This window comes from Zea mays, chromosome 7, assembly GCF_902167145.1.
Source record: "Zea mays cultivar B73 chromosome 7, Zm-B73-REFERENCE-NAM-5.0, whole genome shotgun sequence".
NCBI classification, from domain to species: domain Eukaryota; kingdom Viridiplantae; phylum Streptophyta; class Magnoliopsida; order Poales; family Poaceae; genus Zea; species Zea mays.
This window is the reverse complement of record NC_050102.1, coordinates 153,134,538-153,206,626: the sequence shown is the minus strand read 5'-3', so window position 1 is coordinate 153,206,626 and position 72,089 is coordinate 153,134,538. Positions and strand designations below refer to the sequence as shown.

The 72,089-nt window shown below is 45.4% G+C and overlaps 1 protein-coding gene across 1 annotated transcript; it reads right to left on the bottom strand.

The window, feature by feature from the left end:
• Nucleotides 1-26,273: 26,273 nt before the first annotated feature.
• LOC103633141 (Fanconi anemia group J protein homolog) lies at nucleotides 26,274-49,580 on the bottom strand. The gene is made up of 28 exons (XM_008654817.3): nucleotides 49,124-49,580; nucleotides 48,946-49,000; nucleotides 48,789-48,864; nucleotides 48,582-48,646; nucleotides 48,454-48,498; nucleotides 48,256-48,356; nucleotides 47,992-48,133; nucleotides 47,741-47,802; nucleotides 47,574-47,653; nucleotides 47,392-47,462; nucleotides 36,319-36,406; nucleotides 36,151-36,223; nucleotides 35,989-36,081; nucleotides 35,514-35,622; nucleotides 33,823-33,916; nucleotides 32,786-32,869; nucleotides 30,644-30,800; nucleotides 29,604-29,791; nucleotides 29,423-29,467; nucleotides 29,235-29,263; nucleotides 29,017-29,138; nucleotides 28,885-28,932; nucleotides 28,608-28,732; nucleotides 28,114-28,535; nucleotides 27,136-28,027; nucleotides 26,991-27,044; nucleotides 26,780-26,899; nucleotides 26,274-26,605 (listed from the first exon to the last, which is right to left on the bottom strand). Exons 1-28 carry the CDS (start codon nucleotides 49,494-49,496, stop codon nucleotides 26,564-26,566), a joined length of 3,855 nt encoding a protein of 1,284 aa, XP_008653039.1. The 5' UTR covers nucleotides 49,497-49,580; the 3' UTR covers nucleotides 26,274-26,563.
• Nucleotides 49,581-72,089: the final 22,509 nt, after the last annotated feature.

Sequence of the window (72,089 nt, the reverse complement as noted above, 5' to 3'; positions counted from 1 at the left end):
ATGCCTAAGAGATTTTCTTATCGCTAATGGCTTCAAAGTCGGAAAAGCCGATCCTACTCTATTCACTAAAACTATTGCAAATGATTTGTTTGTATGCCAAATTTATGTTGATGATATCATATTTGGGTCTACTAACAAATCCACTTGTGAAGAATTTAGTAGGATCATGATTCAAAAATTCGAGATGTCTATGATGGGGGAGTTGAAGTATTTCTTAGGATTTCAAGTCAAGCAACTCCAAGAGGGCACCTTCATCAGCCAAACGAAGTACATTCAAGACATACTCACCAAGTTTGGGATGAAGGATGCCAAGCCCATCAAGACACCCATGGGAACCAATGGGCATCTCGACCTCGACACGGGAGGTAAATCTGTAGATCAAAAGGTATATCGCTCGATGATAAGATCTTTACTCTATTTATGTGCATCTCGACCGGATATTATGCTTTCCGTATGCATGTGTGCAAGATTCCAAGCCGATCCTAAGGAAGTTCACCATAGGGTCGTGAAACGAATCTTGAGATATTTAGTTTATACTCCTAAGTTTGGCCTTTGGTATCCCAGGGGATCCTCTTTTGATTTAATTGGTTATTCCGATACTGATTGGGCAGGGTGTAAGATTGATAGAAAGAGCACATTAGGGACTTGCCAGTTCTTGGGAAGATCTCTGGTGTCTTGGGCTTCAAAGAAACAAAATTCCGTAGCTCTTTCTACCGCCGAAGCCGAGTACATTACTGCAGGCCATTGTTGCGCGCAATTGCTTTGGATGAGGCAAACCCTTAGGGATTATGGTTACAAATTAACCAAAGTTCCTCTCCTATGTGATAATGAGAGTGCAATCTGCATGGCGGATAATCCCGTTGAGCACAGCCACACTAAGCACATAGACATTCAGTATCACTTTTTGAGAGATCACCAACAACGGGGGATATCGAGATTGCTTATATTAACACCAAAGAACAATTAGCCGATATCTTTACCAAGCCACTAGATGAGAAATCATTTACCAAACTTAGGCATTAGCTAAATATTCTTGATTCTAGAAATTTTGATTGATATTTTGCACACATAGCTCATTTATATACCTTTGATCACATCTCTTTCATGTGCTATGACTAATGTGTTTTCAAGTGAATATTATGCTAAGTCATAGATTGAAAGGGAAATGGAGTCCTCGGCGAAGACAAAAGGCTTCCACTCCACTCCATCGAATTATTCATCCTTCGTCGTCGCTCCACAACGCTCTCCAATGTGGTATAATCTTCACTCCTATATTATTTACCAAAGGGGGAGAAAGTTTGAAAAAGGGCTTATATTTCACTCACAAGTGTCTGTTTTTGGCGATTCATGCCGAAGGGGGAGAAATTATTAGCCCAAAGTAAAAGGACCGCACCACCACCAATTTCACATATTTGTAGTCTTTCAATTTGTATTAAAGAAGTTTTTTTAGATTTTCAAATTGGTATCTTATTTTTTATATAATTTCAAATTGGTATACCCTCTTCAAAATTAATATCTAAAACCCTCTTGAACACTAAACGGAGGATTTCATTAAGGGGAGTTTTGTTTAGTCAAAGGAAAAGCATTTGAAACAGGGAGAGAAAATTTCAAATCTTGAAAATGCTTCACAAAATCTTATTCATATACCTTTGACTATTTGCAAAAGATTTTGAAAAAGAATTTCCAAAACATTGCAAAACAAAACAAGTGGTGCAAGCGTGGTCCAAAATTTTAAATAAGAAGAAAGCCATCCATATCTAGTAGAAATAATTATTGGTTTCATTTCAAGCAACCTTTGCACTTACCTTATGCAAACTAGTTCAATTCTGCACTTTTATATTTGCTTTGGTTTATGTTGGCATCAATCACCAAAAGGGGGAGATTAAAAGGGAAATAGGCTTACACCTTTTCCTATATGAATTTTGGTGGTTGAATTGCCCAACACAAATTAATTGGACTAACTAGTTTGCTCTAGATTATGAGTTCTACAGGTGCCAAAGGTTCAACATAAACCAATAAAAGTCCAAGAAAGGGTTCAAATAAAAAGAGAAAAAGACAACCCAAAGGCAGCCCTGGTCTGGTGCACCGGACTATCCGGTGCACCAGGGACTTCCACTCTGAACTTGCCACTTTCGAGAATTCAGGAGGTTGCTCCGCTATAATTCACTGGACTGTCCGGTGCACCAAGCGGAGCAACGGCTCCAAGAACCAACGGTCGTCTGCAACGGCTACAGTGAACAGGAACAGTGCCGACTGCGCGCGCAGAGTCAGAGCAGGCGTCAGATGGCGCACCGGACAGTGAACATGACCTGTCCGGTGCACCACTGGACTATCCGGTGGCCCAGTTGTCAGAAGCTCCAACGATCAGAACCTAACGACCTAGTGACGTGGCTGGCACACCGGAAAGTGTCCGGTGGCGCACCGGATTGTCCGGTGGGCCATACGACAGAAGCCCTCACCAACTGTTCTTTTGGTGGTTGGGGCTATAAATACCCCCCAACCACCACACTTCAAGGCATCCAAGTTTTCAGCCATCAAACCTCATACAAGAGCTCTAGACTTCATTCCAAGACACAAACAAAGAGATCAAATCCTCTCCCAAGTCCAAAGATCATTCCAATCAAATAGTGACTAGTGAGAGAGACAATTGTGTTCATTTGAGCTCTTGCGCTTGGATTGCTTTTCTTCTTCCTTCTTTCTTGTTTCTAACTCAATTGTAATCAAGGCAAGAGACACCAATTATGTGGTGGTCCTTGTGGGGACTTGGTGTCCCGTTTGATTGAGAAGAGAAGCTCACTCGGTCTAGGTGACCGTTTGAGAGAGGGAAAGGGTTAAAAAAAGACCCGGTCTTTGTGACCACCTCAACGGGGAGTAGGTTTGCAAGAATCGAACCTCGGTAAAACAAATCACCGTGTTCATTCGCTTTATTTCTTTGTTGATTTGTTTTCACCCTCTCTTTCGGACTCGTTTATATTTCTAACGCTAACCTTGGCTTGTAGTTGTGCTTAAACTTTATAAATTTCAGATTTGCCTATTCACCCCCCCTCTAGGCGACTTTCAATAGGGCCATTGAGGACGGCACTCTTCACGTCCATTTGATACAACTTAAAGCCATGGTAAGTAGCATAGGCAAGTAATATACGAATTGACTCAAGTCTAGCTACGGGTGCATAGGTTTCATCGAAAACCAAACCTTCGACTTGTGAATATCCTTTGGCAACGAGTCGGGCTTTGTTCCTAGTCACCACACCATGATCATCGTGTTTATTGCAGAATACCCACAAGGTACCTACAACACTTTGGTTAGGACGCGGAACTAAATGCCATACCTCATTCCTTGTGAAATTATTGAGCTCCTCTTGCATTGCCACCACCCAATTTGGATCTCTCAGTGCATCTTCTATCCTGTATGGCCCAATAGAAGACATAAAAGAGTAATGTTCATAAAAATGGGCAACTCGATATCTAGTGGTTACCCCCTTGTGAATGTCACCAAGAATGGAGTTGACAGGGTGATCTCTTTAAATTGCTTGGTGGACTCTTGGGTGCGGTGGTCTTTGATCCCGAATTTCTTGATCATCTTCCTTGTCTTGATCATCTTCATCTCCCCCTTGATCAATGTCCTCCTCTTGAGGTGGCTCATCGTCTTGATCTTATTCTTCTTCCTCTTGAGCCATTTCCTCATCTTGAGTTGGTGGAGATGCTTGTATGGAAGATGATGGTTGATTTTGTGCTTGTGGAGGCTCTTCGGATTCTTTTGAACACTCATCTCCAATGGACATGTTCCTTAGTGTGACGCACGGAGCCTCTTCATCATCTAGTTCATCAAGATCAACTTGCTCCACTTGGGAGCCATTAGAATCATCAAACATAATGTCACAAGAAACTTCAACTAATTCAGTGGACTTGTTGATGACTCTATATGCCCTTGTGTTTGAGTCATAACCTAGTAAAAGGTCTTCTACTGCTTTAGGAGCAAATTTAGAATTTCTACCTCTTTTAATAAGAATAAAGCATTTGCTCCCAAAAACTCTAAATTAAGAAACATTGAGCTTTTTACCGGTGAGGAGTTCATATGATGTTTTCTTGAGGATTTGGTGAAGGAAGAGTCAGTTGATGGAGTAGCAAGCAGCGTTAATCGCTTCCACCCAAAACATGATCTGGTGTCTTGTACTCATCAAGCATGGTCCTTGCCATGTCCAAAAGAGTTCTATTCTTCCTCTCTAGTACACCATTTTGTTGAGGTGTGTAGGGAGAAGAGAACTCATACTTGATGTCCTCCTCAAGAAATACTTCAATTTGTTAGTTCTTGAACTATGTTCCATTGTCGCTTCTAATATTCTCAATCTGAACTCATTTTGAGCCCGTCTTAAGAATCTCTTCAAGGTATCTTGGGTTTGAGATTTTTCCTGCAAAAAGAATACCCAAGTGAAGCAAGAATAATCATCCACAATAACAAGACAATACTTACTACCGCCGATGCTTATGTAAGCGACCGGGCCAAATAGATCCATGTGGAGTAGCTCAAGCGGCATGTCGGTCGTCATGATGTTCTTGTGTGTATGATGAGCTCCAACTTGCTTCCCTGCTTGACATGCGCGACAAATCCTGTCTTTTTCAAAATGAACATTTGTTAGTCCTAAAATGTGCTCTCCCTTTAGAAGCTTGTGAAGATTCTTCATTCCAACATGAGCAAGTCGGCGATGCCAGAGCCACCCCATATTAGTCTTAGCAATTAAGCAAGTGTCTAGTTCAGCATTGTTATCATTAAAATCAACCAAATATAGCTGACCATCTGACACTTCCTTAAAAGCTATTGAATCATCACTTCTTCTAAAGACAGTAACACTAACATCAGTAAAAAGACAGTTGTAGCCCATTTTACATAATTGAGAAACTGAAAGCAAGTTGTAATCTAAGGAGTCTACAAGAAAAACATTGGGAATGGAATAGTCAGGAGATATAACAATTTTACCCAATCCTTTGACCAAACCTTGATTTCCATCCCCAAATGTGATTGCTCTTTGGGGATCATCATTTTTCTCATATGAGGAGAACATTCTTTTCTCCCCTGTCATGTGGTTTGTACACCCGCTATCGATTATCCAACTTGACCCACTGGATGCATAAACCTACAAAACAATTTTAGGCCTTGTTCTTAGGTACTCAAATGGTCTTGGGTCCTTTCACATTAGAAACAAGCACCTTGGATACCCAAACACAAGTCTTGGGAATTTTGTGTTTGCCCCCAACATATTTGGCAACTACCTTGCCTCATTTGTTAGTTAGCACAAAAGATGCATCAAAAGTTTTGAATGAAATGCTACGTTCATTCGATGCATCAACAATTTTCTTTTTAGGCATTTTGATATGAGTTGAATGCCTAGGGCTAGAAGCCTCATTACTATACATATAAGCATGATGAGAAATAATATGAGATTTTCTATCATGAATTTTTCGAATCTTATGCTCGGGATAGTTCTCAGGGTATAAAATGTAACCCTCTCTATCCTTAACCATGTGAGCCTTACCCTTAACAAAATTATATAGTCTGTTCTTGGGGGCATTAAGTTTGATGTTGCTTTGGCTCCCTTGTTGGAAGCCAATGTCATCCTTAATGCAGGGCGTCTCCCATTATAAAGCATACTACGAGCAAATTTAAATTTCTCATTTTCTAACTCATGCTCGGCAATTTTAGCATTTAATTTAGCAATGTGATCATTTTGTTCTCTAATCATGGCAAGTGATCATTCATAGCAACAATATTAACATATCTACATCTAGTGCAAATGATGACATGCTCAAAAGTAGATGTAGAAATATTACTAGCATTCAATTCTTCTATCTTAGCAATTAAATTATCATTCTCAGTTCTAAGACAAGAAATTGAATCATTGCAAATGTTAAGCTCTTTAGAGAAATTCTCATATTTTTCTACTTCAAGAGCATAAGCATTTTTCAACTTGACAATTTTTTTATTTTCCTTAATGAGCAAGTCCTCTTGGCTTTCCAAGGTATCATCCTTCTCGTCAATGATTTCTATCAATTCATTTATCTTTTTCTTTTGGTCCTTGGTAAGGTTGGAAAAAAGAGAAGTTAAATCATCATTATCATCACTAGAGCTACCCTCATCAACAGATATAGTATATTTGGGGGTATCTCTAGAATGTCCCTTCTTCTTTTTGTTGTCCTTAGCCATGAGGCATCTGTCGCCGACGTTGGGGAATAGAAGGCCCTTGTTGACGGTGATGTTGGCGGCGTCCTCGTCGGAGGAATCGGTGGAGCTCTCGTCCGAGTCCCATTCTCGCCCCATGTGTGCCTCGTCGTCCTTCTTCTTGTAGTATATTTCCTTCTCCATCTTCTTCTTCCCTTTCTTGCCGCCGTCCCTGTCACTGTCACTTATATATGGACATTTTGCAATAAAGTGACCGAACTTACCACACCTTTAGCACACCCTTTTGGAACGGGGTTTGCTGTCCATCCCCTTCCTTTGTTTGAGGATATATCGAAAGCTCTTGATGATAAAAGCCATCTCCTCGTTGTTGAGCTTGGAGGCGTCGATTGGGAGTCTACTTGGTGTAGACTCTTTCTTCTTTTCTTCCGTTGCTTTGAATGCAACGGGTTGCACCTCGGGTGTAGAGGTGGCACCTTACTCTAAGTTGACAATGTGTTTGGAGTCTCTGATCACTAGTTCAAAGCTCACAAACTTGCCAATTACTTCCTCGGGAGACATCTGTTTATATCAAGGATCTCCACTGATTAGTTGAACTTTAGTGGGATTACGAAAAACAAAAGAACTAAGAATAACCTTGACCATTTCATGGTCATCCCACTTCGTGCTCTCGAAATTGCGTATTTGGTTGACCATTGTTTTGAGCCAGTTATACATTGCTTGTGGCTCCTCTCCTTTGTTGAGGACGAATCGACTGAGTTCTCCCTCGATCGTTTCGCGCTTGGTGATTTTGGTCACCTCGTCCCCTTCATGTGATGTCTTGAGAACATCTCAAATTTCTTTGGCATTTTTTAATCCTTGCACCTTATTATACTCCTCTGGACACGAAGAGACGAGGAATATAGATGTTGCTTGGGAATTAAAATTCTTTGGGCGGCCTCATCACAGTCGTAGTCCTCGTCGCCCACCTGTGCTGCCTACGCTCCAAACTCAACAATATCCCATATGTTTTCGTGGAGTGAGGTTAGATGATGCCTCATTTTATCACTCCACATACAATAATCCTCACCATCAAAATATGGTGGTTTGCCTAGGGGTACGTAAAGTAGAGGATAGCGAAGAGGCATCTTACTATACTCGTTACGCTCATGGCGTTTTGAAGTGGTAGACTCGGCGCTGGATGCGGAAGGTGATGAAGAGTCAGTCTCGTAGTAGACCACCTTCTTCATCTTCTTTTTCTTCTTGTCACCCTTCCTATGTGACTTGATGGAGCTGGTAGATTCTTCTCTGTGTTTGTCGTCGGCCTCCTTTGATGGAGTCTGTTCCTCGCTCTTTCTTCTCGAGGCTTCGAGCTTATCGCCGGTGACCATGTCCCTCTTGGCGTGTTCTCCCGATATCACTTCGAGTTGTTAGACTCTAATGAAGCATCGGCCTTTGATACCAATTGAAAGTTGCCTAGAGGAGGGGTGAATAGGAGAAACCTGAAATTTACAAACGTTGAACACACACTTCACCTGGGGTTAGGGTTAGAAATAAATTGGAGTGAGGAAGATAATTCTCCTTGCTATGAGTTTCTCAATCAATGTGGATAACTTTGGGAGCCAACTCAAAACAATATGAGCAAGGGAACTTTAAATAGAGGAAAGGGGAGAAACAAATCAAGTGAAGATCAACACAAATGAACACGGTGATTTGTTTCCTAAGGTTTTGTTCTAAAGAACCTAGTCCCCGTTGAGGAGGCCACAAAGGCCGGGTCTATTCCAACCCTTCCCCTCTCTATTTCGGTCACTAAGACCGGTTGAGTGCTTCTTCTTAATCACTTGGATCACTAAGACCCCGCAAGGATCACCACACATACCTAGTGCTACAATTGGTATTTACTTTTGATTAAAAATGCATGCATACTAGGTCAATCATATGGTACGATTGCTCACTTTCAATTCATATTATTGAGCAAACCTACATGGTTTAAAATGTTTAGCTAAGCACGACACATAGCTTATTCAACATTCCTAAGAAAATGATACATCAATTGGTATTTTCACATGACATACATTGGTATACTACAAGTGGTATAATACTTCAATTGGTATCATTTAACTTATATGTGCCAAAACTCGGATATAGATAATTTTCCCTTCTTGATATCAAATCAAAGTGCATGTCTCCTACATGTATTCAAAACTTATATGCACACTTTCAGGGGGAGGTTACTCTATAATCTAAGTCTTTGAGACTAATACCTGTTTTCAAGTTTATTTCATGTAGTAGTCTCATTGAAGGAAAGAGTCTCTAGAGAAAGACAATAAGCTTCCACTGCAAATCTGCAAGTATTCTTATGTCTCACAAGTCTACCATTGGTCTACAATTGGTATCATTTACATGTCTTCTCCAATATTTTATTAAACTATATTTCACATCCTACTTCACATGTTGCTATAAATGCATATGATGTTAAATCATATATGTTACCTATGCATAAGGGAAGTTAGTCTATTCAAATCCTGTCTTGTTCCTCTATTTCTCACATGCTTTTTCCCAAGTAGAAGGTATCTATCAACGGGGGTATTTCTTCGTCTCTAAACGGGAGAAAATTCTTCCAAAAGGAGAACACTTGTTTAGGAGGAGTAATTTTTTAGTGCTTAAATATATAAATCTTTTAAGAGGGCAAGTTTTATTTGCTTCCTACATGCTTTTAATGTCTTCCTTTTCGGTGGTTGATGCCAAATGGGGAGAAGTTTTAGGGACCAAAGCAACGAACATGTTATCAAACATCAAACACCACCAAATTAAAATTTTAATCTTGCAAGTGGTTTTGATCTTTTGGTCAAAAATAGGAAGTAAGTGAATTATGGAGTTAGGGGGAGGCTTAAGTCCATAATCTCACATTGAGGGGACATTTATGCATCCTAGCAAGTAGATTGCATATTTTCATTCAAATGTTTGTTATATTTGCTTGCTTTGGTTGTGTTATCATCAATCACCAAAAAAGGGGAGATTGTAAGAAAAATGGACCCCGGGCCATTTGGCTCAAAAGGTTTTGGTGTTTGATGATCAACATAACTTGTGAACTAATGTGTTAGCTAATGTTTATGTTTATAGTTCACAGGATGCTAAAGTGACTTGGACTAAGGCATTGAGGAAAGCAACACCTCAAAAGAAGACATTATGAAGATCACAGGTGAAGATCAACAAGTATCAAGCAAAGTCCAAGAAACGAAGAAAAGTGTTGCCACTGGCAAACTGTCCGGTGCACCACGGAACTGTAGCCCAACAGCTAGTTCCTAGTGGCACTGGTGGAGAGAAGCCATCGGACTGTCCGGTGTGACACTCGTATTGTCCGGTGTGAAAGCCTACAGCGCCAACGGTCACTAGTGGTGTCAGATCCAATGGCTAGACGCACTGGACAGGGGCACCGGACTGTCCGGTGTGACGCAGAGAGCAGTAGCTTTTCTACAACGGCTAGAATTGAGTTGGAGCCTATAAATACATCACCCAACCGGCCATTTGAAGGTGTGGGAGCCCAAGCAACATATCAAGGCATAGTATAGACATTTCCAAGTGCTCATACACTCAAGTGCTTAATAGAATCACTCGGTGATTAGCGTAGGTGCTTTGTGAAGTGCTTAGGTTAGTTAGACCGCTTATGCGCTTGCTCTAGGTGAATCCTAGTTAGTTGAGTGAGTTTAGAAAAACCACACAACCCCTCGGCTCTTGCGTGAGCCGTTGTAATTGTACCGAGTGGGACGAGAGTCTTGCGAGACCGTGACAACCATGTTTGTGTCACAGCCGCCATCGTGTACCGGAGGGAACGAGGCTCAAGGCGTTTCGGTCGGAAGCTCGATAGTGGAGATGGCGGGGAGCGTCCGAGAGGAGCTTGAAGCGGAGCACCACTTACGCATGGAGAAGGCATGTGACTCTCTATGGAGTTACTCCATCGTGGTGCTTGGCCCTCGCGTGGGCTTCTCTTTGCGTAGGGGCACCAACGAGTATTAGTCGGAACCTTTCGTGGTTTCGGATACCACGGTAAAAATATCGGCGTCATCCACGAGAGTTTACATCTCTACCTTGCTCTTTAGCTTCCGCATTTATATTAAGCATTTAAGTTTCAATCTTGTCTCTCTAATTATATTATTTAGGATTGAAACTTAGACATTGCGGTAGAGATAGCAACACTTAGACAAAACCTAGTTTGCACATTCTAGATTGTTTATTTGCATAGGTTTTGCTCTATGGATTTATTTGTGGCCTAGTTTATAGAAAGTTTTAGAAGTCCTAATTCACCCCCCCTCTTAGGCATCACTGTTTCCTTCACCCTTGCTTTCAGGTTGAGAAAGTGTATTTTAGGCACAATATGAAGAATAGACGAAATTGAAAGGGAAATGTGCCCTTGGGCCATTTCTAAGTATTTTGGTGATTAAGTGTCCAACACAAATGGTTATGTGTTAAACTATGCCAAATGGTGGACAAAGTGCAAATCAATACAAAGGTATGATTCTAGACTTAGTACATTGGTTTTTGTGTACTAACATATTTGTCTAAGTGCTAGAATCAGAGAAAAGACAAATGGAAAAGACTTGGCTCGAGCAGCCAAGACTCTGCTCAATCTGGGTGCACCGGACAGTGTCTGGTGCGCCAGGCTGGCGCTGGTCAACTGGCCGCTCTCGAGAACTCGACGGTGGCGTACGGCTATAATTCACCGGACTGTCTGGTGGTGCACCGGACTGTCCGGTGAGCCAACGGTCGGCCGCGCAATCCGCTCGTGACGCGTGGCCAGGCCAACGGTCTGATGGGGGCACCGGACTGTTCGGTGTGCACCGGACAGTGTCTGGTGCGCCAACAGCTCCAAATCGTCAACGGTCGGCTGCGCCAGAACAGGAAAGAAATCTGCACCGGACAGTGTCCGGTGCACCAGTCGACAGAAGGCAAGAATTGCCTTCCTGGATTGCTCTCAACGGCTCCTAGCTGCCTTGGGGCTATAAAAGGGACCCCTAGGCGCATGAAGGAGTACACCAAGCATTCTTTGATCATCTCTTAGCACCAAGACATCTCTCTAGCGCATTTGATTCGTTGTGATAACAATTTGAGCTCCTCTTGAGTTGAGAACTCCATGTGTGATCTTAGAGCTCAAGTTGTGACTTGTGTGCGTGTTTGTGCTCGTGCTGTGAGGCTTGTGTGTGTTGCTCTTCCCACTCTTACATATGTGCTTCTTTGTGATCATCTCATTGTAAGGGCGAGAGGCTCCAAGTTGTGGAGATTCCTCGCAAACGGGAAAGAGTAAAGGAAAAAGAACACCGTGGTATTCAAGTTGATCATTGGATCACTTGAAAGGAGTTGAGTGCAACTCTCGTCCATTGGGACGCCACAACGTGGACTAGGCAAGTGTTGTACTTGGCCGAACCACGAGATAAATCTCTGTGTCTCTTGTGCTTGTTCTCACTGTGTCAATTGTGGTTCACAAGAGCTCTCCTTAGCCACTTGATTTCATTGTGCTAACACTTAATCAAGTTTGTGGCTTTAAGTTTCAAGTTTTTACAGGATCACCTATTCACCCCCCTCTAGGTGCTCTCAATTGGTATCGGAGTCGTTCTCTTCACGAAAGGGACTAATCTCCCGAAGAGATGGATCCTAAGGGAAAGGGGATGGTGATCGACGACAAGGAGAAGGAATCCTTCATCAATGAGCCAAAAGACGACAAGCCCACTGACTCGGGCTCAAGTCAAAAGAAGAAGGATGGAAAGAAGAAGAGGCGCATCAAGAAGATTGTCTACTACGACAGCGACGAATCTTCCTCTTCTCAAAAGGTCGACGAATACGAGGAGAAAAAGAAAACGGTTAACTCAAACTTTTCTTTCGATTATTCTCATATTCCGCATAATTCCAATGCTCATTTGCTCTCCATTCCACTTGGTAAACCTCCACACTTTGATGGAGAGGACTACGGATTTTGGAGTCACAAAATGCGTAGCCACTTGTTTTCTATTCATCCAAGTATATGGGAGACAGTAGAAAATGGGATGCGATTTGATAGTTCGGATAACTCCATGTTTATCAATGAACAAATCCATAAAAATGCACAAGCTACTACTGTTCTTTTAGCATCCTTGTGCAGGGAAGAGTACAATAAGGTGAGCGGCTTGGACAACGCCAAGCAGATTTGGGACACCCTCAAGATCTCGCATGAGGGGAACGACGTCACCATGCTCACCAAGATGGAGTTGGTGGAAGGCGAACTAGGAAGGTTCGCAATGATCAGGGGAGAGGAGCCAACTCAAACGTACAATAGGCTCAAGACCCTGGTCAACAAGATAAGAAGCTATGGAAGCACGAGATGGACGGACCACGACGTCGTCCGACTTATGCTAAGGTCCTTCACTGTCCTTGATCCTCATCTTGTAAACTCTATTCGTGAGAATCCTAGGTACATCAAGATGACGCCTGAGAAAATACTCAGAAAGTTTGTAAGCGGGCGGATGATGATCAAGGAGGCGAGATACGTTGATGAGGCATTGAATGGCCCAATCTACGAGCCTCAAACCGTTGCTCTCAAAGCAACAAGTAGCAGGGAGGCGCTACCTAGCAAGGTGGCGCAAGTTGAGGCGGCCGGGCTAAATAAAGATGAAATGGCCCTCATCATCAAGCGCTTCAAGACGGTGCTCAAAGGTCGCAAGGAGCACCCCAACAAGAGCAAGACGAAGGGGAAGCGCTCCTGCTTCAAGTGTGGTAAGGTTGGTCACTTTATTGCTAATTGTCCTGATAATGATAGTGACCAGGATCAAGAAAAGAAGAGGGAAAAGAAGAAGACTTACAAGAAAGCGAAGGGCGAGGCACACCTTGGCAAAGAGTGGGACTCGGATTGCTCTTCATCCGACAACAAAGGACTTGTCGCCTCGGCCTTCAACAAATCATCCCTCTTCCCCAACGAGCATCACACATGCCTCATGGCAAAGGAGAAGAAGGTAAATACTAGAAGTACTATTACATATGCTTGTTCAAGTGATGATGAGTCTAGTGATGATGAAGTAGACTATGCTAGTTTATTCAAAGGTTTAGATAGAACTAAAATTGATAAGATCAATGAATTAATTGATGCCTTGAATGAGAAAAATAGATTGTTAGAAAAGCAAGAGGATCTTTTGTATGAAGAGCATGATAAATTTATAGATGTCCAAAAATCTCTTGCTTTAGAAGTTAAAAGGAATGAAATGCTTTTTTGTGAAATATCTACTTGCCATGAGACTATTTCTAGTTTAAAAAGTGTTAATGATGATTTAAATGCTAAGCTAGAAGTAGCAAATAGATCTAATTCTTGTGTAGAACATGTAGTGATTTGCAATAGGTGTAAGGACTTTAATGTTGATGCATGTGTTGAGCACCTTACTTCTATTGCAAAACTAAATGGTGAAGTGGCTAGTCTTAATGCCCAACTTAAGACTAGCAAAAATGAATTTGATAAACTAAAATTTGCAAGGGATGCCTACACTGTTGGTAGACACCCCTCAATTAAGGATGGGCTTGGCTTTAAGAGAGAAGCCAAGAACTTAACAAGTCATAAGGCTCCCATCTCCGCCAAGGAGAAAGGGAAGGCCTCTATGGCTAATAGTGTTCAAAAGAATCATGCTTTCATTTATAGTGATAGAAATTTCTCTAGAAATGCTTATAGGAATTATTCTTATGATTCATATGTTATGACTGCTTCTAGTTCTTCTATTGTGCATGATATGCCTAAAAAATGTTATTGATCATATGCCTAGGAGAAATGTTGTTCATGTACCTAGGAAAGCAAGTAATGAACCTTCTACAATTTATCATGCTTGCAATGCTTCCTTTGCAATTTGTAGAAAGGATAAGAAAGTAATTGCTAGGAAATTAGGGGCAAAATGCAAGGGAGATAAAACTTGCATTTGGGTCCCTAAGGATATTGTCACTAACCTTGTAGGACCCAACAAGAGTTGGGTACCTAAGACCCAAGCCTAAATTTGCCTTGCAGGTTTATGCATCCGGGGGCTCAAGCTGGATTATCGACAGCGGATTCACAAACCACATGACAGGGGAGAAGAAGATGTTCACCTCCTACATCAAGAACAAGGACTCCCAAGATTCAATCATATTCGGTGATGGGAACCAAGGCAAGGTTAAAGGACTAGGAAAAATAGCAATTTCATCCGAGCATTCCATTTCTAATGTGTTTTTAGTACAATCGCTCGGATATAACTTGTTGTCCGTTAGTCAATTGTGTAATATGGGGTATAATTGCTTATTTACAAATGTAGATGTGTCTGTCTTTAGAAGGAGTGGTGGTTCATTAGCTTTTAAGGGTGTACTAGACGATAAACTCTATTTAGTTGATTTTGCAAAGGAGGAGGCCGGTCTAGATGCATGTTTAATTGCTAAGACTAGCATGGGCTGGTTGTGGCATCGTCGTCTAGCACATGTAGGGATGAAGAACCTTCACAAACTTCTAAAGGGAGAACATGTGTTAGGTCTAACAAATGTGACTTTTGAAAAAGATAGACCCTGTGCAGCTTGTCAAGCAGGTAAACAAGTAGGAAATGCTCATCACAGCAAGAATATAATGACCACATCAAGACCTCTGGAGTTACTTCACATGGACCTCTTCGGACCCGTCGCCTACCTAAGCATAGGAGGAAGTAAGTATGGTCTTGTTATAGTTGATGATTTTTCTCGCTTCACTTGGGTATTCTTTTTGCAGGATAAAGCAGAAACCCAAGGGACCCTCAAGCGCTTCCTAAGGAGAGCTCAAAATGAGTTTGAGCTCAAGGTGAAGAAGATAAGGAGCGACAACGGGTCCGAGTTCAAGAACCTTCAAGTGGATGAGTACCTTGAGGAGGAAGGAATCAAGCATGAGTTCTTCGCTCCCTACACACCACAGCAGAATAGTGTGGTAGAAAGGAAGAACAGGACGCTCATTGACATGGCGAGGACGATGCTTGGAGAGTTCAAGACGCCCGAGCGGTTTTGGTCGGAAGCCGTGAACACGGCTTGCCACGCCATAAACCGGGTCTATCTTCATCGCCTCCTCAAGAAGACTTCGTATGAGCTTCTAACCGGTAACAAACCCAAAGTTTCATACTTTCGTGTATTTGCGAGTAAATGCTACATTCTAGTGAAGAAAGGTAGGAATTCCAAGTTTGCTCCCAAAGCTGTAGAAGGGTTTTTGTTAGGTTATGATTCAAATACAAAGGCGTATAGAGTCTTCAACAAATCATCGGGTTTGGTTGAAGTCTTTAGAGACGTTGTATTTGATGAGACTAATGGCTCTCCAAGAGAGCAAGTTGTTGATCTTGATGATGTAGATGAAGAAGACGTTCCAACGACCGCAATACGCACCATGGCAATTGGAATGTGCAGCCACAGGAACAAAAGGAGCAAGATCAACCTTATTCCTCAACAATGGTGCAACCCCCAACTCAAGACAATGAACAGGTTCATCAAGAAGAGGCGCGTGATCAAGGGGGAGCACAAGATGATCATGTTATGGAGGAAGAAGCACAATATGCCCCTCCAACTCAAGTTCGAGTGACGATTCAAAGGAATCATCCCGTCGATCAGATATTGGGTGATATTAGCAAGGGAGTAACTACTCGCTCTAGATTAGTTAATTTTTGTGAGCATTACTCTTTTGTCTCTTCTATTGAGCCTTTCAGGGTAGAAGAGGCCTTGCTAGATCCGGACTGGGTGTTGGCCATGCAGAAGGAGCTCAACAATTTCAAGAGAAATGAAGTTTGGACATTGGTGCCACGTCCCAAGCAAAACGTTGTGGGAACCAAGTGGGTGTTCCGCAACAAATAGGACGAGCACGAGGTGGTGATAAGAAACAAGGCACGACTTGTGGCAAAAGGTTATGCCCAAGTCGCAGGTTTGGACTTTGAGGAGACTTTTGCTCCTGTGGCTAGGCTAGAGTCAATTCGCATATTGTTAGCCTATGTCGCTCACCATTCTTTCAGGTTATTCCAAATGGATGTGAAGAGCGCTTTCCTCAACGGGCCAATCAAGGAGGAGGTGTACGTAGAGCAACCCCCTGGCTTTGAGGATGAACGGTACCCCGACCACGTGTGTAAGCTCTCTAAGGCGCTCTATGGACTTAAGCAAGCCCCAAGAGCATGGTATGAATGCCTTAGAGACTTTTTAATTGCTAATGCTTTCAAGGTTGGGAAAGCCGATCCATCTTTATTCACTAAGACTTGTGATGGTGACTTATTTGTGTGCCAAATTTATGTCGATGACATAATATTTGGTTCTACTAACCAAAAGTCTTGTGAAGAGTTTAGCAGGGTGATGACTCAAAAGTTTGAAATGTCGATGATGGGCGAGCTAAAATACTTCCTTGGGTTCCAAGTGAAGCAACTCAAGGACGACACTTTCATCTCCCAAACGAAGTACACGCAAGACTTGATCAAGCGGTTTGGGATGAAGGACGCCAAGCCCGCAAAGACTCCAATGGGAACTGACGAACACGTCGACCTCAACAAAGGAGGTAAGTCTGTTGATCAAAAAGCATATCGATCTATGATAGGTTCCTTACTTTACTTATGTGCTAGTAGACCGGATATTATGCTTAGTGTATGCATGTGTGCTAGATTTCAATCCGATCCAAGGGAGTGTCACTTAGTGGCCGTAAAGTGAATTCTTAGATATTTAGTCGCTACGCCTTGCTTCGGGATCTGGTATCCAAAGGGTTCTACCTTTGACTTAATTGGATATTCAGACTCCGATTATGCTGGATGTAAGGTTGATAGGAAGAGTACATCAGGGATGTGCCAATTCTTAGGAAGGTCCCTGGTGTCTTGGAGTTCTAAGAAACAAACTTTCGTTGCCCTATCCACCGCTGAGGCCGAGTATGTTGCCGCAGGACAGTGTTGCTCGCAACTACCTTGGATGAGGCAAACCCTCCAGGACTTTGGCTACAATCTGAGCAAAGTCCCACTCCTATGTGATAATGAGAGTGTTATCCGCATGGCAGATAATCCTGTTGAACACAGCCGCACAAAGCACATAGACATTCGGCATCACTTTTTGAAAGACCACCAGCAAATGGGAGATATCGAAGTGTTTTATGTTAGCACCGAGAACCAGCTAGCCGATATCTTTACCAAGCCTTTAGATGAGAAGACCTTTTGCAGGCTGCGTAGTGAGCTAAATGTCTTAGATTCGCGGAACTTGGATTGATTTATAGCATACATGTGTTTTATGCCTTTGATCATGTTCCTTTATGCATTTTCTTGCTTAATTATGGTGATCAAGTTGTACAACGCAATCCCCGGATCTCAAAAGCCCATGTGTGAGTGATGCACATATTTAGGGGGAGATGTGCTACAATTTGATCCTTTGAGACTAACTATGTGCTTGAGTTTTCTTGAATTAGTCTCAAAGATATATTGAAAGGGAAAGGTGGACTTGGACCATGAAAGACTTCCACTGCACTCCGATGAGAGGGTAACTTACTCCAAGTTCATCTCCATACTCTTATTGCCTTTTATTCTTATTTGAAGATTTTGGTGAGGCAATGGGGATTAAGGGAGAAATTAGGGCTAAAGCAAATGTATCAGCTACCACTTGAGAATTTTGAAAATAGTAGAGTTAGAACTTTTGTTTTGTCAAAATACTCTAAGTATCTCTTTTTGTCAAAAGTTGGTCTCTTGTGGGGAGAATGTTTGATTATGGGAAAATGGGGGAGTTTTTGAATCTTTGATCAATTTCTCTTGGAATACCTTTCTCTATGCCTCAACAAGTGAATTTGACTTAGAGATAGCAAATTGAGTTTGATTTGCAAAAACAAACCAAGTGGTGGCAAAGAATGATCCAAATATGCCAAATTTGAATCAAAACAAATTCCTGTTCTAATTTGCATTGATGTTGCACTTCTATATGTTGCTTTTTGTTGTGTTGGCATAAATCACCAAAAAGGGGGAGATTGAAAGGGAAATGTGCCCTTGGGCCATTTCTAAGTATTTTGGTGATTAAGTGTCCAACACAAATAGTTATGTGTTAAACTATGCCAAATGGTGGACGAAGTGCAAATCAATACAAAGGTATGATTCTAGACTTAGTACATTGGTTTTTGTGTACTAACATATTTGTCTAAGTGCTAGAATCAGAGAAAAGACAAATGGAAAAGACTTGGCTCGAGCAGCCAAGACTCTGCTCAGTCTGGGTGCACCGGACTGTCCGGTGGTGCACCGGACAGTGTCCGGTGCGCCAGGATGGCGCTGGTCAACTGGCCGCTCTCGAGAACTCAACGGCGGCGTACGGCTATAATTCACCTGACTGTCTGGTGCTGCACCGAACTGTCCGGTGAGCCAACGGTCGGCCGTGCAATCCGCGCGTGACGCGTGGCCAGGCCAACGGTCTGATGGGGGCACCGGACTGTCCGGTGTGCACCGGACAGTGTCCGGTGCGCCAACAGCTCCAAATCGTCAATGGTCGGCTGTGCCAGAACAAGAAAGAAATCTGCACCGGACAGTGTCCGATGCACCAGTCGACAGAAGGCAAGAATTGCCTTCCTGGATTGCTCTCAACGGCTCCTAGCTGCCTTGGGGCTATAAAAGGGACCCATAGGCGTATGAAGGAGTACACCAAGCATTCTTTGATCGTCTCTTAGCACCAAGACATCTCTCTAGCGCATTTGATTCGTTGTGATAACAATTTGAGCTCCTCTTGAGTTGAGAACTCCGTGTGTGATCTTAGAGCTCAAGTTGTGACTTGTGTGCATGTTTGTGCTCGTGCTTTGAGGCTTGTGTGTGTTGCTCTTCCCACTCTTACATATGTGCTTCTTTGTGATCATCTCATTGTAAGGGCGAGAGGCTCCAAGTTGTGGAGATTCCTCGCAAACGGGAAAGAGTAAAGGAAAAAGAACATCGTGGTATTCAAGTTGATCATTGGATCACTTGAAAGGAGTTGAGTGCAACTCTCGTCCATTGGGACGCCACAACGTGGACTAGGCAAGTGTTGTACTTGGCCGAACCACGGGATAAATCTTTGTGTCTATTGTGCTTGTTCTCACTGTGTCAATTGTGGTTCACAAGAGCTCTCCTTAGCCACTTGATTTCATTGTGCTAACACTTAATCAAGTTTGTGGCTTTAAGTTTCAAGTTTTTACAGGATCACCTATTCACCCCCCCCCCCCTCTAGGTGCTCTCAGAAACCAACCTTCGGTCGAAGCAGCTAGCAAACCAGAAAGGAAGAGCCTTGCCCGAGTATAGGCAGAGTGAAGGTGCACGCCAAAGCCAATAGCTTCGGTGCCGATATCCTCAGATAACATTTGTTCTTATCTTCTTAGATATCGATATCCTTGATGTCATCATCTGGCACCTTCAGTTTGTGGTGCAACAACTTCGACTACCACAATTGAGCTTTCATCCCTCGTCTCACGGGTTTCCAAAGCAAGCACTAAAGCTAGCTCGAGGACTGGTTGTCTCCGGCCATCTCTGTGAAGCATATTTCACTTGATGGTGGCTAAGGCTGGTTTTGAGGCAAGAAAGTGTTCGAAGCAAGCTTCGAAGGCGGAGCAGGCTTTGTAAGCAAAGAATGTGACACATTGTATGTCGTGGCAATGATCACGAGCATTGCCCCTTTTATACGAGAATTTTTTTTAAATTAAATTGTTTTACTCACTGAGCACTTGACCCCACTAATCAGAGTTTTCAGAAGTACCATTTCATAACGAGCTTCGAGAAGGTGTTTTCGGACCTTCGGCACAAGGTCTCCCAATCATATTTTTTGCGGTCTAGGCTCGTTTTGAAAAAAAACGAACTCATTTCGCAATGGGCTATGTTGGGGGCCTATATTTCCGAAGATCCTCAAATCCCTTTGTTTTCATATTGAGAAAGTGTGTTTCAGACACAATACGAAGAATAGTGGAAGCCAACCTTCGGCCGAAGCGGCTAGCAAACCAGAAAGGAAGAGCTTTGCCCGAGTATAGGCAGAGTGAAGGTGCACACTAAAGCCAACAACTTTGATGTCGAAGAGCTCCTTTTGCGAAGCGAAGAAGGGACTCAGAAGACTTGTTCGTCAAGAAAGGAGGAAATAGGGATGCAACGAGCACATTTTACCCGTGTGCCCACGGGTAAAAACCCTCTAGGCACGAGTTTGGGTATGAGTTTGCACACATGGGTTCAGATGCGGGTTTGATTCTTGACCCGACAAGTTTTTTCTCGCAGGTTTAAAATTGTTATACGCGTGCCCGCAAACCCACTGTAATGGATATATATATATACACAGCGGCACTAAAATGCACCTGGGTGCATAGAGAATGCACCCAGATGCAATAACACCCCGAGCCGCCCTCGGCCCTCCTGTACGCGCGCCTCTCTGCCCCCCGCCACCGCTGAGCACCTCCCTGTCCCCGCGCCACCCTCTCCCCCACCGCCGCCGCGCGCCTCCCTGTCCCCGCGCCGCCGCGCGCCTCTCTGTCAGCGTGCCTCCCTATCCCCCGCATTAGGTGTGATTGCAAGCCCGCATAAGATGTGATTGTAACTATTGTATAATTCTACCCAAATATCTGTTAAAAAAATGTAAACAAAATGATTGCAACTGATGGTGTGTTGTAATTGCAACTGCTGGTGTAGTGTGGATGCAACTGCTGAGTTGCTCTGATGTGATTGTAAGTACTGAATAACTCTGAGAAATTTTGTTAAAAAATATGATTGTAACTGCTGGTCTGGTGTAATTGCAACTGTTGGTCTGGTGTGATTGCAACTTCTATATAACTATGTCCAAAAATCTATTAAACAAACAATGATTGCAACTGCTGGTCTGGTGTAATTGCAACTGCTGGTCTGGTGTGATTGCAACTTCTATGTAACTATGTCCAAAAATCTGATAAACAAACAATGATTGCAACTGTTGTCTGGTGTAATTGCAACTGCTGGTCTGGTGTGATTGCAACTTCTATATAACTATGTCCAAAAATCTGTTAAACAAAATAATGATTGCAACTGCTGGTCTGGTGTGATTGCAACTTCTATATAACTATGTCCAAAAATCTGTTAAACAAAACAATGATTGCAACTGCTGTCTGGTATAATTGCAACTGCTGGTCTGGTGTGATTGCAACTTATGTGAAGAGGTTGAGTCGTTCGCGGAGGAGCTGTTCACGAAGAAAGAGGGGCGGGGGCGGGGAAGTGAAAAGGTTATGCCGGGAGCGTGCGGGAGGGACGAAGATGGCCTGGGTGGGGCGGTTGGCTCGGACCTGGCGCGTAGATTCGGCCTGGGTGCATTCTCTATATTGAATGCACCCAGGTATAATATATATATATATATATATAGGGAAGAGGTAATGGAAGCCCTGGGCTTCCCTTACTAATGGAAGCCCCAGCCAGGACGCGGTCAACCCAGCACCCGCGCAGCCATGCAGTCAACAGCCAGGAATCCAGGACGATAAGCGCGTAAGGCAATATACGAATGCATATATATATGGATAAAGATGCGTAAACCATGCATAAAGGAATCTTTTGACGCCCGAAACACGTGGAATGAATATGACACTGTGGACAGCGTTTACGACTGCATAATGACATGTACTTGACAACATAAATCATGCAGTATGTGGTTCTGGTTCTGGCTCGGGCGGATTCCAGCGTAAACCGTGAGCTAAAACAGCGTAAATGAGTTCGAAATTTAGCGTAAATCCTATTTCTGTTTTGTAACAGCAAACGGGGCCTAAAATTACAGCGTGAAAATCGCGTGCAACCGATCGTGCGCGGGTCCTTGCTCGGGCCGATTCCAGCGTAAACCGTGAGCTAAAACAGCGTAAATGAGTACAGAATTTAGCGTAAATCTTATATATGTTTTGTAACAGCAAATGAAGCCTAAAATTACGGCGTGAAAATTGTGTGCAGCCGATCGTTCACGGATTCTGGCTCGGGCGGATTCCAGCGTAAAACGTGAGCTAAAACAACGTAAATTAATACGAAATTTAGCGTAAATCATTTATCTGTTTCGTAACAACAAATAGGTCCCGAGATTACGGCGTGAAAATTATGTGCGGCCGAGTGCGCAGGTTCTGGCTCGAATGGATTTTAGCGTAAACGTGAACCTAAACATCGTAAATTAGTACGAATGTTAGCGTAAATCGTATATTTGTTTCGTAATGGCGAATGGAGCCGAAATTTACGGTGCGAAAATCACGCATCACCGGACGTACGCGGGTTTTGACTCGGACGGATTTATGCGTAAAACGTGAACCAAAACAACGTAAATGAGTACGAATTTTATAATATAATTGAAACAATTCTAAGACGATATTATATAATTACGAGCAGAATGTCAAAGTATTTTTAGTCTAAAACAGATATAATATATTGTTAACAACAAACAAGCACATGCAGGGAAACACCAATACTAGCTATATGTGGACATGTGAAATGCTATCTAGTAGAAGCAAAAACAAGGTAATGCAATACAACATGCTTTAGTGGCTTATCAAATAACTGAATTTATCCCTCATGTCCTAGCACTCAGTCTTGTTAGGCCACTGACCAAGCTGTATTGCTCATCTTCTCGAAGGTGTTGTTTACAATGACCAATTCATCAATGCCAAGAAACACCTGCAAATATTAGAAAATATTAAGAGTTGATATCATTATACATCATCAAGGTTTACCATAGAAGTGTCTACAACAATTCCAGCAAAGAAATGTTTAGTAAATTAGAATCAGACAGTGATCATAAATAGTAGTAATTGGTAAAAGTCTATCTACTATAGCATACGGCATTGACGATCACAACAAAAATAGTATTAATAACTGAACCTGTACACATACATGTAAGATGCAAAAGTCTATTAGGAGGCGAGCAGGCCAGCTACTCTGGCCATGGCTGTGTAGCTCTGAATCGCTCTCACCGCTTGAAGTCGCTGGCCGTGAGTTTACTATATAGGCGAAAAAAGAGGATGCGATGAGGATAATGTGGACGAGCAATCAACATCTAGTACTGCATCCCGGAGCCACTGCATGGAGAATCTGAGACCTTTTATTTCCATCGCACCCACTGGCTTGAAGAATCGGGGACAGCGGGGACCGGAAGACCCCAGATGTATCTGCACGGGCGGGCAAACCAAAGTAGGGCGGCAGGTCACAGAACTTGACCTGTGGAGCGTGGGCGGTGGGGGATCCGGAACTAGGCTACCGGGGGGGCGCTGCCGCGTCGAGCCAACGCCGGAGAGCCCCCGAGGTGGCGAGCAGCAGAGCAGGAGATCCGGACGCCGGTGGCCGGTGCCTAGGCAGCTGGCCGAGTCTGGAGAGGGCGAGGGGCGAACAGATCTGGGCTAGGAGGCACCTCTGGAACGATGACAGGGAGGCGATCGTCATGGATCTCGTCTATGGGACGCTTGTCCGCCGCGCTCGCTCGTGTCGCGCAACCGTCGCCACTGAAACCCTAGACTCAGCCATCGCGCGGAAGGCCAGGTAGAGCGGTTGGTTTTATACAATGGTACATGAGCGTAAACTTGTGTATAACTAAGCGTAAACATTATAGTGGGTGGACCGGATGGTCGCCTGGTCAACCGAGCGGGTGGTCGGGGCTTCCTGTAGTTAAAAGGAGCCCAGGGCTCTAAATACTATAACTATATATATATATAGGGAAGAGGTAATGGAAGCCCTGGGCTTCCGTTAGTGGGCGAAGCCCCAGCCAGGAGGCCGATCAGGTCACGTTCGGTCCACTGGACGTCAGCTTGCGTCAGCCATGCATAGGATAGCCACGTATCCCGGCTGAGACGCGACATGCAATATACGCACGCATAAATATATGTACAAATGTGCATAACTCATGCATAAATGGAATCTTTTATGCCACGAATCACGGGAACGAATATTTGCATGTGCTTGCCGGTTACGACTGCATAACGCTGTGATACATGATAGCGTAAACCATGCAAACATTTAAAATCTCCCACCGGTTTTGAGATAAAGAAAGACATGCTCTTCGTGCGCGTAAATAAAGGCGCAGTTACGGGAGAAAACAAATACGCACACATAAATATATGTAGTAATATGCATAAATCATGCATAGAAGGGATATTTTGTATCTTGACTCACGGAAACGAATATTACCATGTGCACACCGTTTACGACTGCATAACGATGTGTAACATGATAGCATAAACCATGCATTATATAAATCTTGACCGGTTTGATATAAGGAAAGATGTGTTGCATAATCGCGTAAATAAAGGGACAGTTACGGTTCGAGTAGCATTAGTAGAAGGAAATAAATTTTAATTTACAGCCGCAGTTCGCGGGTTCTGCTCGGGCGGATTCCAGCGTAAAACGTGAGCTAAAACATCGTAAATGAGTACGAAATTTAGCGTAAATCATATATCTGTTTTGTAACAGCAAACGAAGCCCAAAATTACGGCGTGAAAATCGCGTGCACCCAATCGTGCGTGGGTTCTGGCTAGGGCAGATTCCGGCGTAAAACGTGAGCTAAAACATCGTAAATGAATACGAAATTTAGCGTAAATCCTATATTAGCTAAAACAGCGTAGATTGATCACGTTCGATCGTGCACGGATTTTGGCTTGGTCAAATTTCAGCGTAAAACGTGAACCAAACAGCGTAAATGGGTACAAATTTTATCGTACATCATCAATCTATTTCGTAACAACGAATGTGGCCTAAATTACGACGTGCGCTCCGATCGTGCTCGGGTTCTAGGTCAGGTGGATTTAAGCGTAAGACGTGATCCGAAACAGCGTAAATGGATACGAATTTTAGCGTAAATCAATGATCTGTTTTAAAACGACGAATGTGGAACTTGCTTTTTAGTGGAAGCGTAAAATGCAATAAGAAAGAACCCAAGACAAAAAAAAATTTGCCGACCTATACATGCGACATGGGGGTGAATTAATAACTGAACGAATCCAAGACAAGAAAGAAAACGATGAAGTCATTTGCTGTTCCTGAATCTTGATCCGTTACGCTCACGCTCGACCATGGAACTGAGGTCAGAAGAGTAGCCACTAGACAATACAGAGGGCACGGCGGTCAGAAGAACAAGAACTTGGAGATGCATCTGAAGGGGAGCACGGTGCCGTTGGACCAGAAGAAGCGGAGCTGGCACGCCAGGCGCGTCCACTGGTCGACGCCGATGATCCCCGCGACCTTCCATCGCGTCCGGGCCTCCCCATCCACCCGGAACGGCACCACGCCGTCGCGGAGCGCGGCCTCCATGGCGGCGCTGCCGGCGTCGCCCAGCGGGGCGCCCTGCGCGCGCCACGTACGCCAGCGGGAGGACGCCCCTGGCGGGCACGCGGAACGAGTAGGCGCAGAGCACCGCCAGCCCGCCCGCACCGCCACGTACGACACGCGGGGCTGCAGCAGCAGCACCACCACAAGGACGGCCACGGCGCCCAACAGCACCACGACCGCAAGCACCATGAAACAGCACCACCGCCGCCCACTCCGCCGCGCCTGCCCGGTGCCTCCTGAAGCTGTACCGCCGACGCTGAGGCTCCTCCTCGCGCCCCCTCCACGACCGCCAATCCGCCGGCTGGAGAGCGCCGCGGCGGCCGGGGCTCTCCTGCTCACGGGCGCCTCCTCGCACGCCCGAGGGAACCGTCGCCGCCGCTAAAACCTAATCTCTGGCGGCGTGGGGGTGTTTTTATAGTGACGGCGTGGGCCCGATTCACGTAATATGCGCAGACTATATTTGCATAAACTGATACACACATCAGCATAACTCGTATCATAATTTAGCGTAAGCACATGTAGGTACAATAAGCCCAGGGCTCCGGTGCGGTCTGCACACCTAATCAGGGCTTCCTGTAGTTAAATAGAGCCCAGGGCTCTAAATACTATATATATATATATATATATATATATATATATATATATATATATATATATATATATATATATATATATATATATATATATATATATATATGCGCGCGCTCCTACGGGTTTGTGGCACCCGCAGGTCTTTGATATTTAAATTTAAATAGTAATAGGATTTCTTTTTTATGGATCCCATCAAATTTTCTAGTCACCAAACTAGCCTTAGGGCTACTTTGGGAATCTTAAATCTACTTTAAGATTAGAAAGGATTGAGATTGAAATTAGGACATTTCAGGACGCTCAGCTAGTCACGGATGCGAAATTTCAGAACGCAAAAACTGTTCATAGATATAATCGACAATGGGACGCATGTAAATGGATATAGACATCAGCATCCTAATTTTCTACTGCCAGGCCATGCATTTTACACCCTACTTCAGCTCAGGGAACTTCTCTAATCCATGTGGATGTTTGAAACTATAAATCTCCATGGCGACGTAACATCTGCATCTCCCCGCATGTCATATCTCACAGAACAAAGTTCTTCCCAATGCTTCACGGCAAAGATCGCCATTGTCTCAAACTCTCCATCAAATTATGTACCAGTGGTGGATTTGTTCGGGGCAGGTAACCTAAGCTGCTCCAGAGAAAATCCAAGGGCAGAAAAATTGGAGAGTTGTCAATTATACTCTGAAAAGTCTACTGTGTTGGTGCAACGAGGATCATGCGAACCTGATTACACTTGAAATTCTGGGAAAGCGATCACAAGCAGAACTGCAAAAGATAACAGCAGTGGCAGCAGGCAACTGACCTTAGACCTTCTTGAGTTCAGCGCCACAGGATCTTTCTTTAATGGTTTATATGCAAAAGAATCAAGGTCGATCACAGATTGCTGGCAGATGTTACTAGCATCTCTTCGAGTTCTTGAAATCTTCAAATGAAAGTAGATAAACCCATTATGTTTAGCTAGTTTTCTAAATGTATTCCATCATATTATTCCTACAATAAATTAATATCCATACCTGTCCCTTTGATGGCTCAGACTGGACATCCAAACGATCACTGAACAAGAGCACCTTCATTTAAAGAGACAGCAATTAACCTAAACCCTAAAAGGTAACAGTAGCAGTAATAAACTACAAATATGCATCCAGATAAACAAACTACCTTTTCCACCAATTGTTGATTTGACCTATCAGTTGCAAGAACTTGCACACCGAGGACCATGGCACTTGTGTTTTCAGAAGAGCACAAAGAACAGGTCATTGCGTTGTATACACATCCATCCTTTGCAAACCAAACATGACCCTGGCTGCTGAATTTGCCAAATACATTTTTGTTGAGTGACGAAGCTTCACACTGCACTACGTGTACCTCTGTTGGTGTCGATGCTGAAAAATCATCCTCCAGGATGCCAAAAGTTGATAGCCCATGTTTCAAAAGATATGCCAAGTACAATTTTGATGAATAATATTGTGTACAAGTAACAAGAAACCCATCTTCTTCTAACCCAAGAGCTGTTTTGCATCTAATGCAATTTATAAGAAGTTTCTTTTGCATAGACTTCTTTGCTGAAACCTCTTCTGGACTGTAGTTTCTTTCAAACTTGACATTTTCACACCTGGACAATCCTATATTTTTACAACACAATTCAGAATTTCTATTCAAATCCCCAGGCATAACAGAACCAGTGTGGCAGAATGATTTGCTTGGAGGACTAGACTGCGTCGTGTAAGTACAACTCATTGGGGAGCTCAACCTTCTCTTTTTCTCATAGTGAGAATTTACACTTCTGTTAATAAAAGAATCATGACAGTCTTTGTCTGTGGTCCTTTCAGGAGTAGCTGCCAGTGTGGACAGGGAAGAAAGATTTCTGTTTGTTGAAAAAGGAGAAATGGACATGTCTGCAATCTGATCTCCATTGTTGATATTTACTGAGGTGTTTACCTCAGCATAGTTGCTTGGACTAGCTACTGGAGTCGCTGCAGAAGTTCCCTCAACAAGAGTAGGTTGCCGTGACCTGTCTTCTAATGGATTTAAGATAGTGATCTCTGCATACCTGCACATGTGAAGACACCTCTTTAAAGGAAAACAAATGATGATACAATAGTAGGAAAAAGAATGCCTAGAAAATGTTAAAATTACCTAGGTTTAAAATCATCCTCCTCCAATTTTATAATTTCTGTTTTGACTCCATAATTTGCTCCAGTATTGGCTACACCTTCGGAATCAGATCGAATTTTGCACGGATGCAGTGGACAGACCGTTGAAAAACTTTCAGGTGATGAAGAGTTTTCTTTCTTTACTAGAACAGAGATCTTCGATACTTCTGGCGATGTATAACACATACCCACAACTTTTTGGTTTACCGCCACACCATCAATGTCTGGAATCCTCTGACTAAGACATTCAGTCTTTACCTTCTGATTACATCGTGATACTGAGTGGTTTGAGGAACTCAATTCTGGCCACGGCAACTTTCTTTTATCATCACTGAAAGATTGAGGTGCTTCATTATCCAACTTAACCTTGGGGAAGATGCCACAATCTTTAATTTTTATTTTTTCCTGAAGTGGCATCACACATTTTAGATAAGCCCATCCACATTTAGAAAATCAAATGTGCAAAAAGAGCAATACCTGAGCATTCTGAAAGAACTTTTGCAACTTAGCCATTGTCTCCTGGAAGCTATCATACTTCTTGATTGCATTCCTAAGCCATTTGGAAATGTAGAGAACATTTCTGTCATCCTGATATCGCTCATCTGTACACCATATACATAGGAATTAAAAATGAAAACCACACCCTATTTTCTAAAAAGAGGAGCACTAAACCAATAAAATACCAAAAATTTACGAAATATTTTTTTCTCTCTAGCCATGCAAATGGTTAATAGTGCATAACTGAATAACATACCAATCAGAATTATGCCTCCGTAATCAGATTTATGACGAATGCAACGACCTTCAGAAGACAAGGACAACAGTTAGCCATTGCCAATAACTTAGCCACAGGCGATGCCTGACAGGTAAGTCAATAGCTAAATACCTGCAGCTTGGTTTAAAGCACGAAATGCCTGATGACAGTACCATTCACTCCCACTTAACAGATGTTTTGATGATTTGTATGAATCATTATATCTCCTTTTCAGCTTTACTTGAACATCGTTTCTGATCCATGTTGAATCAATGTTAGTATCTAAACAAAAAAACACGTTGAATTTATTTACCAAAACAGAAAAGAAGAGGAAAAGGAAACAAACTTACATATTTGGAAAAGGAATTCCAACAATAACCTTATTATGTCTGGTTAAGGAAACAGATGATATCAAAATCATTTATTGCATTAGATCAGAACAGGTATACCGATCATACTACATGCTTGTAGGGGCGAGTGTTTGATACTGAACTTTCTAGAGCATACAGTTTAAATATCAAACTGAAACAAAGGATACCACAACTCTAGCATTGTCATCAGCGAAGTCAATCCCTTCAGATACCTAGAAATAAAATCAGGCACCAGCAAAACATAAGCTAATGGTAGCTGGCATACGCACAGCATTATGCATAAGAAATTCAAAGTAGGGTTTAAACATGCCCATAAATTAATATAAACTTTCGGTAATAAAGTAGCACCTTCCCACGGCAAACTGCAAGAAGAGCAGCTCCTGCTTTCACTGATTCCTGTGATGATTTTTTTGTCACTCGATTCTTCGCTATTTGTTTTGAACCACCTCTGCCTTTCTTGACAGGAGCTTTACCAAGGATTGCGTCATAGTACCCTTTTAAAACAGGATCCAGTTCCTCACTACTTCCCTTAGGCTCTGAAACAAACAGGTTTTGAATAAACAACACAAAAAAATGAACATGGCATAGGCCCTGTTTGGTTACACTTCTCCCACCATGCTTAGATTCGTGGAAACGCCAAGATTCTTACAATTATTTGATTCTCGCGTATTAGTTCAAAAGATGAATTGCCGATTCTGTGAGAAGTGAAAATAATCTAGACGTTTGGTGGGATTCTCATTTATTTTCATCCATAAGCGGATTATAAGTGAAACCAAATAAGGTCATAATATTGTCTTCTATAATTAGTGAAATGGCCATGGTTTTTAACGCGACGCCTAGGCGTCCAGGCGCTCAAAAACTCTGGGCGTCCACTGTCGCCTTGCAGGAGGGAGCTTGAAGGAGAGGGCGGCGGCGCTAGATGGGCGGTGGCGACGGCTTTGGAGGGAGCTCGAAGGGTAGAGGAGCAGCGCTGGAGGGAAATCGAAGGGGTGGGCGGCGCAGCTGGAAGTAGGGAAGCAGGGCGGCGGCGCTGGAGCTAGAAGCAGGGCAGCGGCATGAGGGAGGGCGGCGGCGTGAGGGAGCAGGTCGACGGGCGTGAGGGGTAGATGCGAAGTAGGTCAAGACAGGTATGGGAGGGATGGGCATATGGGCTGAGCTGGTGGGCTGGCAGGCCTTTTTTCCTTCCTCTTCCTCTTCTCTTCTCTTTTTCTCCCTTCCTCTCTTTTTCCGTTTTCTCTCTCCATTCTGCTGCCATTTTATTCCTTGATATGATAATAAGGTGTCGTCTTGCCTCGCCTAGGCGTCCGGAAGGTGGTGGAACACCGCACCTCGCCTTAACGCTTTAAGAACCATGGAAATGGCATTTTGAAATGCTTCAAAAGGCTTACCAACAAACACATGTTTTTGAGCATTAAGCCGTGCCCATTGACCTGTCTGAGACCAGCGCACTTGCAATTTGTCCATCAACTTGTAGCTAGGAAAAAACACTAGAGCACCACCAGGCACAATTCTGCATATTTCCTCTAGTGAAGCTCCAAGTTCATCCTATGTAAAAACAGGAGGGAAATTAAAAACTATGAAAAATATAATAATATTTTAAAATTTGGGTTACCGATATATATATATATATATATATATATATATATATATATATATATATATATATATATATATATATATATAGTTTGTATATTTGGAGCCATGGGCTTCCAATAATTAGAGGAAGCCCAAGCTCAGTGGTGCCATCCGGTTCAGCCGCGTCAGGTTCGGGCGAATATAAAAACACCCCCAGGCCGCCAGGGATTAGGTTTTAGCGGGGCGGCGGTTCCCTCGGGCGAGCGAGCGGCGGCGGTTTCCTCGAGCGTGCGAGCAGCGACGATCCCAAGGGCCAGCAGCAGTGGCGCCCCGAGGAGGGCGTTCAACGGCGGCGCTCCCCCAAGACCGAGCGACGGATTTGGGAGGCGCGCGCTACGTCGGCTCCTCGGAGGCGCGCTCCCCGGAGTGGCGCCCGCTGGCGTCCCACGACCGGCGACGACGCGCGGCCTACCCTAGGCGCGAGCGGTGGTGGATCGACGACCCTGTTTTTATGCGATTTTGTATACATATTTGTACCAACGTCAATAGGTTTTTATGACACATTGTCAGTTCATGGCTTTCCTTCCATCTTTTGTATGTTTCTGATATTTCTATTCACATTTTATGTAAACGTTTGTTGTTTTTTACGTAGTGTACCGCGATGCATAAATAACTTCCACATGTAGCATAATTAGTATCAGTATATATCATAAACTAGTTATAACGAGCCTAACTGCATGACTGTTGGAGCGATCCTGTATTTGTGAACGAAATAAAGCATTGAAAATCAGATTTTTGTTTCTACGCATGCCAATCAATTTCCTTTCAACTCACATTCTTGCCATCCTAATTTTATGTGCATGCAACAGAAAATATATTTTGTACATAGTGTACCGCAGTGCATAAATACCTTCACCGTGTAGTATAATTAGTCTCAGTATATATCATAAACTGGTTCTAACGAGACTAGATACATGGCTATTGAAGAGATCATATATTTATGTAGGAAATTAAACATTTAAATCAGATTTTTTGTTTCCATGCATGTCAATCTATTTTCTTTCAACGCACATTCTTGTCATCCTAAATTTATGCGCATGCAGCAGGAAATAGATTTTTCGCGTTGTACCGCAGTGCATAAATATCTATATCGTGTAGCATAATTAGTGTCAGTATATGTCATAAACTGGTTCCAACGATCCAACCTGCATGACTGTTGTCAAGATGCTACTTTTATGGACGAAATAAAGCATTTAAATTAGATTTTTTTTTGTTTCCATGCATGTCAATCTATTTCCTTTCAACCCACATTCTTATGGTCCTAAATTTGTGTGCATGTAGCAGAAACAAATTTTTTAAGCGGTGTACCACACTGCATAAATATCTATCAATTGTAGTATAATTAATATCAGTATATGTCATAAACTAGTTTCAACGAGCCTAACTGCATTGTTGTTGTAGAGATCCTATTGTTATGAACAAAATAAAGCATTAAAATCATATTTTTTGTTTCCATGCATGTCAATCTATTTTTCTCTCAACGCACATTATTGTCATCCTAAATTTGTGCACATGCGGTAGGAAACTAATTTTTTACGCAGTGTACCATATTGCATAAAAACATACACTGTGTAGCATAATTAGTAGCAGTATATTTCATAAAATATTTCTAACGAGTCTAGCTGCATGGGTGTTGAGATCATATATTTAAGGAAGGAATAAAGCATTCAAATCAGATTTTTTTTGTTTCCATGCATGCAGCAGTTAATGGATACACTTTCTAATTTCTCGTGCATGCAAATAGAAACAAATTGTGCGCATGCAAGGAATGGACGCATGCGGGAGGTGGGCTAGCGGCCAGGCTACGGTGGTGCATGGATGGCTGGGGTTTCCTGTATGCTATGGAAGGCTAGGACTTCCAATAGCCTTACCATATATATATAATGAAAAGTTACCTGGAAAGATGAATTGTCCGCAGTTTTATAGCTAGCATTCAATATCTGCCTTGTTGGACCAGATGATAGCACAGCTGCAAAAACCTGCAAAACCACGATTGAAAAAATGCAAATAATAGCTACTGCTTGGCATAGATTATTGGCCTGTTTGGTGTGCCGCCTAAGCCGCGGCGCTCGTTTTGGCGCAAAATCTGTGGCGCGCGTGGGCGTGGGCAGCGGCCAACCAAACATGCCCTATATTTGTTAATATTTATGCTAACCACAAAAGGTCCATAACTCGATATCCAGGTCCTAAACAAACTAAGTGTTAGAGCTCATTAGGAAAATTATTTTCTATGTTGGCAGCATGATGGGCAAATTAACCAGCTTTAAACTGATGAAAATGAGAATCAATTCACAGGTCTTTAGAGAGGCTACAAACTACCATAAAAAACTCGACCTGCGGGGGGTAAGATAGCCCCCGAGCATTGTATTAAGAAGACCTTCTCACACAGGTCGAGAAAACCCCCGAACCCCTGCCCCACCCATACACAGCAGCATCGAAGCCCATGTGAGAACGACCACGATCGGGGCTGAGCCTTAGACCTGTGCTTTGGCGTGGAATAGACGAGGGGATTTTTTTTAACCATAGCCTGAAATTCGCTCCCACCGGGAGTCGAACCCAGAACCTGAGGAATGCTACTCAAACCACCTAACCAACTCAGCTAGAGGCCCTTTCGCTACAAACTACCATAAAGACAACAAGGCTAATAAAATCGAGCTCTAAACAGAAGTTTCGAGTTCAAATTGTGATATATAGAGTAGTGCATATCAAGATCAAGCCATGCATATTATCTCAATAATATAATTTTACTAAACAACATGTATATACATATCGGTACATACTACATAGGCTGACCGCTGATGGCAGAAAATATTTTGAATTTCAGAATCGAGAAAAACAGTATTATCTTGATTCCTCTACTCAACACCCAATAACACAAATCCATCACCATGCAGTTATGACATGATACAGCAGAAACTAGCAACATACATACCTGAGAATCAGCATTAATTACATGAGGAGCTTCCATGCAGGCCTCAAACTGGACACCAAGTTCAGATGTAAAGGAACCCATTGGTGAAAGTGTTCTGCAGATACATGTAATTTCAGTCTTTCAGAGCTATTCATCACCTAGAGTGATGACCCTGGACCAACCCTAATGATCCCCCGACGCACTAACCGCCCGCACCCAGATCAGCCCCACAAGCTCCTATCCCCCGACGCACGACAGCACACCGTGTGGGCGTGTGCCCCACGCTCCAACCAGACAAGCAGGCCCAATCATGGTAAAATAACTATGTCAATATGGTAGAAAGGAATGACTTAAAATATATTATGAGTCTCTGGATGAATAAACTATTGAATGACTTAAAATATTTGTAAGAAAGTATAAAATTTCTTAAATAAGCCACAAAATGATTGAATGATATGGAATGACTGATATTGTAACAGAATGACTTAATTGAAAAAAATATGTACTAAATGAGTGAATGGCTGAGATAAAAAAATCAAATGTCTTAAATAATCATCAAATTGTCTTAAATCAGATCACACGTGATTAAGAAATACTTGAATGTTACTTAATGCCTTAAAATATAATTGGAATGACTTAATGTAAAACGAGAAGGATGAGAATGTTGAGTGACTTAAATGACACTACAAAATAGCTAACACCTCTTTAAAATGGCTGAAGGAACTAATTGCTTAACATATAATAAAAATGACTTAAAATTGGTCTGAGAGTGGTTGAATGTCATATGACAAATAATAAAAACGTACAAAATTTGTAAAATGACTGAAACCATATTAAATAACATAAGGGGCCACCTAATAAGGGATGTAAAAGAAAACGCCAGCCAACCAAATCAGTGCACCCGTTCCAAATAAGCAGGTGCGGACCTGTTCACGGTGGCGCACCCATTCCAAATAAGCGTGTGCGGACCCGTTCGCGGTCTAGTGGGCTGATTCGACCGTCCGGTTGGTTGACTAATTGGTTGGTTCGGTTGGACCATAAGTTCCAGGTGATGCACCGATTGGTTCATCACCTTAGGCGACAAATAGAGCTTACACACACATGTGTTTGTGTTATTCGCCACCCTAGAGCTTCACTCAACGGTAATTACTGAACGATCTTTAGTCATTACTATGAAATGATTGAGTGATCTTTAGTCATTACCACGAAATGATTGAACGATCTTTCATGTTAGTAGGATGTGTTTTTTGTCACCGTTTAGTCCGCACTTTTCATAGCTGCTGATGTTTCTTAGGCTGCCTTAGGGCAAAGGTTGTGGGTGTGGGGTGTGAGTTCTCAGTTGTACACCTTTATTTTTCTCCCTCTTTTAATGAAATGATGTGCAGCTCTTCTGCGTTTTTCGATAGGAAAAAATCAGCAGCTTTCTATCCTGGTTCAAAGAAAAGCCTTACTTAGGCCTGTTACTGAGTCACTGCCTATTTGGTGCCCTCTCCCAAGAACAAAAGAATGAAACGTTCAGTTATACAGTTCCAAACCAATGTGCAGTTCTAAGGATTGATATATTCAGACTAGCTACTGGAAGGATGTCTAGTTCCTCTTCCATGTTTTTTCTCCTTCTAAATTTCACATTGACCATCTAATCAGATATCTGGTGCTTAATAGGGCCATTTTACCAACTTATTGATAAGCGAGAAAAGGACATGCAGACTTACCCAGAAGTCAGAATTACCGAAAGTGTTCGATCTGCAATTTCTTGAAAAACAACAGCAGGATTGAGACACCACAAACTCATTGTGCATGTTGAAGAAATTACGTCCTTGCCTGTAATTGGTTCGTATGATGAAATTACACAAATTGCTCCTTAAATTTGAAAATGGAATAGAGCTTGTTGCATTTGGGACCTAAAACTTTTTTATTAATATATATGATATGTAGCTCTCCTACGCTTTTGAGAAGAAGAAAAAAATGTTGCATATCCAAATAGTACAACTTTATCAAATTAAATCAGCAACCAAGTTCTTGACTTCAAGAACAATACCACTAATGGTTCAATTGCAGGATCTAAGCTGTAAGATCTAGAGGATTGAATATATTCACGAATGTTCTGTTACTCTACTTCCATGTTAGCAGGAAAAACTTATAACAGGAACTACGCTTTTTTTTCTAAAGGATAAACAAGCTTGCTACCTTCCTTTTTAACAAAACGCTGCAAAGCAAGTTGATAATCACATGAATTGCGTCCTTTCTGAGCAAAAAAGTAGCTCAACGAAGAGAATAGACCTGCAAAAGATTGCATAGTCATTAAGTGTGTTCAAGGTGAATTAATAAAGTATTCACCACTCTACTTACTCTCTAGTGTCATAGCACTACCACCACTTAAGTGTGAACCATCTGATTCAGTATCTGAAGCAGCTTTAATTGCCTAAAGCAATAAGGAAGTTGAAAATTTGAATGTTTCACAGACACATAAAAGATAGATCAATGTATGCAAGCATTGCACTGTGATATAAAAAGTACCTTTGTTGCACATTCTTGCAATACCGGGAAATACATTGGAGAAATACCAGCCCGCTGAAGTTCATTCATTGCCTTTTCACCAGTCCAACTGATAATTACAAAAGGTTAAGTTCACTGATGGTATGAAAAACATCAGTGCTGCATTGTAAACATTTAGGGAGCTTTTTGGAGCGAAGATATCCCCAACACCGGGCTTCATAAAAATACTACCCCAAACAATATTGAAGTTCTAGTATTATAACGCCCGCTTGTTTGTTACTTTGTTATCCTCGCCGGTTTTAACCGCTGTCAAGTACCATCAACCGTAATAGGGAGCGGCAAGCCAAGTTGTGGGGCTGCGGGAATTGCGCTGGGCTGCACCACGTCCTACAACGGCGAAAGCTTCCTTGCCTCCGATGGGGTGCTCAGCCTCGGCTATAGCAACATCTCCTTCGCGTCCCACGCCGCGACGCGCTTCGACGGCCGGATCTCTTACTGCCTCGTCGACCACCTCGCCCCATGGAACGCCACCAGCTACCTCAGCTTCGGCTCCAATCCGGTTGTGTCCTTGACGAACTTGAAGACCGCATGCGGGGGGATCGGACGCGGCGCCCGGCGCGCAGAAGACGTCGCTGGTGCTTGACCACTAGATGTGCCCGTTCTACGCGGTGACCGTCAACGGCGCCATCATCGATTCCGGGACGAGCCTGACGGTGCTCGTGATTCCGGCGTACCGGCCGTTGTGGCGGCGCTGAGCAAGAAGCTGACCGGACTGCCCAGGGTGACCATGGACCCGTTCGACTACTACTACAACTGACGGGCGAGGACCTCATCGTGGCTATAGCGGAGCTGGTCGTGCGCTTCGCGGGGTCAGCACAACTGCAACTGCCGCAGAAGAGCTTCGTCCCTGTCTCCGTCTCCGTCTCCGGCCGCCCATCAGCAGTGGCAGGAGAAGACGCTGATCGGGGACGTGCTGCTCAGCTCAAGGAGTGGGGGCACTTGCTTGGCTTGTTCCCCACCATGTGCCAGAAAAAACCGCACAACCACATGTACGTCGGAAAGATCATCGGTCGGTGGCGGTGGTGATTCAACTACTAGTACTACCTAGCTACCAGATTGCCATCGGCGGCGATGCGTGTGTGGCGTACGACTGAACCCTTCCATACGTCGGCGTTGGTGCAGACAGGCTGCACGCAGAAAAGGAAAGACAAAGGCTCTTCCCTCTGTTAACACGGGTTATTGCAGTTGATGAAGGTGATGAACGATTAAACCTGTGCACGATACTAAACTACCAAACGTGCGGCTGTTATAATAATAAAAGTCCAATTGCAACCTTCGGGATAACATTTTTCCGAAGCCTGTTGTTCCAGATACTGCCGATCCAAAAAATTCAACATTTAGGTGTGTTTGGTTGCTTGGGCAAACCTGGCCTGGGTACCAACACCTAGCCCGGGCTAACCTGGCCTGTTTGGTTGGCTGCAGAAGCTAGGCTGACTGCATCTGTATTTTGTTTGGTTGCCTGCTCTCCTGCTGGATTGCACAACGCTAGCATGGACTTGGCATGATTGGTTCCCTAGGTTAGTTTTCTTTTGGCCTCACCGCCACCTGCAGTGGCGACCTTACCACCGGCAATGAAATGCTTTCTTAGATCTGGATGACAGGGTCTCGCGTTGGTCACACAGAGTGGCTCTCTAATCTGGAGTTCTGGACTCTGAATCGTGGGAAGAGAGGAAGAGTTGTCGTGGTGGGGAGGGTGAGGATGAGAGGTAACCCTAGCACCTGGACACGAGGGGGTTGTTCGCTGGCCAAGCGAAGCCACTTAGGCCAGCGCAAAAAAGCAGCGCTCAGGGCGAGCACAAGCCAGGCTTGGTGGAAAGTGGAAACGGTGGGAGGGAGTGTTCCCAGGAAGCCAAGCCAAGGGCCTTCCTTTACATTAGCCGGCCCAGGCTTAGATCCTTGTGCAGTGCAGGCATCCAAACATACGAATTTTGCATTGAGGAACCCGGGCTAGGGGAAGAGCATGTCCAATTGTTCTCTAAACAACTCTCTAAATCTTAAATTTAAGAAGTGAAGTTAAAAACGCTTCTCCAATAGTTCTTCAAATGCACTTGCTAAATTTAGTTACTTGCCATCTAACTCAATTTGGTCTTCAGATTTGGAGACTGGCTAGCCACTCTTGATAACAATTTCCGCCGACTATTTCACGCCAACGTATGCTAGTATACAGATTTAGCATGTTTTTTCCACCGATGAGGCACATCACGCATTCACGCTCCGCCGCCGGACGGAACGCTCCTCTACTCCTCTAAACTTGACGCCGCCGCCGTACGGACTGGTACAGACCCAACGCTAGCCCCTCCTCTGTTGCAAAAGGAGTACTACATGAACCTGCAGGCCGAGATCGTAGCTCGTCGCAAGAATTAGAGTTCACTCTTTTATTTTCTTCCCTTTAAATCATGGTTTAGACATTTACATTTATGCTTAGGTTCAGCTAATGGGTTCATACAATTAATAGTTATGCTATTTTGTTGTGATTTGCACCTGCTATTTTGCTGTGATTTGAGACAGAAACATATAGAAACAGACTTGGTAGTACTACTATTTTGGTGCGATTTGCAGCGTCAACAGGTTTCAGTACCGAGATCTAGAGGCGTCTAGTTTTTGTAACACGCACCAAATCTCCCCCATTCTCAAAAGAAAAATGGATCGACCAAATCCAGATTCAAAATTAAATTACTCTCTAAACATTAGGAATTGTTGGAGACTAAACTATTTTTTACTCCCAACAGGTATTTAGCTGTAAGTAGAGGGACTCTAACTCTCATCAAGAGGATGACACTATGAGTTGGGGCAATTTTTCTGTTTATTTCCTCAAACACTACACAATGTCATACCCATCTAAGGGTTGGAGACCCATATTTATAGCCCTAGAGGCTGCACTACCACACCTTCTCACACACACTACACAACAGGATTGTCCTCTAGATGCTAAAGAGACTACAGAGGACAGTCAAAAGCGACTGTTGTCCTCTAGATGCTAAAGAGACTACAGAGGACAGTCAAAAAGCGACTGTTGTCCTCTAGATGCTAAAGAGGCTACAGAGGACAGTCAAGCTGTCCTCTAGATGCTAAAGGACTACAGAGGACAGTCAAAAGCAGGTTGTCCTCTAGATGCTCAAGACTTATTCCATCATTCTCCCCCTAAGTCTTAGGCGTCGTCTTGTGAGAAAGTTGGGCCATCCCGGACCTGGAGCAAAGCTCAACAAACTTGATCTTCCCAAGGGGCTTGGTGAGCAGGTCTGCAAGCTGATCCTTGGTGTTGATGTAGCGCGCCTTGATGCTCCCTTCTGCCAAGCAGTCTCGGATGAAGTGGTATCTCAGCTGGATGTGCTTGCTCCGTTCATGGAACACGGGGTTCTTGGCCAATGCCAGAGCGGACTGGCTGTCCACCCTGAGTTCCACCACTCCAGTGTCTCTCCCGAGGAGATCACCGAGCAGTCGAGCCAGCCAGAGCGCCTGAGTCGAAGCAGTGGACGCCGCTATGTACTCGGCCTCGCAGCTGGACATGGCCACCACCTGCTGCTTGACCGACTGCCAGCTAATGAGGCACTTGCCGAGGAAGAAGAGGATCCCGCTTGTGCTCTTGCTAGTGTCAATGTCACCGGTGTGGTCGCTGTCGCTGTACCCGACAAGGTGTGCCTCCCCAGGGCACCTCGGGTAGTAGAGACCGTGGTCGAGAGTCCCCGCAACATAGCGGATGATCCTCTTCACAGCCTGCTCATGCTCCGTCGTCGGTCGCTGCAAGAACCGACTAACGTAGCCGACGGAGTATGCCAAGTCAGGCCGTGTGTGGACGAGGTAGCAAAGGCTCCCCACAAGACGCCGGTACTGTGTAGCATCCACCTCCTCCGTCGTGCTGTCGCGACTCAGCTTCAGCCTCTCCTCCATCGGAGTGAGAGTTGGGTTGCAGTCGGTGAGCCCAGCCAGCTCAACAATGCGCTTGGCGTAGGCGGTCTGGCGAAGTGTGATCCCGGAGTCTCCCTGGTGCACCTCAATCCCCAAGTAGAAGGAGAGATGCCCCAGGTCACTCATTTGGAAGGTGGCCTTCATCTCTTCCTTGAACGCTGCCACCTCTGCATCCTTGGCGCCGGTGATCACCAAGTCGTCGACGTAGACACCCACCAGCAGGGCACTTCCTCCATTGTCCCGCCGATAGATGGCTGTCTCGTGCGGGCTTGGCGTGAAACCCATTCCTTTGAGCGTGGAATCCAGCTTGGCATTCCACGCCCTCGGTGCATGTCGCAGGCCATAGAGAGCCTTGCGCAGGCGCAACACCTTGCCCTCCTTGCCAGGGATTGCAAAACTTGGCGACTGGTGTACGTAGACCTCCTCCTTTAAGTCGCCGTTAAAAAACGCCAACTTGACGTCCATGTGATGAACGTGCCAGCCCTGATGGGCTGACAGCGCAAGGAGGAGTCGCACGGATTCCATCTGTGTCACGGGGGCGAAAGCATCGTCGAAGTTGATCCCCTCCTGCTGTAGGAAACCGCGTGCCACCAAGCGAGCCTTGTGCTTGACGATGGCGCCGGCTTCATCCCTCTTCAGTTTGAACACCCATTTAAGGGTGATCGCACGATGACCATGAGGGAGATCAGCGAGCTCCCAGGTGCGGTTCGTCTCAACCGCGTCCATCTCCGACTACATCGCGGCACGCCAAGCTGCATGTTTCTCGGCCTCTGCGAAAGACCGAGGCTCACCATCATCGCATGCAAGATGCAACTCTCCTGCCAGAATGCAAGATGCAGGGCCTGGCACCGACGGGTCGATGAGAAGGCCCTCCACCCTTCGATACTGCAACGGCTCGCCGTCGTAGTACGCGTCGACGCGCTCCTCGTCGCGGGACAGAGGGGTCACGAGCTCCACTGGGTCGTGCTCGACACGAGCTGGTGTCGGAGAGGACGTTCCCGGAGAGGGTACCGTCGGTGCTGGAGTACGTGGTGGCGAAGAGCTCGCTGTAGCCGGAGTCGTGGCTGGAGTGCGTGGTGGTGAAGAGCTCGTTATAGCAGGAGCTGGAGAGTTTGGCGCTGGAGTCGGTGGAGACTTGGGGGCTGGGGTAGACCTGCTCGGAGAAGAGTTGCCTACTCCCCCAGCTCCCTCAAAGTGGACGTACTCGATGGTGAAGTCGTACGTCGGAGTCGTGTCGTCGTCCACCGCCTTGTCCCACGCCCATCCTCGCCCTTCGTCGAACACTACGTCGCCGCCGTGCGCACACGCTGTGTTCTTGGGTCAAGGATGCGGTAGGCCTTCGAGCCCTCCGCATAGCCAATGAACACCCTCGGGTGCTCCTATCGTCGAGCTTGCTGATGTGGCCAAGCTCCTTGGTGAACACGAGGCAGCCGAAGACCCGTAGGTGAGAGACCGCCGGCTTGCGCCCATGCCAAGCCTCGTACGGTGTCATCCCGTTGAGAGCCTTGGTGGGCGAGCGGTTGAGGATGTAAACCGCTGTCACCACCACCTCTCCCCAGAAGACAGCTGGCATTCCTCTCTGCTTGAGGAGAGCCCGAGCCATCCCCACAACCGTCTAGTTGCGTCGCTCGACGACGTCGTTCTGCTGCGGGTTGTACGGCGCGGAGTAGTGGCGCTGAACGCCCTCATCCACACAGTACGACGCGAACTCAGCCGCCGTGAATTCGCCGCCGTTGTCGGTGTGCAGCACGCTTGCGGCCGCACTCCGCCTCCGCAGCGACCTGCACACGCCTGATGGCGTTCGCAGCCTCTCCCTTCCTGCCAAGGATCATCACCCACATGTAGCGGGAGAGATCGTCGACGAGCAGCAAGAAGTAGCGTCGTCCTCCTGGTGTGACTGGTGTCACCGGGCCACACAAGTCCCCATGCACGAGCTCGAGCCTCTCCTTGGCTCGGAAGCTCGACTGCTGGGGAAAGGGGAGTCGTCTCTGCTTTGTCAACACGCAGACATCGCAGAATTGCTCCACATGGTCAAGGCACGGCAGGCCTCGTACCATCTCCTTAGCACTGAGCCGCTTTAGGGCCTCGAAGTTAAGGTGCCCGAAGCGCTCGTGCCACTACCATGCCCCGTCGTCTCGACGAGCAGCAAGGCAGCAAGGTTGTGCCACCTTCACATTGAGGATGTATAGCCGATTTGGACTCCTGCGTACCTTGGCAAGAAGGCGACGAGAGGGGTCCCAGATCCTCATGACTCCGTGCTCGACCTCCACGCGCGAACCGTTCTCATCCAGTTGTCCCAAGCTGATGATAGAGTTCCTCAACGCGGGGATGTAGTAGACTCCGGTGAGCAGCCTGTGCTCACCAGATGCGGCGGTGAAGACGACTGAGCCTGCGCCCTTGATCTCAAAGCCGGAGGCGTCCCCAAACTTGACGGAGCCTCGGACGCTAGAGTCAAGCTCGGTGAAGAACTCCCGTCGGCCGGTCATGTGATGAGTGGCGCCGGTGTCGAGGCACCATCCTTCGATCATGTCTTTGCTGGAGCCGTCGCCGAGGAAAGCACGTGCTTTCGACTCATCAAGGTGGAGGAGTGCCGATGCGGCCGGTGCCGCTGGAGATAGCTCGATGCTTGCATGTGCTAGGAGCAGAGCCTCCTCCTCCGCCTGTGCGACGTTGGCCTGGCCACGTCGTGGCTGTCGACAGTCCCTGGCCTAGTGGCCAAGCTTGCCGCAGTTGTGACAGCTGTCGTCTCGTGTCGGCTTCTTGTTGACGACGGCGCCGCCTTGGGCACCTCCACGGGCACCGCCCTCAGCATGTCCTCGCGCCCCGGCCTGGGCGCGTCCACGCGCCTTGCGCGGCTTGTCGCGTTTGCGGCCTCGTGTCGAGGAGGACTCCCCCTTCTTCTGGTCACCTTGGCAGGCCTCCCACTGCTCCCGAGTGAGATGTAGCTTCCCGCCAATAGTGATAGGGCCAGAGGGAGCCAGTGGTTCGTCGCCGTCGACCACCTTGAGACGACCTATCGCCTCTTAGATCGTCATCGTGGAGAGGTCTAGCAGAGACTCGATCGAGCGAACGATCTGCTTGTACTTCTCGGGGATGCAACGGAAGAGCTTCTCAACAACTCTCTCCTCATCGTAGGTGTCGTCGCCAAACTGCACCATCTTCTGCAACAGAGTGTTGAGGCGGAGAGCAAAGTCATCAACATCCTCACCTGGCTTGAAGGCCAGGTTCTCCCACTCCTTGCGAAGTGCCTGCAGTGTGGTCTTGCGGCACGGTCGCTGCCGATGCGGGTCGCAGCGATGGCGTCCCATGCCTCCTTGGCAGTCCGCTTCTGGGAAAGCGAAAACTGCATCTCGGACGGGACTGCAGCAATGAGGGCATCCAGCGCCCGCCGATCCTCGTGGTAGTCGACGTCGCCGTACCGAACTGCTTCCCACATTTGGCGAACCTGGAGCCGTACCCTCATCACCGCGGCCCACTCGACGTAGTTGGTCTTGGTGAGGGTAGGCCACCCACCGCCGGGACCGATGTCCCTGACAATGGCCTGGGCCATGCGGCGACCATGGTACCGATCCGGGGAGTGAGAGCTGCGCCGCCTGTAGAGGCCGCGATCTCCGTCGACCCGGTCGCCGCCGCCGGGAGCACCGTCGGCGCGTCTACGCCCGTCTGGGCTGCCGCCACGTGCGGCCTCGCCCGGAGCGCCGTCAGCGCGTCGGCACCTATCTGGGCTGCCGCCACGCACGCCCCCATGGGGGTGCGCGGCTGCCCACTGTGCCGCCTGCTCTCGCGCTGCTTCCCTCGCCAGCCTGAGCTCTTCGTCGGTGTTGTCGTCGACAGAAGCAAAGCTGCCAGCTCTACTGCCGCGCAGAACCTCGAGCTCTGCTGCCGCCGCACGTGCAGCATCCGCCGCCTCCGCTACTTCTACTTCCGCTCTCGCTGCTGCCAGTTCCGCCGCCGCCAGCCGTGCTGCCCTCGCCGCTGTCGCTGCAGCCGCTGCTGCTGCTCGTTCTTGTGTCGCGGCGACCTCGGCTTCCTGCTGGCGCCGCGCACTCGAAGTGACCGAGCGTAGGGACATGGTGGGCTAGTGAGGGGTCGTTGCGTGTGGAAGAGGCTGTCTCAGACGAAAGGTTGCTCGTCTGAGCAGGAGAGGAAGAAACAGTTGGAGCTCTTGCTGCCGACTGAGTGTGGGGAGAGGCGCGGGAAGGAGATGAGCAAGAGATGTTTAGGCTGCAGGATAGTTTGGCTCTGATACCAATTGTAAGTAGAGGGACTCTAACTCTCATCAAGAGGATGACACTATGAGTTGGGGCAATTTTTCTGTTTATTTCCTCAAACACTACACAATGCCATACCCATCTAAGGGTTGGAGACCCATATTTATAGCCCTAGAGGCTGTACTACCACACCTTCTCACACACACTACACAACAGGATTGTCCTCTAGATGCTAAAGAGACTACAGAGGACAGTCAAAAGCGACTGTTGTCCTCTAGATGCTAAAGAGACTACAGAGGACAGTCAAAAAACGACTGTTGTCCTCTAGATGCTAAAGAGACTACAGAGGACAGTCAAGCTGTCCTCTAGATGCTAAAGGACTACAGAGGACAGTCAAAAGCAGGTTGTCCTCTAGATGCTCAAGACTTATTCCATCATTAGCAACTTGCTAAACATGAGTTTAGGGATCTTTTTTTAGAAAACAATTGGAGATGCTCTACCCAGGCATCCAAACACACCATTAGTGATTCTAATGGATTAAATAGTCAAAAGTTCATGGATATCCCAGCCGCTCGCGTCGCTCCCCCGCATGGGCGACTCAGGCGGGTGTAACCCTAGCCACAACCGCCTCTCTCCCTCCTTCCCTCTGTCTCGCCGTTGCCAGAGGGGCTAGCCAGGAGGCCTATGTGGGCCCCTAGGACGGCGGCGGCAAGGCACCTGCTCTGCTAGCTCGCAAGCGCCCAGTTCCACGTGGGGAGGGTGCTCGCGGTGGCGAAGGTGCTCGACCCCGCTGTCGACCGGGCGCTGCTGGCGGAGCCGACGGCCATAGTGGAGGTGCCGGTCCCTGTGGCGTTCCTCCGGCGTTTCGGGCACGGGCGGTGGAGGGTGAGACTGCCCTTGCGGTGCAGCGGCGGTGGGGCAACTTGCGGCCATCTGTCCTCATGTCCATTGCTCTGTCGAGGCTGCTACTGCCAGGAGTCCGAGACCAAATCCCACGGCACTGCCCCGCACTTGCCGCCGCTTCCCATTTCTGTGTGCCCCATGGGGAAGCGGTGCCATCCAGGATGGCCCATTCGCCGGCGCCCAGCGAGTGGTGCCGCTCAACTGCCTCCCCGTGCTCAGATCTAAGCGCTGTGCCGGGCGGCTTGGTCGTGGTGTTGCTCTCCATGGTCCAACGGCATGTAGAGCTTAGAGGTTGTGAGGGGTTGGAGCGACGACGACGAACTGGTCCCGCGGCGGTGTTTCAAGGTTGGGTGGGTCAGCGCCGGAGAGCGCATCGATTTGGGGGCAGCAGTGGCCCGGCGGAGTGGCTCGTGCGGCGCCTGCTGTGATGCGCGCGCCAGCGCCTCTGATCCGTCGCGTTATTGCGGCTGTTGTCAGGTCTAGGGGCCGGCTGCACTAGCTTGGGTCTCTAGATTCTCCGTCTTCGTGGTCGGATCCAGGGATCGTGAGTTGGGGGCAGCGGTCGGTGGCGAGGCACTTGCACTTGGTGGCAGCTGGCTACGGTTGCTGCGAGTGCCAGGGGCGTCGTCGGTAATCGACATAGGCTTCGGCGCGTGGATGTGTGTTGCACACGGAAAGGTTTTCTACCTGATTCCATATGCCCGGACGGCAAGGGTGGCGACCAACGCAGCTTTGTGGCTGTTGCGGCAACTGGTGCGTCTATGCCCCTCTCGAAGGGTTTTGCGGGGTGTCAGGGCAGCGACGACAAAGGAGGCAGCTTGTTGTGGCCCAGTGTCTTGGCCTGGCGATGTGATGTATGACTTATTGGGCGAAAGTCTCAGCGACGATGACGCCCATGGGCAACGCTTCCCATGTTGAGAGTGTCGCTTCCCCAGCATTGTCTTCCATGGGCGGAAGTCCGGTCCATCGTGGACAAGCGACAGTGGCGTCAGGTGACGTCATTCTCTTTCAGAAGGCGTCGCTATTGAAGTTCGTCTCGGCCTCGACGTCGCCTTCGGTTGATGCCTTCGCTTCTCGGCGTCCGGTGTGCAGGTGGTGGTGGAAGTGGGGTCTTTGCAACGTGGAGTCAGAGCTGCTACGTCAGGGAATGTGGCTCGGCAACGATGACATGAGGCGAATCCCCCTTCTTGGTGGGCTGGTTCGTTTCGGTGGCTAGGAATTAGCCGGGGGCGAGGCGAGGGTTCATGTATGGAAGTCAAAGCTGCTCTTTGGCTTGAGCTCGACAACAATGACCTATTGCGACCTTTCGCCTCGGGCAGTCTGTCTGTTCGTTTGGTACGTCTAGAGTTGCCATAGGAAGTCAGAGCTGCTGGTTGCTTTGCAATCATGCTTGGCAACGATGATTCGTGGCAATTTGTGTGCTCTTCCGCGTCGTGTTGGTGGGTTAGCCCTTCGTGTGTCCTTTGTTTGCTCCACGTAGGGCTACCTTCTTTTTAGGTTTTGGGCCTATTTTTTCCTTAAACAGGGTCAATTTCATTTCAACTTAATTGAGAGGCACAGCTCCTGCCATAAAGTTCAAAAAAAAGTTCATGGATATATTTCGCAAACCCAGTATTTTGTTTTTTTTTTAATATCAAGGAAACAATTTTCTTTCTTTTAGATAATACATTAACATAAGACTTGAATAGTAATAAGTTGCTAGCATCAACTTATGTTGCTAAGCAAGTAATCGCTCAACATTTGATAACATAGTAGGCTAAAGATAGTTGATCTAATGGCCATGACTAGCCACAAGTCAATTTGTCAACTTATGTTGCACAATCAAGCAATGGATCTCGAAATGTAATTGACTAGATTGCAGTGATAAAGATAAATTGTATAGTTTTTTCTTTACATTATGTTTAACCATCTACATATGGAATATGAAGTGGCAAACACATGTCTTTTAAGATGGGAAGTTAAAATGGTATACAATAAATCATATAAGAAACTAAAAGAGTCTCAGACTACATACTATGAAGCCGGATGTCCGAACTCATGATTATGCAAATTGTCCTCCCTCTCAGCAATCCAACCAATAAGAGCCTGCAGAAGTACTAAAAGTTTAGCTCTAAGTGTGATGTTAAAACTAACATGATCCGTCCTTTTGCTGGAAAGAACAGGACAATTAAATCTCGTCTATTCTTGTAGAAATACCTGAATAATATCGTGCAAGGGTTGGTATATCATTGCAACGGCCTCATTAGCGGCCAGGTTTTGAAGTTCTCCCTGCAACACTTCGCCATAGTGAATTAGCTTTAGCATCTGTTTTAAATCTTAACAGAACATGAATTTTAACTGAACAATCATGGAATTTGACTTACAGCAAAGTGATTCTTCATCGATGTCAATACTGCCAGCATCACGTGCTATATCTTCTATGTTGCTGAGAAAAAGGACGCGATATGCCGATATGAAGAAAAATAGGTGGAATTCAGACTCCATGTCATAAGACTATAATTGCTATGAGTATAATGAGGGTGACATAAAAACTATTTTACCTTGATTGATTAAACTATTGAAGTACAAGGAAATCAACAGGTAGCTGAAAAGAGTCATAGAAGTGAAGTCTTACTGTGCCTCGTCAAGAATAATGATGGAACCACTGATATCGATGTCCATTGCTCTCCTGACAACCGGACTAATCAGGTAGTTATATGGGCAGAAAACCAATTGGGCTGCTTCTGCCATGTGTTGTGCAGCAAAATACGGACATCCTGCCAATAACAGGAAAAGAGATAATCGAATAGGTATCAGCAGACAGCAGTGAGCCAGTGACTAGATCAGAGCGAGACTATCCTCAGGAGGAAACAAGTGCAACTAAAAGATATTTATGTACCTTTTGCTTTCTGTCCAACTCTGACAAGATCCTCAATATCGTGAACTTCATAGCAGCCACCAATCTGAAGGGATGGATGCCGACTTAGTTTCTGTGCATTCCTGCAAGTTTTAACTGATTGCATTAAAATTCAAAGTGAAAAAAGACGCTCTCCTGGCTAATTATATTTTCTGACGTTGAAATGACAAGAACCCTCACTTGAATTCTGGGCAACCTTGAACAGTCTTGTCTAGCAGTGACTTGCTGATGAGGGTAGTTCGGTTAGAAGTTCGGTTAGCAATGACAATGCAAACACTTTGTAAGAGCTAGTATACTGTGTACAGTACCATTTCTCATCAATGTTGTCGCTCGCGCAAGCAAATTTATTGACACAGTAGTGCTTCCTTGAGGCCTGCATTGCCAGAGTACGGGTTCTAAGAAGTATTCTTAATTTTGTTTGTCGCTTCTACTCTAGTTGGATGGCGAGCTCTCTTTCTTACTAGAGAATAAAGCAATAAATAAAATAAATTCAGACAGATGGAAATAGGCGTTACCAAGATGGCCATGCGCACTCGGTACGACGTCTTGCGGTACTCCCGGACAACCTGGCTTATCTGCGCGTGCGTCCTCCTTCAGAAACACAAGCAACGAATAAATCAATCAAGATCATCCAATCCCCTCAGCAATTAGAGTCAAAGACAGAGATCCTACGTCGCGTAATAGATTATCGGGGCGTTCTTCTTCTTGACAGCCTTCTCCGGGACGACTGAACAATCAAGAAGTCCAAAAGCTAAGATGAGCAAACAAGCCACAGATACCAACAAAGAGCAGTTCTTGGTCCAAGAACCCACGAACGATAATATAGGGGGAAAGGGAGAGCGGGGCGCACCTGGCGTCGGCTGCGGCTGCGTATCATCTGGGACGAATCCTCCGCCGTGGAGCAATGGATCGGGGGCGGGAGGGGAACGGAGCGGGTAGTGCCGCTGCCAGGCGAGCGCGGAGCAGAGGAGGGAGAGCGACTTTCCGGTGCCTGTGGGCGACTCGAGGAGCGCGTGGGAGCGCCCCTGCCGCCGGGCACGGTCGAGCGTCGCGATGACCCGTCCCATGAACGCCAGCTGCGTCCCGTAGGGCTTGTAGGGGAACTCCACCGGCACGCCGCCCACCTGGTACACGCCTCTGCCTCCTCCTTCCTCCCGCGCACGCGGGGCGAGCGGCGGCGAGGCGAAGTCGTCGTCATCGGCCATGGCGGCGGCGGTGGCCATCGGCGGGCGGCAGAGAGGATTTTGGGTGGTGGTTTGGGGCTTTGGGCGGGAGAGAATTGGGGGGAAATGCGAAGCAGACGAAGTCGCTCGAAATGTTGTCGCGCGCCGTATGATGACCTATTTTTTGTTTAGCTTTTTTTTACCAACTTTTGTAATAATCTATGTGCACGGACAATTTAGTTATGGAAAAAAGTTAGTATTGGGAATTAAGTGGTGGAGAAGACAAAGTGATTCATAGAATTTTTAGGATTTATAAAGTGATAGATTTCTAATGTTGCGATGACTCGATCGATTGTATATTCACATTGATCTTGAACGGCTAAAGTGATTATCATGAAAGCGAACTGAAAAATTAGATGTTTGGTAATGGCGATAAGCTGAAAAAAAATGAAGCTGGGACCAACGTCGTGTAGCAATATGGGTTTGTGCTCTTGGGCTAATGTACCTTGGTCCAACGAAATTTAGTCCAGTACCAAGTTTTGAGCACAGAAGGAGGTTGTAAGAAAAATAAACCCCGGACCATTTGGCTCAATAGATTTTGGTGTGTGTTTGATGATCGACACAGCATGTAGACTAATGTGTTTTTGCTAGTGTTTATGTTTGTAGTTCACAGAATGCGAAGAGTATTGGACTAAGTCAATGAGGATGCAACAGGTCAAAAGAAGACATAAAAAGAAGCAAGTTCAATACTCAAGAGCAAAATAAGCCCAAAAAAATCGGCGGAGAAATATATTAAGCCCAAAATTGGTAGAAAATTAATAATAATATAACAATAAAGAGAAAAATGTAATTATAATAGTGTTTTGAGAATTTTTAAACCTTTGGATATTATTGGGTTTCTTTTGTTTTTGAATGTTCAATTAAATGGGATTAAGCTAGCCAAATAACAAAGTAAATAAATATGGAAATGTGCACCTCGTGATGGAGTTCTTACATTTTTATGCAAATTGTGAGACAAGTTTAAAGTAGGAAATTAGAATTTGAAAATGGAAATAGAAACTATTTTTCTAGATAAGTTATTTATGTGTTAGAAACATTTTCTTAACTAAAATAATAAATGGATAGAATGGTAAATAAATAAAATCCTCTACATTCATGCTGGGGTTGTGGCGCATTTAAAAGAAGTTTGAGTTTTTGAACGAGAGTTAAACTGAACTTGAAATTTGAATTTGGAATAGAAGAGAAAAAGAAATGAGGAAACCCTGGCAGTGGGCCTCTGGAACCGAATTCGGCCCACTTGCTGTTCACGGGCACGCCTACGCGACCAGCCCGCGCTGTGTCGCTAACGCATGGGGCCCTCCGTCGGTACTCGGTTGCCCGCGTCCGCGTCGTGAAAACAAGCTGACACCGCCACGCTCGGTCACTTGCATTTGGACCCATCCGTCTGACATCTTCACGCGCATGGCAAGCGCCTGCCATGTGGGCCAACCCGTCAGACCCTTCCCCATCGGACTGCAACAAACTCGCGCTGCTCATGGGCTCGCGGCGGGATCCCCCGGTCTGCTCCAACTAGGGGTTGTTGGGGCAACCCTCCTCAGTCCAGTGTCCACAGTAGTCAGCCCAACTACCCAAAGTCTCCCACGTCCCGCGAGGCCGCGCAGGCTGTTAGGCGATAGCCAGCCATGGCCCAGCCCAATGTCTAGCGGTTCCTCCATGTCTCAACGTAGCGAGCAAAGTGCCGAGGCAGCCACTTGCCAATCCTAGAGCTATTCGCAAGTGCCGCCGCCCACGGTCGCCACGCCCGCAGGAACATCGCCCACGGCCCCATGACGTCGCCTGCCACCAGCAGGAAGGTCGATCCGCCCACAGGCTCCCGGTGTCCGGCGTTCCGCTCCACTGCCCCCGACGTCCAATGTTCTGCTCCTGCGCGGACGTGGATGCGCTCCAACTCCAACTCCGGCGTCCGCTCCACTGCTCCAGCTCCCAACTTCCCCCCGCCCGCCCAGGTCTAGCGGCCAGCCGGCCAACGAACCGGCGTCCGCTCTAACTTCGTCCTATGAGTGAGTGTGTGACTGTGTGTTTGTAGTTTGCTTATTGGATTGGATGCAGGGCTGCTGGCAGGCTGGCAGCGTGTAGACGTGTAGGAACGCTGGGTTTTGCCTGTTGGACTGGAAGCAGGTTTGCTTGTTGGACGTGTAGGGCTCCAGGTTTGCTTGTTGGATTGGATGCAGGTTTGCAGTTTGCTTGTTGGATTGAATGAAGGTGCAGTGGCAGTGCCTAGACCCCAGTGCAGTTTGCTTTGGGTTCGGGTTCGGTTCCTATAATTCAGAACCCGAATTTTGTAGAACCCGAATAGATCGAACCGAATAGCCCGTATTACCTGAATGCCCAGCCCTAAAGGCCATGGAAGTGATCGCCGGGGTCTCCTGCTCATGGTCAAGGCGACCAAACGCTCGGACGACGACTGGACGAAGAGAAATCGCTCGCCAGACTTGGGGGAAATCACCCAACCACCATCCACCATCGTTGGGCGTTCACGTGGGCCAATAGCGGGTAACTATCCGCTGTTGTCGTTCGTCGTGCCCTGTTCGTGAAGTAGAACTGATCGTTTATATGTTTCGTGTACCGGCGCACCTGCGCAAGGTTGTCGGCCATGGCCGCCGCCGCTCGGGCCATGAACGCTGCCGGTTAGGAGAGCAGGGTTGAGGGTGATGAGGGGGGAAGGGTGGTATTGTCGTCGGATGTATAACCAACGGATGAGATTAAAACCCCGCATACCTATTTGCTGCATTGAATGATAGTCGTAGATCTTCTATCCATTGGTGTGGAGCGAATCAAACTATCATAAAATCTAGACCGTACATCATAGATCAGAGTGCCCTTGCTTGCCCTGCGACGTGGACGGTTTTGGGCCATCGATCCTTGATCCAAGGGCAGTGAGCGCATGCCGGTGCATAACCCTGCACGATCTAATCTGAGTCATTGGGTTCGATCCAACGGTTGAGGACGTCCGAAACCCCTTCGACCTCTGTAGTATTATAAATGAGCCCCTGCACTTTTGTTGAACTAACCCGCAGTCCAGTACGATATTAAGATCGATGCACTGGGGTCCTGATATTTACATGTGACCCCCTAGTCTTCTAGAAAATTGTGGCAACAGCCCAAATATTAATAAAATGGGTAGAATTAATAAAGAAAATGGGTTTTAGTATAAAAATAAATCTAGAAACTTGTTTAATTCATATTAGATCCATTTTAACTCTTTTTAATCCATTCCAGTTGCATTAAATTCATATTGATATTGTTTATCCCCTGATAACTTTATTTTGCTATGAAACATAAATTAAAATTATGCACTTGATTTCTTTTGTACCCGACTCCTAAACCTTTAGAAAATCATATCTTTTAAATTGTAGCTCCGAATTTAGTGATTCTTGAACCTATGATCTCGTAGCAACGCATAGGCTATTCTTATGCAGTTTGTTCTTATGTTGGTGTGATGTTAATTTTGCCTATACCACGTTTGTTTGTATTGCTACGACTAGCAGCGAGGTTACGGGTCATCTGAAGATCATCCTGGTACTTGGATTCTCAAGTCACAGACAAGTTGTGCCCTTGATCACTTTTATTTACCTAATAATGTCATGTTAATCATTATGGTATGCACATGTTAATTTTGATGAGACCCAATAGGTTACTTTAGTCCACCTTTTCCCTTTCAATTCTCCTTCGAGACTAAGTCAAACAAACTCAAGCATATGGTTAGTCTCAAAGGGTCAAGTTGTAACCCATCTCCCCCTAAAACTGTGCATCACTTTGCAACGGACTTGTGAGGTCCAGGGAGTGTTTGTACAACTTGAACACCACAATAAACAACAAAATGCAGAATGAACATGATCAAAGGCATAAACACATGTATGCTATAATTCAATCCAAGTTCCGCGAATCTAAGACATTTAGCTCACTACGCAGCCTGCAAAAGGTCTTCTCATCTAGAGGCTTGGTAAAGATATCGGCTAGCTGGTTCTCGGTGCTAACATGAAACACTTCGATATCCCCCTTTTGCTAGTGGTCTCTCAAAAAGTGATGCCGGATGTCTATGTGCTTTGTGCGGCTGTGCTCAACAGGATTCTCCGCCATGCGGATAGCACTCTCATTGTCACATAGGAGTGGGACTTTGCTCAGATTGTAGCCAAAGTCCCGGAGGGTTTGCCTCATCCAAAGTAGTTGCGCGCAACACTGACCTGCGGCAACGTACTCGGCCTCAGCGGTGGATAGGGCAACAGAGGTTTGTTTCTTAGAGTTCCATGACACCAGGGACCTTCCTAAGAATTGGCACGTCCCCGATGTACTCTTCCTATCGACCTTACATCCAGCATAGTCGGAGTCTGAGTATCCAACTAAGTCAAAGGTAGACCCCTTTGGATACCAGAGCCCGAAGCAAGGCGTAGCAACCAAATATCTAAGAATTCGCTTCACCGCCACTAAGTGACACTCCTTAGGATCGGATTGAAATCTAGCACACATGCATACGCTTAGCATAATATCCGGTCTACTAGCACATAAGTAAAGCAAAGAACCTATCATTGACCGGTATGCTTTTTGATCAACGGACTTACCTCCTTTGTTGAGGTCGGTGTGTCCGTCGGTCCCCATCGGAGTCTTTGCGGGCTTGGCGTCCTTCATCCCAAACCGCTTTAGCAGATCTTGCGTGTACTTCGTTTGGGAGATGAAGGTGCCGTCCTTGAGTTGCTTCACTTGGAACCCAAGGAAGTAGTTCAACTCGCCCATCATCGACATCTCGAATTTCTGCGTCATCACCCTGCTAAACTCTTCACAAGACTTTTGGTTAGTAGAACCAAATATTATGTCATCGACATAAATTTGGCACACAAACAAATCACCATCACATGTCTTTGTAAAAAGAGTTGGATCGGCTTTCCCAACCTTGAAAGCATTAGCAATTAAGAAGTCTCTAAGGCATTCATACCATGCTCTTGGGGCTTGCTTAAGTCCATAGAGCGCCTTAGAGAGCTTACACACATGGTCGGGGTACCGTTCATCCTCGAAGCCAGGGGGTTGCTCCACGTACACCTCCTCCTTGATTGGCCCGTTGAGGAAAGCGCTCTTCACATCCATTTGGAACAACCTGAAAGAATGGTGAGCGGCATATGCTAGCAAGATTCGAATTGACTCTAGCCTAGCCACAGGAGCAAAGGTCTCCTCGAAATCCAAACCTGCGACTTGGGCATAACCTTTTGCCACAAGTCGAGCCTTGTTCCTCGTCACTACCCCGTGCTCGTCCTGTTTGTTGCGGAACACCCACTTGGTTCCCACAATATTTTGCTTCGGACGAGGCACCAGTGTCCAAACTTCATTGCGCTTGAAGTTGTTTAACTCCTCTTGCATGGCCAACACCCAGTCCGGATCTAGCAAGGCCTCTTCTACCCTGAAAGGCTCAATAGAAGAGACAAAAGAGTAATGCTCACAAAAATTAACTAATCGAGATCGAGTAGTTACTCCCTTGCTAATGTCACCCAGAATTTGGTCGACGGGATGATCCCTTTGAATCATCGCTCGAACTTGGGTTGGAGGTGCCGGTTGCGCTTCTTCCTCCATCACTTGATCATCTTGTGCTCCCCCTTGATCAAGCGCCTCCACTTGAGGTACCTGTTCGTCATCTTCGGTTGGGGGATGCACCATAGTTGAGGAAGAAGGTTGATCTCGTTCATCTTGTTCCTGTGGCCGTACTTCTCCAATCGCCATGGTCCGTATAGCGGCCGTCGGAACATCTTCTTCATCTACATCATCATAATCAACAACTTGCTCTCTTGGAGAGCCATTAGTCTCATCAAATACAACGTCGCTAGAGACTTCAACCAAACCTGATGATTTGTTGAAGACTCTATACGCCTTTGTACTTGAGTCATAACCTAACAAAAACCCTTCTACAGCTTTGGGAGCAAACTTAGAATTTCTACCTTTCTTCACTAGAATGTAGCATTTACTCCCAAATACACGAAAGTACGATACATTGGGTTTGTTACCAGTTAGTAGCTCATACGACGTCTTCTTGAGGAGGCGATGAAGGTAGACCCTGTTGATGGCGTGGCAAGCAGTGTTCACGGCTTCCGTCCAAAAGCACTCGGGGGTCTTGAACTCTCCTAGCATCGTCCTCGCCATGTCGATGAGCGTCCTGTTCTTCCTCTCTACCACACCATTTTGCTGTGGTGTGTAGGGAGCGGAGAACTCGTGCTTGATCCCTTCTTCTTCAAGAAACTCCTCCACTTGAAGGTTCTTGAACTCAGACCCATTGTCGCTCCTTATCTTTTTCACTTTGAGCTCAAACTCATTTTGAGCCCTCCTGAGGAAGCGCTTGAGGGTCCCTTGGGTTTCAGACTTATCCTGCAAAAAGAACACCCAAGTGAAGCGGGAAAAGTCATCAACAATAACTAGACCATACTTACTTCCCCCTATGCTTAGATAGGCGACGGGTCCGAAGAGATCCATATGCAGCAGCTCCAGGGGTCTTGAAGTGGTCATCACATTCTTGCTGTGATGCGCTCCTCCCACCTGTTTCCCTGCTTGACAAGCTGCACAAGGTCTATCTTTTTTGAAATGAACATTGGTTAGACCTATCACATGTTCTCCCTTTAGAAGCTTGTGGAGGTTCTTCATCCCCACATGTGCTAAGCGGCGATGCCACAGCCAGCCCATGCAAGTCTTAGCCATTAAGCATGCATCTAGACCGGCCTCTTCTTTTGCAAAATCAACTAAATAAAGTTTGCCGTCTAATACACCCTTAAAAGCTAGTGAACCATCACTTCTTCTAAAGACAGACACATCTACATTAGTGAATAGACAATTATACCCCATGCTGCACAATTGACTAACAGATAGTAAATTGTAACCAAGAGACTCTACTAAAAACACATTGGAAATAGAATGCTCATTGGAAATTGCAATTTTACCTAACCCTTTTACCTTGCCTTGATTCCCATCACCGAATATGATTGAATCTTGGGAATCTTTATTCTTGACGTAGGAGGTGAACATTTTCTTCTCCCCCGTCATATGGTTTGTGCATCCGCTGTCGATAATCCAGCTTGAACCCCCGGATGCATAAACCTGCAAGGCAAATTTAGGCTTGGGTCTTAGGTACCCAACTCATGTTGGGTCCTACAAGGTTAGCACAAATCTTCTTAGGGACCCAAATGCAAGTTTTATCACCTTTGCATTTAGCCCCTAACTTCCTAGCAATTATCTTTCTATTCTTTCTACAAATTGCAAAGGAAGCATTCAAAGTATGATATATTGTAGAAAATTCATTTACTACTTTCCTAGGAGCATTATGAACTACATTTTTCCTAGGCATTTGGTGAACAACATTTCTTCTATCATGCATAACATGAGAACTAGAAGCAGTCATAGCATAAGAGTCATAAGCATGTGAATCAAAAACATCATTTCTAGTATGTCTTCTTTTATGATACAAAAAGGCATGGTTCCTCTTAGCGCTAGTAGCCATAGGGGCCTTCCCTTTCTCCTTGGCGGGAATGGGAGCCTTATGGCTTGTTAAGTTCTTGGCTTCCCTCTTGAAGCCAAGTCCATCCTTAATTGAGGGGTGTCTACCAACCGTGTAGGCATCCCTAGCAAATTTTAGTTTTTCTAAATCACTTTTGCTAGTCTTAAGTTGAGCATTAAGACTAGCCACTTCATCACTTAATTTTGAGATGGAAACTAAGTGTTCACTACAAGCATTAACATCAAAATCCTTACACCTAGTGCAAATTGTAATATTTTCAACATACGAGTTACTTGCTACTTCTAGTTTAGTAGTTAAATCTTTAATTTCACCTTTTAAAGAAGAAATGGTTTCATTACAAGTAGAAAGTTCACAAGAAAGTATTCCATTTCTTTTAACTTCTAGAGCAAGAGAATTTTGAGCACTAACAAATTTATCATGTTCTTCATATAAGAGATCTTCTTGTTTCTCTAAGGTTCTATCCTTTTCATTTAAGGCATCAATCAACTCATTAATCTTAGCTATCTTAGTTCTATCCAATCCCTTGAATAAACTAGAGTAATCAATTTCATCCTCACTAGATTCATCATCACTAGAAGAATCATAAGTATTAGCATTATGAGAGATTACCTTCTTTTCCCTTGCCATGAGGCAAGTGTGATGCTCGTTGGGGAAGAGAGCCGATTTGTTGAAGGCGGTGGCGGCGAGTCCTTCATTGTCGGAGTCGGACGAGGAGCAATCCGAGTCCCACTCCTTGCCTAGATGCGCCTCGCCCTTTGCCTTCTTGTAATGCTTCTTCTTTTCCCTCTTGTTTCCCTTTTCCTGGTCACTATCATTATCGGGACAGTTAGCAATAAAATGACCCAGCTTACCGCATTTGAAGCATGATCGCTTCCCCTTGGTCTTAGTCTTGCTCGGCTGTCCATTGCGACCCTTTAGCACCGTCTTGAATCTCTTGATAATGAGGGCCATTTCTTCTTCATTAAGACCGGCCGCCTCAATTTGCGCCACCTTGCTAGGAAGCGACTCCTTGCTCCTCGTTGCCTTTAGAGCAATGGGTTGAGGCTCGTGGAGTGGACCGTTCAATGCGTCGTCAACGTATCTTGCCTCCTTGATCATCATCCGCCCGCTCGCGAATTTTCCAAGCACTTCCTCGGGCGTCATCATCGTGTACCTGGGATTCTCACGAATATTGTTCACGAGATGAGGATCAAGAACGGTAAAGGACCTGAGCATTAGGCGGACGACGTCGTGATCCGTCCAACGCGTGCTTCCGTAGCTCCTTATTTTGTTGATAAGGGTCTTGAGCCGGTTGTAGGTTTGAGTTGGCTCCTCTCCCCTTATCATGGCGAATCGTCCAAGCTCGCCCTCCACCAACTCCATCTTGGTGAGCATGGTGATGTCGTTCCCCTCGTGAGAGATCTTGAGGGTGTCCCATATCTGCTTGGCATTGTCCAAGCCACTCACCTTATTGTATTCTTCCCTGCACAAAGATGCTAAGAGAACAGTAGTAGCTTGTGCATTTCTATGAATTTGTTCATTTATAAGCATAGGGCTATCCGAGCTATCAAATTTCATTCCATTCTCCACAATCTCCCATATGCTTGGATGGAGAGAGAATAAGTGACTACGCATTTTGTGACTCCAAAATCCGTAGTCCTCCCCATCAAAGTGTGGGGGTTTGCCAAGAGGAATGGAAAGCAAATGCGAATTCGAACTATGTTGAATACGAGAATAATCAAATGAAAAGTTCGAATTGACCGTCTTTTTGTAGTCGTGGTCGTCGTCCTTTTGGGAAGAAGAGGACTCATCGCTGTCGTAGTAGACGATCTCCTTGATGCGTCTTGTCTTCTTCTTCTTCCCATCTTTTCGCTTGTGGCCCGAGCCCGAGTCATTGGACTTGTCATCCCTTGGCTCGTTGACGAAGGACTCCTTCTCCTTGTCGTTGATCACAATTCCCTTCCCCTTAGGATCCATCTCTTCGGGCGGTTAGTCCCTTTCTTGAAGAGAACGGCTCTGATACCAATTGAGAGCACCTAGAGGGGGGGGGTGAATAGGTGATCCTGTAAAAACTTAAACTTAAGGCCACAAAACTTGATTAGGCGTTAGCACAGTTTATACCAAGTGGCTAGAGAGGAGTCAAAACACAATAACCACAAGAATCCAATCACAGAAATGACACAGTGGTTATCCCGTGGTTCGGCCAAGTACAACACTTGCCTACTCCACGTTGTGGCGTCCCAACGGACGAGAGTTGCACTCAACTCCTCTCAAGTGATCCAATGATCAACTTGAATACCACGGTGTTCTTGCTTTTCTTTTCTCAATCCCGTTTGCGAGGAATCTCCAGAACTTGGAGCCTCTCGCCCTTACAAAAGATGTTCACAGAGAATCACAGAGCAAGGGAGGGATTAGCAACTCACACACAACACAAAGATCACAGCGAATACGCACACACAAGACCCAGACTTGAGCTCAAAAGACTAGCACACTAGAACGGAGCTCAAATCACTAGAATGTCGAACAAGTGCGCGAGATTGATGTGTGAGTGATCAAGAGTGCTCAAAGAATGCTTGGATATCTTCTCCATGCGCCTAGGGGTCCCTTTTATAGCCTCAAGGCAGCTAGGAGCCGTTGAGAGCACATCTGGAAGGCTATCCTTGCCTTCTGTCGTCGGGCGCACCGGACAGTCCGGTGCACACCGGACACTGTCCGGTGCCCGATTTGTTTCCATAAAAAGCGAAGCCGACCGTTGCCAACCGTTGCAGATCTGGCGCACCGGACAGTCCGGTGCACACCGGACAGTCCGGTGCTTCCTTCCGACCGTTGGCTCGGCCACGTGTCGCGCGCCGATCGCGCGGCCGACCGTTGGCCCGGCCGACCGTTGGCTCACCGGACAGTCCGGTGCACACCGGACAGTCCGGTGAATTTTAGCCGAAGTCGCCGGAAAAAACCCGAGAGTGGCCTGTTCGGCCGAGGCAGCCTGGTGCACCGGACACTGTCCGGTGCACCACCGGACACTGTCCGGTGCACCACCGGACAGTCCGGTGCCCCAGACCGAAACAGCCCCTTGGCTGTACACAGCCAAGTCTTCTCTTCTCTTCTTGTATCTGTTTCTAACACTTAGACAAGATGTCAGTACACAAAACTAATGTACTAAGGCTTAGAAACATACCTTTACTTGTGATTTGCACTTTGTTCAACCATGAGCATATTTTCACATTTAAGCACTTGTGTTTGCACTCAATCACCAAAATACTTAGAAATGGCCCAAGGGCACATTTCCCTTTCAATTCACCCCCCCTCTAGGCGACTTTCACCTGCATTGGAGCTTCCTAGAAACTGTAACGGGTTTTCTGAAGCTAGTGGAACTTTGTAAAGGCCTCATAGTGTTACCCTGCCTCGCTTCCTTGGTAGAGGTGTATGGGATTTATGACCCCTAGGCAGATGGGTAACACGACTTGTGGGTAAAGATGTGCAACCTCTACAGATTGTAAAACTGGTATTACAGCCTTGCCTACGGTCATGACCGGCTCGGACCCTCACATGAGTAATTTATGGAACTAAACTCAATTTGTCATATGCATTACATCGCGGGTGTTGTTATAAGTTTTGATCTATTACTTATTTGGGTTGGTATCTACTTACACTTAGTAACTGCTAATAAATTTCTGACCAACTTTAAAAACAATGCTCAGCTTTAACCATCCTCTTTTGTAAGCCTTACACTTAACATGAGCTCCCACCTTTGGCGAGTTCATGCACATTATTCCCCAAAACTTGTTGAGCGATGAACGTATGTGAGCTCACCCTTGCTGTCTCACACCCCCACAGGTCAAGAACAGGTACCGCAGGATGAGGCGCATGAAGGATGTTGTGATGAGTTCGTGAGAGGTCTAGGTCGTCGTCTCCTAGTCAACTTTGGGTTGCTGGATCGTTGTCACTGTTGGGGGTATGCTTCATAGCCGAAGATCCTAAAAGAAGAGAACACCTTTGGAAGATCCTCTTAGGAGCAAGTGTCGAAGCTATTACCTATAGAGCTTTGGCACAATGACAGATCTCAAGACGAAGGGCCGAACCGACTTAAAGATGGATTGACTTAAAGACCCATGATGTTTTGTGTCATTATTGTAGTCTATTGTAAAGGACATAAATGTAATTTTACACAGGTTGCACCCTGTGCCTATAAATAGGTGAACAGTACCCCGACACTGTTCACGGAATCTTGTAATCGTCGTCACATTACGCTGGAATTATTGCTTTCTGCTAAGACGAAGGTGTAAATGTATCTAAACACTATGTTTTAATATTTAGGTTCATATAATAAAGTATGTGAATAATGCAATCTATATTCGGTATGTCCTTTTATAATGTCTCATGTTTTATATTTTATTTCATATTGTCTTTTAAGACTGATCACGAAGATATGACCTTCGTGATATTTTTGCTCATGGCCTTCGTCCGAAGCTCATTGAATCCTTGGGGAGATAATGCTTCAGCGGACGAAGGGCATTAATATTTAACATTTTATGTTGCCTTGTTCTTAATTCATAGCATTTGAGAACAAGCCCCCAACATTGGCGCCCACCTCCGGTGAACTCACTTCCACTTTTTTGAGTTGATGGCTTCGTTCAACAACCAAGCTGGAGCTGCTTCGGCTCCGAAGCTGGTACTCCCGATAACAGGCGGTTCATGCTCAGAGCCAGCTAACAAGAAACAGAAAAAGGAGGCATAGAGAAGGGTACAACATGTCGGGGTACAAGGACCCTTCATCAAGTCAAGATGGTCCCACATCCCAATTACCTTCTCTCAAGAGGACCTTCAGCTCAAGGATTACCCTCACAATGATGCTATGGTTATTTCTTGTGTTATCAAAGGATTTCTGGTCCACAATGTTCTGGTTGACACAAGCAGTGCAACAGATATTATATTTGCTAAGGCCTTCAGACAGATGCAAGAGCCCGAAGATAAGATCCATGATGCTACACATCCCCTTTGTGGCTTCGGAGGAAGGCAGATTGTAGCGCTCGGCAAGATCACGATGCTAGTGATCTTCGGATTTATCAATAACACAAGGACTGAACAAATTGTGTTTGATATCGTTGACATGGAATACCCTTACAACGCAATCATTGGTCGTGGTACACTCAATGCTTTTGAAGCAATTCTTCACCCAGCATATCTTTGCATGAAGATACCTTCGGATCAAGGGTCTATTGCTATTCATAGAAGCTGCCAGAAAGGGCGAAGAAAACTGGACAGATTCAAAAGCAATCCATAATATAGATGGAGCTGAAGCTTGTGAGCAATACAAATAAAGAAGGGAGAAGGCTGCTTCGGCTGATCAGCCGAAGCCCATGCTTTTATCTGAAGATATAGCAGAGCAGAAGGTGTTGCTGGGGTCTCATTTGTCTGAGGAGCAGGAGAAAACCTTGACAAGGTTTATGTTCAACAATAAAGATGTCTTCGCATGGTCGGCCAATGATCTCTGTGGTGTGAACAGGGATGTCATTGAGCACTCGCTCAATATTGATCCATCCTTCAGGCCCAGGAAGCAGAGACTTCGAAAGATGTCTGATGACAAAGCCGAAGGTGCTCGGAACAAAGTGAAAAGACTTCTTAGTGCTGGCGTCATTAGAGAAGTAAAGTACCAGAATGGTTAGCCAACACTGTCATGGTGAAGAAGGCCAATGGTAAATGGAGAATGTGCATTGACTTTACTGATCTCAATAAGGCTTGTCCGAAGGATGAATTTCCATTACCAAGAATAGATTCTCTAGTAGACGCAGCAGCTTCGTCAGAGCTCATGAGTCTACTAGATTGTTATTCAGGCTACCATCAAATCTGGATGAAGAAAGAAGATGAGCCAAAAACCAGCTTCATAACCCCCAGTGGTACATATTGTTATCTTCGGATGCCTGAGGGGCTCAAGAACGCTGGAGGAAGCTTCAGCAGAATGACAGCGAAGGTCCTTCATTCTCAGATAGGCATAAATGTGCTAACATATGTTGATGGTATCATAGTAAAAAGCACAAAGCAAGAAAATCACATTGCTAATCTGCAGGAGACATTCGCTAATTTTAGGCAAGCTGGTCTGAAGCTGAATCCAGAAAAATGTGTCTTCGAAGTAAAGAAGGGGAAATTCCTTGGTTGTTTGGTTTCAACAAAAGGGATCGAAGCTAATTGTTGGGTCTATGCTTCGTCGCCGAAGATCTTCAAGGGAGAAGCAGTTTTCGACTGAAGTTGTTTGCACGAGATGGCCGAAGGTTCCTTTTCATAAAGCTTCGGCATTGCAAACCGACTTAAAGATAGAATGACCTTTTAGTCCATAAAGGTCTGAGTCAATGTTGTAAGTTTTTATAAGGGGCATACTTGTAATTCCTCACAGGCTGCGTCCTGTGCCTATAAATAGTGAACAGTATTCCGTTACTGTTCACGCATTCTGGTATTTGCAATCGCATCTCTCGGAATACAATCTTTGTCAAGGCATAGGTATCATTGTATTTAATGATTCAATATATTAAGTAAATATAATATGATACATCTGTGATTCATTCATCTATTTTGTACCTTTTACTTTACATTATTTTACAATGTTCATTGAAAATTTATCACGAAGGTTCAACTTTGTAATAATACTCTCATCAACCTTCGTCCAAGACCCATTATCCTCAAAGGAATAATGCTTCACGGGCGAAGGACAGTATCATTTAACATTTTATGTTGCCTTGTTCTTAATTCATAGCATTTGAGAGCAAGTCCCCAACATTGGCGCCCACCTCCGGTGAACTCACTTCCACTTTTTGAGCTGATGGCTTCGTTCAACGACCAAGTTGGAGCTGCTTCGGACCCGAAGCTGGTGCTCCCGATCACAGGTGGCTCGTCCTCAGAGCCAGCTAACAAGAAACAGAAGAAGGAAGCACAGAGAAGGGTACAGCATGTTGGGGTGCAAGGACCCTTCATCAAGTCAAGATGGTCTCACATTCCTATTACCTTCTCCCAAGAGGACCTTCAGCTCAAAGATTACCCACACAACGATGCCATGGTTATCTCTTGTGTTATCAAAGGATTTCTGGTCCACAATGTCTTGGTTGACACAGGCAGTGCAGCTGACATCATATTTGCTAAGGCCTTCAGACAAATGCAAGAGCCAGAAGATAAGATTCATGATGCTACACATCCTCTCTGTGGCTTCGGAGGAAGACAGATTGTAGCACTGGGCAAGATCACCATGTCAGTGACTTTCGGATTCATCAACAACACTAGAACTGAGCAAGTTGTGTTTGATATTGTTGACATGGAATACCCTTACAATGCAATTATTGGTCGTGGTACTCTCAATGCCTTTGAAGCAAACCTTCATCCTGCCTATCTTTGCATGAAGATACCTTCGGATCAGGGACCCATTGCTATCCATGGAAGTCAAGAAGCTGCAAGAAGGGCCGAAGGCAATTGGACTGACTCAAAAGCAATCCATAACATAGATGGAGCTGAAGCTTGTGAACAGTACAAATTCAGAAGGGAGAAAGCAGCTTCAGCAGATCAGCCGAAGCCTATGCTCTTATGTGAGGACATAGCAGAGCAGAAGGTGCTGTTAGGCTCTCAACTATCCGAAGAGCAGGAAAAAGCCTTGATAAGGTTTTTGTTCAATAACAAAGATGTTTTTGCATGGTCAGCCAATGATCTATGTGGAGTTAATAGGGATGTTATTGAGCACTCGCTCAATGTCGATCCATCCTTCAGACCCAGAAAGCAAAGGCTTCGGAAAATGTCAGATGATAAGGCCGAAGGTGCTCGCAACGAAGTCAAAAGACTCCTCAGTGCAGGAGTTATCAGAGAAGTGAAGTACCCAGAATGGCTGGCTAACACTGTTATGGTAAAAAAGGCCAATGGCAAGTGGCGAATGTGCATCGATTTTACAGATCTTAACAAGGCTTGTCCGAAGGATGAATTCCCACTACCAAGGATAGACTCTTTAGTTGATGCAGCAGCTTCATCAGAGCTCATGAGTCTGTTAGACTGCTATTCAGGCTATCACCAAATTTGGATGAAGAAGGAAGATGAGCCGAAGACTAGCTTCATAACTCCAAGCGGCACATATTGCTATCTTCGGATGCCTGAGGGGCTCAAAAACGCTGGAGGAAGTTTCAGCCGAATGACTGCGAAGGTTCTCCAATCTCAAATAGGCAGAAACGTGTTAACTTATGTTGATGACATCATTGTCAAAAGCACGAAGCAGGAGAATCATATTGCTGATCTGCAGGAGACCTTCGCCAGTTTCAGGCAAGCTGGCCTAAAGTTAAATCCAGAAAAATGTGTCTTCGGAGTAAAGAAGGGGAAATATCTTGGATGCTTGGTTTCAACAAAGGGAATTGAAGCCAATCCAAGTAAAATTGAAGCTATACTTCGGATGGAGCCACCAACTACAAAGAAGGGGGCTCAAAGATTGACAGGAAGATTGGCATCTCTCAATAGATTCATATCCAGATCAGCAGAGAGAAATTTACCATTCTTCGAAGTACTGAAGTCAGCAGAAGTCTTTCAATGGGGACCAATTCAGCAGAAGGCTTTTGAAGAACTAAAACAGTATCTAATAAATCTAACAACATTGACTCCACCAATGCCAGGGGCTCCTTTGCTATTATATGTGGCAGCTTCGCACTCAGCGGTAAGTGCAGCGCTTGTCCAGGAGAAGCTTGATGGCCAGGTTAAAAAGCAGGTTCCAGTGTATTTTGTATCTGAAGTTCTTAGTATGTCAAAGAAAAATTACACAGAATTGGAGAAGGTGTTGTATGCTGTTTTGATGGCATCCAGGAAGCTTCGGCACTACTTTCAAGCATATAATATTGTTGTTCCTTCTTCACAGCCGTTGAAGGACATTATGAGAAATAGAGAAGCTACTGGAAGGATTGGAAAATGGGCTGCAGAACTCAACGAATTCTGTATTGAATATGTTCATAGATCTTCGATTCAGTCTCAGGCATTAGCAGATTTCATTGCTGACTGGACGCCAGGGGCTCAGGAGGAAGAAACAAATAAAGATGCCGAAGCATGGACAGTGTTTTGCGATGGATCTTGGGGAACCTTCGGAGCAGGAGCGGCTGCTGTGTTGGTTTCACCTTCCAAGGTTAAAACTTGTTATGCGGCAAAGCTTGACTTTAGTTGCACAAATAACATTGCCGAGTACGAAGCCTTGCTTTTAGGTCTTCGGAAGTTAAAAGCAATGGGAATAAGAAGGGCCATACTTAAAACTGATTCCCAGATTGTTTCGGGTCATGTTGACAAGAGTTGCAAGGCTAAGGATCCGAAGCTTGAAAAATATCTGGATATGGTTCGAAGAGTTGAAGTTTCCTTCGAAGGGTTTTCTGTCAAAAATATCCCTAGAGGACAAAATGAACATGCTGATTTGCTAGCTAAGTCAGCAGCACAGGGGCTGCCCTTACCTTCGGATGTGTTCTTCGAAACAATAAAAGCACCTTCGGTGGAACTACTTGAAAGAGCAATCCTTAACATATCTCCTGTTTTTAGCGAAGATTGGAGAACCGAGATCATCTCTTACCTGCAGGGTAAATTCCTTTCAGATGACGAAGCTTATAACAAGAGGATAGAGGCAAGAGCTCGTCCATATGTCATGATAGAAGGGGAGTTGTACAAACATGGAGTTTGTGCTCCGCTGCTCAAATGTTTATCCAGAACCGAAGGTATAGAGTTAATGAAAGAAATACATGCAGGCCTGTGTGGATCTCACATCGGATCTAGGCCGTTACTTGGAAAAGTTTTCCGTCAAGGGTTTTACTGGCCGAAGGCAGCTTCGGATGCAGCAGAATTGGTTCAAAATTGCGAAGGTTGTCAGAAATGTGCAAGAGATCAAAAACAACCTTCGTCCTTAACACAGCTCATACAACCCACTTGGCCATTGCAAAGGTGGGGCCTTGACTTGTTAGGTCCGTTACCACCGGCCCAAGGGAACCTGAGGTATGTTGTAGTAGCTGTGGAATATTTTTCTAAATGGATTGAGGCGAAGCCTTTAGCCACAATAACTTCGGCTACCGTCCAAAAGTTTTTCTGGCAAAATATTGTTTGTCGTTTCGGGGTGCCAAAGGCTATCACTGTGGACAATGGAACACAGTTTGACTCCGAAGCTTTCAGGGATTTCTGTGACCAAATTGGTACGAAGATCCATTTTGCATCAGTTAGGCACCCGGAGTCAAATGGACTCGTTGAAAGAGCCAACGGCATTATAATGACAGGAATAATGAAGTTAATCTTCAATCAACCCAGAGGAAAATGGCCAGATCAGTTAATCAAAGTGGTGTGGAGCCACAACACGACAACATCAAGGTCTACAGGCTTCACTCCATTCAAGTTGTTATTCGGTGACGAAGCAATAACTCCAGAGGAAGCTAAAACCGGATCAATAAGGATAGTAGCTTCGGCAGAATCAGATTCCGAAGCTGCTTATTCTATAGAAAAAGATGCTTTAGAAGGGATCAGACTGCAAGCCGTGGAGAATATCAATAAATATCAAGCTGAAACAGTTAAATGGCGGGATAGAAAGGTTCGGCTAAAAAATATTGGGCCAGGGCACTTGGTGCTTCGGAGGGTGGCCAACTCGGAAACAGTGGGCAAATTGCAGTTGAAATGGGATGGGCCTTTCTTAGTAGCATCTTCGTCAAGACCCGGTTCATACAGATTGAAAGATATGGACGACAATGACATTCCTAGATCTTGGAATGCGGATGAGCTTCGGCGATATTATGTATAATTCGATGTAATTTTTCGTATTTTTTATTTTTTAGTTCTTCTTTCATGGCACCCTTTTCCTTTCCGAAGGGGAGAAAGGTTTTTAATGGGGCCATCACGTGTAATTTTCTTTTTTAGTTCTATAAGAGCAAAATCCCCCAAAGAATGTAAATGTAAAAGCTGAGAATGCACCATCGAGTGCCAAAAAGAAAAAACGAAGCTCCGAAGTCGTTCCTAAGGGAATGCAGAGCTTACAGCGAAAAGTCAACGCTGATTCCGCCAAAAGTAAAGGCGAAGAAGCTCCAAAGACGTTCCTAAGGGAATGCAGAGCTTACAGCGAAAAGTCAATGCTGATTCCGCCAAAAGTAAAGGCGAAGAAGCTCCAAAGTCGTTCCTAAGGGAATGCAGAGCTGAGGTGTGATTGTTTTTAAGAAAATAATGGCTATGAATATGGCTTCGGATACGTGTTTGGCCATTCATTTGCACATCACATTACATCATAGCATTTGCATTCATAAACATTCATCTAGGCATATGTAGGATAATCATCTTCATCGCATAAAATGGTTGCTTCGGCAAGAAGAGAAAAAAGAAAGGAAAAAATTTCTATGAAGGAGAGCTTCGGAGAAAAGGAAAATGTTGTTTTCTATGAAGGAGAGCTTCGGAAAAAAGGAAAATGTTGTTTTCTATGCTTCGTTGCGTACGAAAAGAAGGGAAGGTGTTTTTTCGCCTTCGGCTCAAAAAAGGAAATTTCGTCCACATCAAAGCATTTCTCATACATCAGTGAAAGGTTAAGGATATATTACAAGGTATGAACAGCATACATTAAAAACAAGTTTTTGTTTACATTTACAAAAGTTATCTCAAAAGTTTTTCAAGTACTGTCTGCAGTCTACTATCTAAATCTCCAAGGAGCTTCGGCTTCGGCGTTATTTTTGATCATCAGCTTCGGCTTCGTCATCCTACATGAATAAGGTCGTTGGAAGTCAGAATCAAGTTTACAGGACAAGGTAAGCACAAGGTATGATTTCTTACTGGATCAAGGTGGCTACGAGCTTCGTCTCCAGCTTTCTCTCGACCACCTTTTGTTCATATCATTTTTACAAATCGATTCGAGATGCTTCGGGCGAGATCAGGGATGTCATCCAGGATTGATGGTGACAAAGTGAAATTTGGCCTATTGACAATTTTCCCATGATCACAGCCAGCCTTCAGGAAGGCTGCAGCAGTCCCTCGAGAAGCCACCCAGGCACAGAAGTCACCATGCCCAGCTATGACTTCGTCGAGCTCGTCAATCTCCCCCTCAATGTGTTCGAAGGTTTTTGGTAGATCTTCAGCTGAGGGGGTAAATTTTTCGCTGCTAGCTCCAACCGAGTAAAAAATCTTTCTTAGTCGTTGAATGCACTTGTTGCTAAATTCCAGGCATTTTTCTTGAAGATTTGTCAGTAGTTTTCTCAAATCCGAATTTTGCTGAGCTTCGGCTTCAAGTTTTGCATTGAGATCTTGTTTTTCCCGTTCGAACTGCTCAGACTGGCGGAGAAGCTTTGTGTTCAGTTCTGATATTTTTGCTTCAGCTTCCGCCAGTAAACCTTCGGCTGCCTGGAGCTCAAAGTTCTTTTTCTCAAAAGCATCTGATTGCTCCTTTATTTTGTTTTCCAAATTTCCAATTATAACTTCATGCTTTTTATCTTCAAGATCTTGCTGCATTTGCAAGGCTTTGCTCAATAGCATACTCTACATAAACACAACCTTCGTCAGACATGTTTTTATTAGAAGCAATAAAAGTTAAGGGACAAGTTATTTACCTTGAAGTTGGAGTAAAATAAACTACCAACGACATGTTGTCGTCGGTAGCGGCTGATGTCTGTTTCTAGCTTCGGGAATCCAATACTCTTGGACAGGGTACTGATAACTTTGGCCCCTGTTTGGTCTCGAATACACTAATTTCTCATCATCAACGCCTCCGAAGAGGAGTGCCCCAGGTTTGTATCCACAGGATTGGGCGTACTCTTTAAGCTCTTCTATTTCAGCTTTTGTTAGATGTTCTCCAACTAAGTTTTGGAACGCGAAGGCTTCGTTTTCTGAAGCTTCATCAGCAATTTCTTTTCCTTTCTTTGACGCTGCGGTCACGGCCTCTTCGGCAGCAGTGGTAGCTTCTTCTGCAGCCATGTCTAGTAGCATTTGGTCAATATGTTCAATTGTGCTCTCCAAATTCAAATCTTCGGCTGAGGTAACTTCGGCGGCTGCGGCCTCCGAAGGTGCAATTTCAATGTTTGTTTCTTCCGCAGCCGCTGGTGTTTTTTGAGCTGAAGCTCTTGGCGGTGTCTTGTCGATAACTTCTGTGACACCGATCATCCTTTGTCTTTTTACTTTAGTTGTTTTCTTCATTCTTTCGGGCTCCTTTTCCTTCGGAAAAAATTTTGTCAGTCGAGGCCCTAGTGGACTTAGCTTCGCAGGCATGGATTCAGTCATTACCTGCAGAATGGCCTCTACATCAGTGGTAGAGGGTGATGCGGGGGATTTTTCTTCATCAGATATTTTTTTGTTTCGGAGAAGATGCTTTCTTCTTCTTTGGAATCTTCTTCTTCGGCGTTTCTTCTTCATCTTTGTTCGAAGCTTCGGTCATCCTCTTCCTTTTCTGACCTCCGGCATTTTTGTTTAAATTTTCATAGTCTGGGTATTCAAACTCCAGAGCGTCCAACACTCGGTTTAGCCTTCGCTTCGGACGGGTGCCGAAGGCCGCAGTCATCAATTGATCTTCTTTTTTAGAGTAATTGCCAAGTATTTCATTGCACATTGCTTCAATCGTATCTAGCCACTCTTGGCAAGGTGCTTTAAAGTACTTTTTAAACTTGAAATAGTAAGGTAAACGTACGAGTTCACCTTTTTTCTTTTCCCCCTGTAGCTTCGGCATTTCCCATTCTTTCAAACTAGGAAAAACTTTGAATGCTAAAAACTCTTGAACCAGGTCCCTTGTGCTGATATGCTCAGCAATAATTCTGAATTCACTCATTGCTTGTTGTGTCGGACCTTCGGGTGTCATGTTGCAGCGAGGTCGGGTTTCTCCGAAGGTTAATTCCAGCGGGCTTTGTACAAGCTTTTCCTTGTCGTCATCAACCTTGACATAGAACCACTCTGATTTCCAGCCTGCTACCCACTTGCTTCGGTAGCTAATTACAGGGAACTTTGTAGTTTTCCGATAGGCAAAGTTATAGCAACCAAAATTATCGTGTAATCCATCTTTTCTAGCCTTTGTTTGATAATGTAGCTCGTGAACCCGGCAGAAGCTGTCTGCAAATGGTTCCACTGCTTGGCTTCGGAGTGCCCAGATATAAACAATAAGCCTAACGATAGCGTTAGGGGTCAGCTGATGAAAATAGATACCGAACCTCTTCAGTACCTCTCCAATAATCCCATGTAGGGGGAACCTTAATCCAGCCTTTAGAAAACTTTTAAAAATAACAATCTCATCCTTCTCTGGCTTCGGGGTAGTCTCTTCTCCACCGAAGCGCAACAACTTCTTCTGATTTTCAGTAAAAAAACCCGCCTTTACCATCTTGGACAAATCAGCCTTCGAAACAGTAGATTTCCCGAAGTCCAAGTGGCTCGGCTTGCTTGGCATGGCAATGCGGTAATCATCTTCGGAATCAGTTTCCTCAGTATCTTCTTCCTCTGCTTCAGCGATTGCTTGTTCTGCTTGTTTTGCATCATCATGAGGGATCTTTTCTGAAGTCACCAGACCCGATCGTTGCATGGCTTCGGAGATGGGGAGAGTCTCCGAAGCTTCAGTTTCCTCCCCCTCGCGCTCAACCCTGGCGGTAGAGCGGACTCTGGCCATTCAATTATGAACTTGTGAAACTTTAAAATTTTCTTCCTCCGAAGCAGGTTTCAAACCGGAGCTTCGTTCGTTTCTAACAGACAAGCTTCGGCGATGGTTAAAAATTTTGGCAGGAAAACAGTGCAAATAGCAATGAATGCTGTGGTAACTTCACACCTACTCGTCTGTTTATATAGTGCTGCAGGTAAGAAGGCGAAGCGCCAGAGTTTTTACACCAGGCGCACACCCGCTTGCGCTCGCTGCGCGGTGGACCGCAGGGACAAACAGTAAACTCTGCAAGGTGGGACCGCTGCGTGCTGGGAAATTAAATCGTTTCTCGGCAACGAGCTCAGGGAAGGTGTTTTTTGGACCTTCGGCTCCCCGAAGCTTAAGAGACTTTTTTCACGGATCAAGCTCGTTACGAAAAACGATCTAGCACCGCGAAAGGGGCTACTGTTGGGTCTATGCTTCGTCGCCGAAGGTCTTCAAGGGAGAAGCAGTTTTCGACTGAAGTTGTTTGCACGAGATGGCCGAAGGTTCCTTTTCATAAAGCTTCGGCATTGCAAAC

Coding starts and splice junctions, on each gene's coding strand:
- LOC103633141 (XM_008654817.3), bottom strand. CDS start 49,496: ATGGCCACCGCCGCCGCCATGGCCGATGACGACGACTTCGCCTCGCCG. Junction 32,870..33,822: donor TAATTAATGCTGATTCTCAG/GTATGTATGTTG, acceptor GTGGTTTTGCAG/GTTTTTGCAGCTGTGCTATC. Junction 26,900..26,990: donor CTGAGCCATCAAAGGGACAG/GTATGGATATTA, acceptor TTTCATTTGAAG/ATTTCAAGAACTCGAAGAGA.